The 72089-nt window shown below is 34.7% G+C and overlaps 2 protein-coding genes across 2 annotated transcripts; both read left to right on the top strand.

The window, feature by feature from the left end:
• The first annotated feature begins 41070 nt into the window (after positions 1 to 41070).
• LOC120124098 lies at positions 41071 to 45701 on the top strand. The gene is made up of 2 exons (XM_039142850.1): positions 41071 to 41397; positions 45176 to 45701. The coding sequence occupies exons 1-2, from the start codon at positions 41116 to 41118 to the stop codon at positions 45440 to 45442; spliced, it is 549 nt and encodes a 182-aa protein (XP_038998781.1). The 5' UTR covers positions 41071 to 41115; the 3' UTR covers positions 45443 to 45701.
• A 16008-nt stretch (positions 45702 to 61709) lies between these two features.
• LOC120124113 (auxin-responsive protein SAUR50-like) lies at positions 61710 to 62048 on the top strand. The gene has a single exon (XM_039142857.1). The coding sequence runs from the start codon at positions 61710 to 61712 to the stop codon at positions 62046 to 62048; it is 339 nt and encodes a 112-aa protein (XP_038998788.1).
• The last annotated feature ends 10041 nt before the right edge of the window (positions 62049 to 72089 follow it).

The following is a 72089-nucleotide window of genomic DNA, read 5'->3' as shown; positions in this document are numbered from 1 at the left end:
AGGATCGACTTGTATGAAAACTATATGAAGATACTGACTGTGCTCATCCTCTGACCTCGAGTATACCAGGATGTCTTCAATGAAGACCACCATGAACTGATCTAAGTACGGGCGAAAGACTTTGTTCATGAGATCCATGAATGTCGTCGGGGTATTTGTGAGTCCAAACGACATCACAATGAACTCATAATGACCATATCTTGTCCTGAACGCTGCCTTTGGAATATCAACTTCTTTTATCTTTAGTTGATAATACCTAGATCTTAAATCTATCTTACAGGAAACGTAAGCTCCTTTTAGTTGGTCAAAAATGTCATCGATTTTGAAAATATGATATTGGTTGTTAATGCTCAGTTTATTCAGCTAACGATAGTCAATGCATAACGTCATCGACCTATTCTTCTTTTTAATAAAGGAATTAATGCTCCCCAAGAAATACTTGGCCGGATAAACCCAATCTCAAGCAACTCATGAAGTTGCTACTTCAATTCCTTTAACTCTGTCCGTTCCATGCGGTAAGGAGCAATAGACACTGGAGCAGAACCGGACATTACTTCGATTTCAAATTCTAACTCATTGTCTGGCGGCAAACCTAGTAACTCATTCAGATAAACATCTGGAAAGTCTATGACAGTTTGAATATCCTCAATTCTTAGAATCCCAGCTCGAGTATCAACTATATAAGCCAAGAAGGCCTCACAACTCTAATCTAACATCCTTTGCACTTTAAAAGCCAACACAACCCTTGTACTTCTCACTGAATATTATGATTCAGATTCTATATTCTTTTCTGAGTTTAAGCCGTCAAAGTTTACACCTCAAGCTTGCTACACGCTCCGACAACTAATCCATGCCTAGAATTAAATCAAATTCTTTGAATGGTAGTCTAAAATTTCAGCAAAAAAGATCTCGCCCTGAATCTCAACCGATCATCTATGATAAACCTTGTCTACTAGAACATCTAATCCTAAAGGGCTAGATATTCGGACTCTTATACTGAGGTTATCAATTAGGATATATCTTTCTTGAACTAAATAATAGCAGATATAGGAGTGTGTGGATCCCAGATAAATTAAAGCAGTGACTGAAATGGAAAATATGATAAAAATACCTAAAATAACATCAGTTGAATCACAATCCTCTTTAACTCTGATTGCATACTAGCGAGCGGTAACTCTGGACTCAACATTGGCTCATGATCTTCCTACTCCCCTACTCTTTCTCGATGCAAAACTCATGCCTCTCTGAACCAATGGAGCTGATTTATGAGTAATGGTTGGGGTCACCTCCTGATTCTCTAGGTAATATCTCACTAAATGGTCCAGGGATCCACAACAATAACAACCCCTAGACCCCTATCGGTATTCTCCCTAATACCTCTTTCTGCAGGTAGGACAAGTGGGATGAGACTGTGGCCTCAAAGAACCTCTGGGGCTCGATATTGATACAATAGCTAGCGACCTCTTCCATTAGCTAGATTGGCCTCCATCTCTACTTGCACTATGAGCATATCTGGTAGACTGGCCTGATGAGGCTCTCAATGTCCCCTGAGAATTTTAACCCTCTTGGGATACTAAAAATATTCGGACGGTCTTGCCCCTCCTCTATTATGGCTTGAGGTAGTTTTTACCTCTGTTGTTCTCCTTTCCAACACCTTCTCGATAAATTTTGCTTGTTGGACTAACTCAACAAATACCCTCATTGGATTGACAGCTAATTAGGTTAGAATATCTAACCGAAGGCCCTCTTTAAATTTTCGGCAACGGTGATACTCTATTGACACCAACTTAGGTGCATATCGGCTCAGATGGAGGAACTCTACTCATACTCAAATATCGAACGGTCTCACTGGGTCAACTAAATAACTGGTCCCTCAAAGCATCCATATGAGCCTTACCGATATAGTTTTGACAGAATTCTTCTATGAAGCTATCCCATGTGGATTGCTTAGGCTGCAGGGACATCTCGACCGTCTCCCACCATTCAATGGAATCACCTTTCAATAGGAAGATGACATATTCCAACATACCCTTAGGAGTGAGATGTAGTTGGTGAATTGTATGGAGAGTCTATCTAAGCCATTGATCTGAAGCTACTGGATCATTGTCCCCTGAACCAAAGAAATCTATGGTTGGTACCTCCGAAGCCTCTCAATTGAGGTTTTATGTGATGCTACGACAGGTGGGGCTGATTGGGTTGGCTGAGTAGGTGGGGTAGCACACACTCTAGGTAGAGCTCTGACTATACGCCTAAGGGTCTCTATTATGTCCTTAAAGAATGTCGCCTTCTCAACCCCCACATCCCTATGCTCTTTCATCTCAATATCATGGACAATCTCACCACCTAATTCACCCGTAAGGGATGCCCCATAATCATGTCTACCCTCTTGACTGTGGCTTGGGCTCTCATCCATATATACTCTCTGAAATTGAAACAATAATAAGGGTTATTTTAAACATTTTCAGAATCAGAATTACCCTTGACATCCCTATAAGCATGTATATTCATAAACTGTTACTGACTCTAACCTGAGGGCCCTAGAAACGTCAAACCTAACGCTCTGATACCAATAAATATAATACCCTACACTAGTACAACACAAAGTCGACCAATAAGAGTGCCACACGGAACTACCAGAGTGGCTAACCAACAAATTTCCTTATCATACTCACTTGAAATTAAAGCCTCACGTGTAAATACTTGCAATAAAATAGAAAATAAAATCCATATAAAATTGTTTACAATCGGGAGCTCCCATAATTACAAAATAAATCAAAATATACAAGACAATGTATTGAAAACAATTTACTTACAAAATAGAACTTTGAATATACATGCCCTATAGTAATTTGAGACGTACTCTACTCTGTTGTTTAGTCTGGACTTCTTCTAGTCAAAAGGCTATTATACTGTTCTTCACCTAATATGTGTAATGAAATAAACTCCAAACGCTGAGCAAACTAGACCAATGCCACACTAACAACTAAAATATACTAACAGGGATACATTTAAAATATGTTTTAATAACTGGAAACAATACAATGCATAATCACTCACTCTCTACACTATGATAGACATCATAGTGCGGCTGAGGGATTTCCGTATCTCGGAGCTCACGAATTGATAACTCTGTAAAAGACAATGTTCTGGGTCTTTTTACTTAGGTTATTGTTTGTCTAAAATCCATTTTTCATAACATTTTAGGCGCATATAGTTCTATGTAGTATACATTTGCATGTTGTAGATAAGTTTCGTCAAGGAAAACTTTATTTGGTTTAACTGATGCTACTTGAGAGGAAGGTTATTTGTTGGATGTGTTGATGCAAGAAATGATGAACGAGGAATTTATTTACCGAGACAAATCAATTTGCTAGGGCCAGCAGAGCAGAAATAGTCGACATTGATGAACATATTTTCTTGCCTAGGCGAGAGATATCATGCAAGTCTGACGCAACCTGACTACACTGCTAACGCCACTTACTCAACTTCAACCTCACGTACACTCATGCCCTTAGTAAGTTAATAGGGACCACTTCCAGCTACTTTATAATTTATAAAATGGGTATGTCAATGAGGGTATTTAGAGAATTTCCAAGGGCACTAAACCCTATAAATTCCCACTATAAATAACCTATTATAGTTTTTCAAAAAGGTTGCACAATCAAGGAGAGAATATACCCTAGACTTGGAGTCAGCAGCTGCAACACCCTACCTTTCCATCGTTCCACACTCGATCGTCCTTGGTGCCATCTATAGTCGGGCTTTATCGGAGAAGCGGTCAGGCCCTCGAGAAAGGCTGGCCGCTGGAGTAGGCATGGTGGTGGTCAGAATGTCACGGGAAAACTCTTATTTTGGGAGTTTTTCTTCCTTTGTTCTTCATTTTTATATCATGTTAAGGGTTGTACTTAAAGAATGATTTTTGGATGATATTTTCTGAACCATGAACTATTTTATTTGGTGTTGGTTATTGCTTTGTTGAAACATTTTTTACTTGTTAATGAATGATGCAATTTGTTTATGCTTAGTGTTGTTTTATTCATTATTTAAATATTTTGGCTTGACACTTTAAGAGATTTTGAGAGATTGCCTGGTGCCTCGGTAAAACATTCATAGACTTTGTAAGAGCTTTCAAGAGATTACCATTTTTCTAGGAATATATGCCTAATATCGAGAGAGTTAGGGTAGATCTATGTGAAAAATGGAACTAATCCGAGATGGTGAGGTTCTAATCTGTATTAGAGATAATGAGAGGGATTTATTTGACTAAAAGGGGTAACTAATTGAGTAAGATAGGCAAAGACTATAGTTTACGATGAGAGGTATTGCCACAACAACAATTTGACAAACCAAGGGTTGTAGGTCACGTCAAGTAGAATTATCGTAGCAACCTTCCTTGAATACTCTAGTACTCCTGTCGGACAGCCTAAGCATAGCATACCAAATCATTCTTAGCATAAAAAAACTTCTCGCCATAGCAAAACCAACCTAAGTTCTCCGTAAGAAGTCTGATTGTGTGAGGTTTTTTTGAATATATTGAACTCAACTTTTTTTTATTTGCTTTGACATCTTTTATTTGTTTACTTTTGCATATTTTTCTTGCATCGACCAAACTTTTCTGCACACCACACTATACAATATTTCTTGCCTCAACAATACTTTTCCATCTGTTTATACCATTTGATCCTGTTTGCTTTCGTTTTTTGACAAGAACCGTAGGACTAGCTTGTGAGACCTAGTTCAAGCTGTAAAAAAGCATAAAAAATTCCCACCAATCCCTATGGAGATGATACTCAACTTACTAATATTACTTGCATCGATTGTTTACACTTGCACATATTTGCTTGCCTTAGCATATACATTTACAAATGATCAAGTTTTTGGCTTTGTTGCTGGGGATTGGCAACTGAAAGAATTTTGATAATTTTTGCCATATCAATTTTTATTTTCTTGTCACATTTGCTTTATTTTTTTTACTTGTTTGTTTTATTATTTTCTTTTGTAGGTTTTTATCGTTGCATAACTAGGAGATCTGTTGATGGACATTTGACCCTGAGATCGAACAGTCGTTCAGACAAATGCGATGTGCTCAGTGTGCTACAGACTATATGAATCGACTGCAGTATCAAGCTGATAACATTATGGAAGACCAGACAAATCTTGATGTCTTAGCAAATAATATTCCCCAAAATGCTACAAGACCACGAGCTATACGAGATCACTTAAATCCTATTCTCGATGATCTTAACCTTGGAATCGTGGCACTGAAAGCACTGGAAATAAAGGCAACTTACTTCGAACTCAAGCCAATGATGTTCAATATGCTCAATTCTATCGATCAGTTTGGTGGCTCGCCTAATGAAGATGCTAGATATCATGTTCATGCTTTCCTTGAGGTGTGCGACTCGTTTAGACAATAAGGTGTGCACGAGGATGTGCTAAAACTAAAATTATTCCCATACTCTTTGCGCGACCGAGCAAGAGCGTGGTTGAGTGGAGTCTTATCCGACTCAATGGAATCTTGGGCTGACTTATCCAAATATTTCATGCTTAGATACAACCCGTCCAATATGCACACCCAGCTCCGCAACGACATTGCAAGTTTTCGCCAAAGCGATGATGAATCTATGTGTGAGTGCTAGGACAAATACAATAGTTTGCGTTGCAAGTGCACTAACCATGGATTCCATGACTGGACCCAAGTCATATTTTATAATGGTGTCAATTCCCCTACTCACATGATGTTGGATGCATCGCCGAATGGTACCTTGCTTGAAAAATCACCTGAGGAAGCCTTTGATATCCTCGATCGGATAACCAATAATGACTATCAATTCCCATCTGCAAGGCTTAGAATCAGCAGGAAATTATATGAGGCGTATGAACTTGATGGTAAGGATTCAGTTTCTGCCCAACTCTCTACTATAACTAACATGCTGAAAAATTTGCAGCGTTCTAGTGATGTGAAAGAAATCAAGGCAACTAACTCATCATGCATTTTCTACCGCAACAACCATCATGAGAGTGAATGGCCATAAAACCAGGAGTCCATCAATTTTGTGGGCAATTTAAATAAAAGAAACAACAACCCCTACTCTAATACATACAATCCTAGATGGCGACAACATCCAAATTTTTTGTGGGGTAATCAAGGGAACAACAATGACAATTATGCAGGCAATTTTAATAGGCCACAACAAAACATTTCTGAACACTCAAGTTCACAACATCAACAGATGCCTTGGCAAGGTAACAATAAAAGTAATGCATCTTTGTTAAATTCTAGCTCCCTTGAAGCTTCACTGTAGGAATTTATGACATCGACAAAAGATTTCATGGCTTCAACAAAGACTTTGATACACGAGAACTCATCAACAATAAAGAATTAAGCATCTCTATGACAAAGCCAATTAGCTATATTACAAAGCCATAGTTTATCATTGAGGGCGTTGGAAAATCAAGTGGGCCAAATAGCCACAATAATACATTCTCGGCCACAATGAACCCTCCCTAGTGATACTCAAGTCACTGAGCCTCATGAAAAGGAGTAATGTAGTGTGCTTACACTTAGCAGTGGTACCCAATTAATCTTGATGATAAGTTTGGGGGAAAGAAGCAAGAAATTTCTTGCCAATGCACTATATAGAAAGAATCTGAAAGTCAAGCTAAAATTATTGAACAAGAAGAACTGCCTTAGGAGAAGGAAAAGGACACAACTTCACAAGTCATTACACTGATGGTGAAAATTATTTGCCAAGGCAAAAGTTTCATCACCACCTACAACGGATGAAGTCAGAACTCCACCACCCTTCCCTCAGTGGTTAAAGAAGCATAATGACGAGATCCAATTCAAAAAGTTTGTTGATGTCATTGACCAGTTGCATATCAATATTCCATTACTGGAAGCCATTGAGCAAATGACGTCCAATACCAAATTCTTGAAGGACATTGTCACAAAAAAAGAGAAAGGTAAAAAGAATTGAAACTGTTGCCACATCGACAAAATATTGTTCGCAATGAGTAAACTTCCACTGAACCAAAAAGATCCTGACAGCTTTGTTATACCATGTTCAATCGTGACAAATATGTTGGAAAAGTTCTCTGTGACTTGGGGTCAAGTGTAAATATGATGCCTAAGTCCATATTTTGAAGTTGGAATGGGTAATGCTTGACCAACCACTATGATTCTACAACTAGCTGATCGATCACATGTTCGTCCCAATGACAGAATTGAAGATGTGATTTTTAAAGTGGACAAGTTTATCTTTCCAACATATATCCTCATTTTAGTCTGTGAGGCCGATTAAAATGCACCTAGTATTCTTGGGCTCCTCTTTATAGCTACTGGGTGTATTCTAATAGATTGTGAGAAAGGAGAGTTCATGATGAGGGTGGATGATCAAAGCGTCATGATCAATGTCTTCAACACTCTTAAATACGTTGATGATTCTGAAGAATGCCATTACATTGAAGACGTTGATTCAATGGAGAAAACTGGAATAAAAAATTATGGCCAAAGCAAATTTTTACATCTCGATGTGTATGACAATCTGTGCCAAGATAAAATTTTTCAGAAGAAAGAGTGTAAAAAAATTTCCACGACGATATTTTACAATCAGAGGGACAAAATAATTTTTACCCAGACGAAAATTTTCTAACAAGCCATACAAAGATATTTGCCTCAGCAAAAGTTTTTTGATTGAAGCAAATGAAAGACATACTGAAGATAGAACAAATACGGACTCCGAGGAAATTCATTGGAGTAAGAACAATATAGTTTACTTCAAGCTAGACCAGATATGAGATTTGAACCCCTTGATTTGAATGAATTTGTTCCTCCAAAACCTTCGCTGCAGCATGCACCTACCTTAGAACTTAAACCGGTTCCATCACATTTGAAATATACATATCTAGGTAGTGATAATACTTTACCAATTATAATTTATGCTAGTCTAACCCCCAAGCAAGAGGGTAGCTTGTTGAATATTTTATCACAGTAATAGAAAAACTCTAGGTTGGACTATGGAAGACTTAAAAGGAACCAACCCTACAATATGCAAGCACAAAATCCAGCTAGATGATTGTCATAGCAACTCAGTGGAACCACAAAGAAGATTTAATCTGATACAAAAGAGATTTAATCTGATACGAAGAAGATGGCGATGAAGGAAATCATCAAATGAATCGATGTTGGGGTGATATATCTCATATCCGATAGCTCTTGGGTTAGTCCAGTTTAATGCGTGCCGAAGAAAGGTAGAGTGACTATGGTAAAGAATGAAAATGATGAGATTTTAGCTAAAAGAACCGTCACATGCTGGAGGATATATATGGATTATAGAAAGCTCAACAAGGAGACAAAGAAAGACCACTTCCCCTTCCGTTTATTGATCATATGCTTGATCGGTTAATAGACAAGGCATTTTACTATTTCATTGACGGATATTCTGGGTATAATCAAATCTCTATAGCACCTGAAGATCAGGAGAATACCTTCACATGCCCATATGGCTCATATGCCTTTCAGAGAATGTCATTCGGACTATGTAATGCTCCGTCAACTTTTCAGATGTGTATGATGGTCATTTTCTCAAACATGGTGGAAGACTTCATGGAAATATTTATGGATGACTTTTTCATCTCGGGCGATGAATTTGACTGATGCCTCAATAATTTATCTAAAGTGCTGAAGTGATGTAAGAAGTTCAACATTGTGCTAAACTAGGATAAATGTCACTTTATGGTGATAGAAGGAATTATGTTGGGACATAAAATTTCTCGCCAAGGTATCGAGGTGATAAAGCCAAGGTGGAAGTGATTGAGAATCTGCCTCCACCCACCACTGTGAAAGGCATAAGAAGTTTCATATGGCATGCAAGATTTTACAGACGATTTATCAAGGATTTTTTTGAAGATTTCAAAGCCTTTTTGTGTCTTTTGCTTCAACAAAATTAACCGTTCGTGTTCAATGACGTCTGCCTTAGTGCGTTCATTGATCTGGAGAAAAATCTTGTCTCAACACAAATTGTTGTTCCACTTGACTGGGACACCTTTTTCGAGCTAATGTGTGATGCCACTGACTATGCTACAGGGGCAGTGCTAGGGCAAAGAAAAGGTAAAATCTTCTTTGACATGTTTTATGCTAGTCGTACTTTTAATGATGCCTAACTTAATTATACCACTACTGAAAAAGAGTTGCTTGCCGTGGTATTCGCTTTTAATAAGTTTAGACATATCTTATAGGAACTAAGGTCATAATACATACTGATCACTATGCCATTAAGTACTTAGTTGATAAAAAAGTTGCAAAGCCTAGGCTTATTAGATGGATATTATTGCTGTAAGAATTCAATTTAGAGGTGAAGGATAGGAAGGGTACTGAAAACCAAGTAACGAATCACTTGTCTAGTCTAGATAAAAAAAATATTTGTCATGATATTAAGGATATTCAAGAGGATTTCCCTGACGAGAAAATTTTATTTGCCGCGACAGTGCCGTGGTATACTGACATTGTTAACTTTCTTGTTAGTGGTATTATGCCTCCAGATTTATCTAGCCAGGGCGAGAAAAAATTCAGACATGATGTACGTCACTATTACTGGAATGAACAATTTTTATTCAAGCAGTGTGGAGACCAAATCATCTGAATGTGTGCCCCCGAAGAAGAACAAAAAGAGATTTTATTTCATTCCCATACATCCCCGTGTGGAGGGCACTTTGGTGGATTGAGGACTGATGCAAAGGTCCTCAAATCCAGTTTCTACTATCCCACATTATTCAAAGATTCACACAACTTGTACAAGTCATGTAATCATTGCCAACGTATTGGGAATATATCAAAGAGAAATAAGATACCATGGCAAAATATTTTGGAAGTTGAACTCTTCGATGTATGGGGGATCGACTTTATGTGACCCTTCCCATCATCATTTGGTGATATGTACATACTCTTGGCAGTAAAATATGTTTCCAAATGGGTTGAAGCCATGGCCACACCTCGCAATAACTCCAAGACCATGCTGAAATTCTTGCACAAAAATATATTCATGCGTTTTTAGCACCACGAGAAATTATCAACGATGAAGGCACTCACTTCGACAACAAATTAATTGGCAACGCACTGAAGAGATACAGGGTGAGCCATAGAATTGCCACGACATACCATTCTCAGACTAATAAGAAATATGAGGTCTCCAATCATGAGATCAAGTAGATTCTTGAGACGGTGGTCAATCCAAATCGTAAAGATTGATCGGCAAAGCTCGATGAGGCATTGTGGGCCTACCGCACAACATTCAAAACGCCACTCGAAATGCCCTCATTCAAGTTAGTCTATGGCAAGGCATACCATTTGCCCGTGGAATTGGAACATAAAGTATTTTGGGCCATGAAGAAACTAAATATGGATGCACAGCTTATTGGAGAGTGAGATTGTTGGAGCTAAATGAGATAGACGAATTTAGAGCTTAGGCGTATGAAAATGGCCGCCTTTACAAAGAAAAGATAAAAAGATGGCATGACAGAAAAATTTTTCCTAGGCAATTTTTTCCTGGACAACAAGTACTACTCAATAATTCAAGACTCAAGATGTTCCCAGACAAGCTGAAGTCTAGATGGTTAGGATTGTTCATAGTACATCAAGTGCATAGCCACGATGCAGTAGAAATCAATGACATGGATGATGAGTCTACTTACAAGGTGAATATTTAACAAATTAAGACATACAATGGAGCACAAATTCTGTTTGATAAATCGACATCGTTACTCCACGATGCCCAAGAGTTTGCATCTTTCTTGAACAAATTTTGTTGCCTAAGCAACAATAAATTGCACTATGTACATAAATAATCTGTTTTTATTTTATTTTGCATGAGTTTTTTATTTTTATTTTTATTTTTGTAGCAAGGGTAAACGTGGCAGCATATGGCTCACGCTCACACATAGAAGGGAGTTAAACCCTACAATATTGGTTTTGGCGGCACTTTTGAGAGGGAAAGTTTTTTTCCTTCATTATTTTATTTCCTTTTATCCTCTAAAAAATTTTACATTAATACCAAATCCCTTTTTCTTTTTCATTTACCTTTTTACCCCCAATAAACCACTCATCTTCTTAGAAAAATAGTCTACTTTACTCTCTCTCTCTCTCTCTCATCCTTTTTCACTCCCTCTTCAACTTTATATTTTGTTTTCTTCCCTTTTTCACCAAAACCCTTCAAAGTTGTCTACCTTTGCAATCTCCATAAAACATGAAAGATGGCTCGCTTTAAGTCAAATCCAGGTGCGTCCTCTTCGTCCGTCGCGGCTGCACGTTTCCCGCGCTTCCATAGTGCTGAGGCGGATACCAGATTTAAGGTGCTACAAAAATTCCAAGTCTACTTGGAGGATGTTTTTTTTCCCTGACATTGTCCAAAAACATAAATGGGAAAAGTTCGCCCGTCATCCAAAGGCGGTTGCACCAGCGCTTGTCCAAGAGTTTTATGCACATCTGGGAGACCAATCCCAACACTTTGTTTATGTGTGAGGGAAGTTCATCCGTTTCACTCCCTCAACCATCAACATATACTTTAGGATCGAAAAAGTTAAAAATTAACATAAGAAAGTTTCTACTGAGGGAAATTCAGAAACATACAATGGTGTACTGGAGGATTTGTGTTTAGGCTAGCCAAAGTTTGAAGGAAATACTCCCAATGTGGATTGTTGAGCCCTTAAACCGGTAACCAAACTATGGAACCACTTTTTGAAAGGCAAGTTGATGTCTACGCCATGCAACACTATAGTATTGGTGAGGCGTTTAATGCTACCCCACTTAATATAATTTTTGAGCAGATTCATGAGTGTGTAAAGAGAACCCGAGGTAATTTACCTTTTCCCAATTTAATCACCACTTTATGCATGAAGAAAAATGTTCATGATGACCTTTAGAGTAGTTTATCAAGTCGAAGGAAGACATCACCAAAATAAAGTTTCCTGAGCTTATGAGTTTTGATGATAACGCTCAGCAAGAGGGCCTAGAGCGAGGAGAAAAATTAGTTACCGCGATAAGAATGGCGATTGTGGTCACAACCACTCGAGAGACACGGGAACGACTGGAACGTTTGGAGGGTCACATGCAGACCTTCTTCAAGTATTTCAAGGCGTGAGATGCCCAGATGAATGTTTTCTTCAAGGAAGTGCTTCTAGTTACCAATGAAGACCTGCCACCTTTTCCAGATGAAATCCTGCACCAATCGGTCCCTATAGGTGGCAGTATATTTTTTTTCCTTAGTACAAAATGTTCCACCCGAGTCCCCAATGGATGTCACTCCTCTAGTTATGCAAGTCTCTCAAGTCCATACAGAAGGCCAAGGCCAGACGGATGAGTACATCAACTCGTCCTCTTCATCTTTGATACATACGCAGGAAGTCCCGCCCGAATTTTTTGATGCCGCAGATTTAGCCCCAGCCACTAATGATGTTATAACAGTTACAGAGTAACCCATCTCTATTCCAACCCCCTGAATAGCCACAAGATCTTAACACTGAACCAGTTATCCACCCTGAAGCAAGCCAGCCCGTCAGTAAACCTACTAAGCCCTCCCAAACCGAGAAGATGCCCCTATCCGACAGTCCTCCTAGGACCTGATATCGCCTCAAGCATACAGTAGGCCGTATCGCTATTCTATCTCCATCCAAGCTTCCTTCAGAGGACACAGGATATGTCAGCCCCCTCCTCTTAAGTGACGCAACACCCGCGCATCCAGCCGACCTTTTCCACCACAATGAGGTATTGTTGTTTCTTTGCATTTACATTTGAATTTTAGCATAATTTCCTTTGTATTAGATTTAATGCATTGAGAACAATGCACCCCTCAAGTTTGGGGGAGGTGTTGTACTTAATACTTAGAATAATTGCATTTGATAATAATTGGTTGAAATATTTTTTTATCATGACATGAGTTTCATTAGGATAGTTGTTAGAATAAATTCAAGATGTCATATGATGAAAGCAAATTTTATTGCCTAGGCCATAATTATTTCACATGACTGTTGAAGGCTAGAACCGACCTTAAAACTCAATTCTTTGTGATCTTGTAAACACGATTGAATGTTTTCTATGCTTAAGGTGGTTAGAAAATTTTTATGAAAAAACTTTTTACGCATCGTGGCATTAAAAGTTTGAAAGGCTAAGTTAAACTCCTTAATGTTTTGAATTGAGTTGAGTTACAAATAAATGCCTCGATATAACTGTATAGGGACACTCCTCTGTGTGTTGGCATAACATAAAAAACTCCTTAAATAAATGGTTTCCTTAGCATATGAGTGAATAAAAGTACTCACGGGATGACTCTACCTGACTAGCTTGGGGGAGGAAAGTATGCTTCCTTTCACCTAGAGTGTGGAATGGTAGGTGTGATGAGCTGACTCCCCTTGGGCAGTGTGTTAAAAAATGACAACACAAAGTATGAAGTTACATGCTGAATAAATAGAAGTGAAACTGTTCTTAGTAAATTATTTGATGCCTTGGCAAAACAGAACTTACTTAGGACTTTTCTAAATACATTAAAGCATAAATGGATATAATCACGCCCATACACTGACAAAGAGTCTTGACCTAGGGAAAGGTGCTTAACTTCTCGTACAGTCTTGCATGTTGAGGCCAAACTTTTTGCTGAGGGCTAAAATGTTAAACCACATGATTATCCTAATTTTTACTTTGTCGTGACACTATCTTTCTACCGCTTGTTATCCAATGCTTGAGGAAAAACAATAGCTTAAGTTTAGGGGTGAGATAACTCCATAAAAATAGTGTTCTGGGTCTTTTTACTTAGGTTATTATTTGTCTAAAAGCCATTTGTCATAGCATTTTAGTTGCATATAGTTGCATGTAGTATAAATTTTCATGTGGTGGATAAGTTTCACCGAGGCAAACTTTATTTGGTTTAACTGATGCTTCTTGAGATGAAGGTTGTTTGTTGGTTGTGTTGATGCAGGAAATGACGAAGGATGAATTTATTTACCGAGACAAATCAATTTGCTAGGGCTAGTGGAGCAGAAAAAGACGATAATGAGGAACATATTTTCTTGCGTAGGCGAGAGATATCATGCAAGTCTGATGCAACCTGACGACATTACTGATGTCACTTGCCCAGCTTCAACCTCATGTGCACTCATGCCCTTAGTAAGTTAATGAGGACCATTTTCAGCTACTTTATAATCTATAAAATGGGTATATTAACAAGGGTATTTAGGGAATTTCCAAAGGCACTAAACTCTTGAATTTCCCACTATAAATACCCCTATTATAGCTTTTCAAAAAGGCTACACAATCAAGTAGATAATATACTCTAGGCTTGGAGTAAGCGGCTACAATACCCTACCTTTCCACCGTTCCCCACTCGACTGTCCTTGGTACCCTCCATAGCCGGGCTTCATCGGAGCAATAATCAAGCCCTCGAGAGAGGCTGGTCTCTGGAGCAGGCATGGTGGTGGCCAGAATGTCATAGTAGAACTCTTATTTTTGGAGTTTTTCTTCCTTTTTTCTTCATTTTCATATCATGTTATTGGTTGTACTAAAAAATGATTTTTGGAAGATATTCACCATACCATGAATTGTTTTACATGGTGTTAGTTATTGCTTTATTGTAACATTATTTGCTTGTTAATGAATGATGCGATTTGTTTATGCTAAGTATTGTTTTGTTCAATGTTTAAATATTTTGCCTTGACACTATAAGAGCTTTTGAGAGATTGTCTGGTGCATCGAAAAAATATTCCTAGACTTTGTAAGAGAGCTTTCAAGAGATTACCATTTTTCTAGGAATAGATTCCTAATATCGAGAGAGTTAGGGTAGATCTACGTGAACAACATAACTAATTCGGGATGGTGAGGTTCAAATCTTCCTTAGAGATAAGGAGATGGTTTCATTCGACTAAAAAGGGTAAATACTTGAGTAAGATAGACAACCTCGGGTCTAATTCCCTTAAAAATGATCATTTTTGCCCAACACAGACTGAGAGTATCAATACTAACTAGGGGTGTATTCGGTTCGGTTTTTTACCAAAAATTGAACCGAACCGAAATAAACGGATTTTCAATATTTAAACCGAAACCGAAACCGAATAGTTAAAAAACCGAAAAAACTGAAACCAATTTTTTTGCTTCGGTTCGGCTTTTTTAACGGTTCGGGTTTTTCGGTTCGGTTCGGTTCGGTTTATCGGTTTTTCAATAAAAAAATCACTTGAAACTATAATTTTTTTTACAAAAATTGCCTATTCGGTTCAATATGGAACAAATGGGTTCCATATGGAAAACCCAAACCGAACCGAATCAAAAAAATGAAGCCTTTAAATCGAACCGAAAACAGAACCGTTTAAAGTCAAACCGAACCGAACCGAACCGTTTTACTCGGTTCGTGTCGGTTTTTCGGTTTTCTCGGTTTCGTTGCTCAGCCTTAATACTAACCATAAATTATTGATACTCCTGCGAAATTTTCGACACTTTATATAAGTATTGATACTTTGTGACATTTTGTTTACCTAGTTTCAATACTTCCTGGGAGTTTCGAAACTATGACTCAAAGTTTCGATACTCTTGAAAGAATATCGTTACTTCTTCCCGGAAAACATGTTTCTACCTAGAAACGAAGAACATAGATACTAGCCCAATAGTAACAATATTTGACATGTAGAAGACTTAAAAACAAGAACAAACCCCCAAACATGCTTAAAGTCTTATGTGTCATAAAAAAGGTATAAATAAGGTGTCATAACCATTTTTTTGGAAAACAATCAAATATTATTTTAAAAACAGTTATGACTTTTATTTGGAAAAATTGGCGGTTTTGAATTGATTTGGATGAAATTGGATGGGATTCACCATCGACCTTTGGGTTAGGTAGGTCTAATACCTAAAATCATATTTTTAAAATAATCATAAGAAAAATCATTTTTAGACAAAAATCGGTTTGCGTTTACCAAAGATTCGATTTAAAAGGATTCGGGAGTCGGTTACGTGTGGGGAAGGGTAAGCATTCCCACAACGCTCAAAATTGGTACTGTGTCGCTTACACGTTGTCGTAATGGTGGAAATTATGAATCGGATATAAAGTTAAATTATGATCCATTTATTAAAATTTGATTAACTTACTTCAAATTAATTATTTAAAAGAAAATCCTTTTTGCTCGATAAGAAATCTTGAAATTCGCAATCCTCTGTCGGGAAATATATTTCAACTATTTCTCATTCGTAAAAGAATATTCTATCTTCGAATAACGCGTATCGAAATAAAAATGAATATTGACATTTGCACAAAAATAAAATAAATTAATAAAAACACATTGAATCATTCACATAAAAATATTTAATTAATAAAATAAAATAGATTTATTTCAAGTCCCATTTCGTTCGAACGTCGTATCGGATTGTACCACTTCGATGAAGTGATACTTTCCACGCATATTCTACAAGTACGTGTTCTTGAAATTATTCAGATAATATTTAAAGAAATGCAATGGAAATAAATACGAATGGGAATATGCGGAAAAACATATTTATAATAAACAGAGCTAATAATATTTATTACACATTGCAAATAACAATATGACATGTAAAATAAATATTTAATATAAAGGACTAAAATACACATTAGAAAACATTACAATTAAAATACAAACAAGCTCACTCAGTGATTTAAGGGACCAAAATAGATAAAACATTAACTTAAAGAACTAAAATAGCAAAAATAGAAATTTAAAGGACCAAAATAGCAAAACAAAAACGTAAAGGATTGAAATAGTAAAAATAGAAAGTTAAAGGACTAAAATAGCAAAGATAAAAACTTAAAGGACTAAAATAGCAAAAATAAAAACTTAAAGGGCTGAACTATAAATATAAATAAACCAGATTCCCAAGATCAAAATATTATATAGTACAAGTACTAAAAATAAAATAAACCCATAAATAAATCTAAGGACTAAAATGCATTAAAACATAAACATGAAGGTCGAATAATAATTAAACCAAAAGTAAAACAGTGAATAAAATAATAAAATTACAAATATCATTCCTAAAGTCAAACATTAACAAAAATAATATGACATATAATAACAGGATTAAAACATAAAAAATGAAACATGAATGCTCAAAATCAAATAAAGTGAAACTTCATTAAACGACTTTAATATGATATTACAAAGCATGAGGGGCCTAAAATGTAGTTATCCCATGACTCGAAAACACGAAAAAAGGGGTTCAAAACGACCGCGTTTTGGTTTGATTATTTAAGCACAAACCAAGACTATTTCTCCCTTTACTTTCCCATTTGCATCTCTTTAGAAAAACCACACAGAGAGAGAGAGAACACTCACAAATCTCTCATCGAAAAAAAAGGGTTGGCCACCGACGCTCGCGGCAGCCCACGGTGGTCGGAGAGAGATAAAACAACAAAAAAAATTCTCCCTTCTACCCTAACCGATTCCTATCACATCATACCTTAAAAACATCCCTAGGAACCAAGATCTAAGCCCTTTAGCTCTCGAACGTTTCGAAGAACAGCGACCTTTTTGACTTCCGACGAGCCCCGAACTAAGGTATGGCTTCTCTCTTTTATTTTTCTCTTGTGTTTCTTTGGTTCGAATGATTCACTTTGGTTTTCCTTTTTTGTTTTGAATCTCTTTATTTTTTTTTCACTCTAAATATTTTCCTTTTTCTCTCTCTGTCTCCTCCCAAACTCTCTGAATGGTTTCCTTTTTCTGTCTTCTCCTCTCTCTTTTGTTGATGCATGTGATGATTTCTCTGTCTATGCCCGAGTAGATAAGCCTCTGATAGATTTTGATTGCCTCGGGATATCTCATTTACTTTTTTTGATTTTTCGTTATTTTCCACTGTTGATGGACTGATGGATGTACTTTTGGTCATGTAGGTGATAACATTGGGAGAGAAACATTCGACGGTGGCTCGGTGGCTAGGCAGCCGGCTCACGCACGCGGGGAGAGAGGTGGTGAAGCCCACGCGCCAGTGGGAGCTGAAGGGTCAATCCGCGACAGTGGCTGCATGATATATTAGGGTTAAAAACCCTAATATGTTTAGGGTTTGCCAAATAAGCCAGATCAGGTAGGTTAAGGTCTGGACTTGAGTCTGGATCCGAGTTTGCTGGGTTGGATCAATGTTGGTGACTGTTGAGTTTGTATCTTCTTTGGTCTTGGTGTTATAATAGTTTGGGCTCCATTTAGGTAAAATTTGTAATATGTCAAATAAGATAAAATTAGTAAATATAATAATAATAATAATAATAATAATAATATAAAATTAGTATTTTTGTAGACTCGGACAAAAGTAGGTGTCTACAGTTGCCCCTCTTTGCTCATTCTTGTGTTAACAAGAATAGGGCAAAGACGAAAAAGACAACCAGTTTTTGTCTTTTTTTTTTGCTTTGAAATTTGATAGTATTTTTTGTTAGGGATGACTCTACTTATTTGTGACGAAGAGTTCTAGTCGTCTAAGGGTGACACGACTCCTACGTGATGAGGATATGGTCGGTGCATGACACGGTTCCTACGCGATGAGGACGACATACCATCTTTAGGGAGGGTGATAACACAGTTCCTATGCGATGAGGACAGCTGGTTATCTATGGGTGACACTGCTCCTACGTGATGAGGAGGTCTGGTTGGTGGATGACACAGTCCTACGTGATGAGGATGACAGGCTATCTTTAGGGTTGATAACACAATTCTTACGTGATGAGGATGGTAGGCCATCTTTAGGGATGATAACACGGTTCCTACGAGATGAGGACTGCTGGTTATCTAGGTTGACACGACTCCTTCATGATAAGGAGGTCTGGTCAAGGGATGACAAGGTTCCTACGCGATGAGGACGGCATGCCATCTTTAGGGATAATGGTTTCAAGAGAAACCGACTGACAGATGATACTTCAAGAGAAGCTGTCTCAAGAGAGACAAAATTCGTTTCAAGGGAAACGATCTCAAAGATGGGTGTTTCAAGAGAGACAAAATTTGTTTCAAGGGAAATAGACTCAAAGATTGGTGTTTCAAGGGAAACTATGTCAAGAGATACAAAAATTTGTTTCCAGATAAGCAAATTCAAAGATTTTTTTTCAAAAGAAACCCAAGAGAGACAAAATTTTGTTTCCAGAGAAACAAACTTAAAGATTTTTCTTCAAAAGAAACTGTCTCAAGAGAGACAAAACTTTGTTTCAAGAGAAAAAATTTCAAATTTTGTCTTAATAAAGATTGTCTCAAGTGAGACAAAGTTTGTTTTTAGCGAAAGCTGTCTCAAGTGAGACGCCTTTTGTTTCGAGAGGAACAATCTCAAAGGCAATCGATAATATTCTTGTTCCTACATGCAGAGGAAAGGCCTTCAGAAGATCTGATCATTCACTTCAAGATGTTGAATCTCCAAAGATGCCCCCAAAATTCGATGTTAAATCTCCCATGATTCCCCATCATTCATCATTTCTTGCTTCAGCACTAATTCTAAGCATGAGCTTTGTCTCTGAGAGCCATATGTCAACTACCAAGATCCACTTTACAAAATTTGTCTTGTTTGAAGAATGTTTTTCTTCTTCTTTTATTTTTAAAAGTCTAAAAATATCAATTAAAATATTGTTGAAGAATGTTTAATCAAAAGTTTGAAAATACTTCCCCTTTCTAGGTTTCACAATTGAGGTAAATCATAAACAAGAGTTCATTGGATATCAAAGAATTAATTATACTTTTAATACTTCAATAAATTATAGTTATTCAAGTGTCAAGATCAATGTTGTCTTTGAGGTATGGTTAAGTAAGGAAAGGATAAAATGTCTCAAGTTGTTATTTTTGGTCAAAGGTTTGGCTTTCTCATTTCTTTGATTATTCATTGATATGATGGGGTAACTTGTATGCTCATCTACTGGAAGTGTTCTCCGAGTCCCAGCTCTCATGATCACATTCAGGTTGTGCGATGCCTTATCAAGGAATTTATTCGATTGCCTTCTATACAACAGTTGCACAGTCTTTTATTCGAGCCACTGTTTCAGGTTTTTAACTCAAATCCTCCTCTGGTTTCAAGACATTATTCAGAATTTACGTCTTGAACCCTCTTTGTTATTTTTCTCTATCATGCATTAAAGATTTTAGAAAACCTTTTTGTAAATAAATTATTAATCTTTATGGGCGGGATGAAATCTGAAGATAGTCTCCTCTATTTAGAAATCCATGTATGATTAGAAGGGACTTTTAAGGCACATAATGTAGGCCATGGTTCACGGTTATGAAAGAAAGGGATAAATAGGCTCAAATAAGTATTTAAGGGTTATTGAACCAATGATCAATTCATTATGTCATCTTCAATATTGTCTTGCTCGATTTGAATCTACTCGAATGTGTCTTTTATTTTCCTAATGCTCCATGATCTTCTGGTGAACTGATTTTGGAATGATTGTGCTTGATCAATCTCATAGTTTGAAGCTTGATGTATCATTTGACTTGAGGGAATCTTTGCATTTGCTTCTTATCTTTTTTTTTTCTTTTATTTTTTTCTTTGCTTCTTTTTCTTTATTTTTTTTCTTTTTGCTTTTTTCCCTTTGTTCTTTTTTCTTTTCTTTGATGTGATCTTTGCACCTTGCATTTAGTTCACCTTTCGGTATCCCATCTGTATTAATGTCTTCATTTATGAAAGTAGATTTCCTCCACCTTTCCCCCTAGTGTGGAGGGTGATCCTTGGTTAGGGTTAAATTAGAATAAAATAAAATTCAGGCTCAAATGAGGATACAAGGGATATATTTTCTTCTTTTGTGAAGGGATACTGAAAGAAAACCGTTCATCATTTCATATATGGAAGTCTTTGTAGAAGAGGTATCCCTAGGGGGATGGATATTCAGACTAATTTTACTCACTTGAAAACAATGTAATTAATACACGAAGAATTAATTTGAATTAATTCTCTTTTTTGCTACTTGCTCTCAGTATGTCTCTATGTTCATGATGCATTTCAGAAAATTGATGCGAGATGCCCCAAGTCATGTCTTATTGTAGAAGGGTTAATGTTCAAGTGAACAATCTTGTACTCAATGCTTTTAAGTTTTATTGGTAGAAAAATGTTGATTTTGCATCTAAGAAGACGATGGTGACTTTATTGGCTCAATGAAAGGTAAGGGTATGACTTTTGTGTCTTGAAAAGATAAAAGCGATATTTCAAGGTCTCAAAGAGAGTTAATACAAAATTTGGTCTTTTGGTAGTGACCATGAATTATTTCGAGTAAAGAATCGATGGATTTTATTTCTAGTTTTGGATGGTATAAGAAAGGTTTAATCTTGCCATATGTCAAAAATCCATAATTCTTGAAGAATTAAGAGAATCCATAATTCATTTGATATTTGAAGAAATAATTATTAAAACTCGTTCAATTATTCAACCTTAGAAGGTAGAATAAGTTCAGTCTTCAAAAGATTAAACATATTTAAGAAAATATTAAAGACAGAACAAAAACGAGTTCAAACAAAATAATGCTCTCAATGCAAATGGTAGATGCAATGCCCCACATCCTTCTTCGATTGTCCATGCCCCTAAATCCATCAGGTTCTGGATCTTGCGCTTCAATGCCTTACAATTTTCAGCGGAATGTCTGGAGCTTCATATGTGGTAACTGCACACAGCTTCAACATCATAAACCTCAGGACATGGGGACTCTTTTCTCAAATCATCTTGGAAGGCTCAGTCCTATAACCAGTTGAATAGGCTTCCACTGTATTGATTTATTCGAATCTTGCTTCTATTATCAACATGATTAGGATCACTTCATCAAATCCTCCATGGATTAATTCCATGTATTCGTGAATGATGTATGCAAAAATGCTTGAATGAAAGAAATACAGATGCAAAATGCAAATATGCAAATGCAAATGTAAAATATTGATCCCAACGAAGAATATCGTAGAACAATTTTCACCAGGGATAAAAGCCTTCACATTACAAGACAATCCACTTTACAAACATGCTTTTTCTTAGATGTTGAGTCTAAAGTGGATCACTGCTTCGTCTCGGATCTTTGTCCTTGAAGATGATTCCCTTCAAGCATTCTGTAACCTAACTCCGTTCATGCCCCGGCAGTGCTGAAGTCAGTGCATCACTACTTGATGGTTGGTGATGAAAAGATAGTAGATAAAAATCTTCTGTCTGATTAATCCTCGGATCAGTGGATCATCATTTCGGTCTCAAACGTTGCACGATCTTCGAGCAAGTCTCCTTTCTGTGCTCTATGAATTTCTTTTAGCCTTCGGTGCATGATTGTTTACGCGACTGCTTGATTGAAAACTTTCACCTCTTGTGAAAATTTTCTCTCGAATATTCCCTTACGGATCAACACTTTTGCAATATGTCATGACGATGCAATGCAATGCAAATAAGGATGAAAAATAACACAAGCAAAAGAGAAAAACTAGTTTGTAACACAAACAAAAGAGAAAAATGAGTTAGTACAAGAAAGATAATCAGTAGAGTTAAAAGATGCTATCCACATATAACACCTACCCAATCTTGATATCTACCTAAACATGCTTTTATTAGATAGTAATCCTACCCGGACATGCTTTCTACCCACCATGATTATTTTTCAAGAAAATAAACCTAACCACATGGTATCTCGTTCGCATGTTGTTATTCAACAGAACTTAAAGAAAAAAATGAAAGGTTCAGAAACACTCATTCTTTGTGTACACTTATTTTGGGTACGCACTGACGGACAGAGGCTTAGTATGACTATACCTAGGGTGACCGTTACGTTTACTATATGCATGATTTTGACTCTAACAGGAAAAGAGTACTCGAATTGTCCTTGATGTCAGTACCCCCTTGGGCTACCAAACCCTCGATCCTCACCCATTACAGGTTTCGAACAGAACGAGTTCAATTCGAGGCGATTCACTTCCTTATACCCATACGAGGAATAAATTCCTACGAAGGTATAAGGTATGTATCCTATGGGCTATTTGCTAAAACTCATAAGAATAATAAATTCTTACGAGAATAAAGCATTCACCCCGACTTACATGGATCGAAGCTCGTGTCTAGAGCTCCTGTTATGTAAATGCACGTGATATGTGTGAGGAGGAACGTACAAACCTTTGATAAAAAAGGAGAACGAAAAAACTTGACAAAAAAACCTAACAAAGTTGGAAAAAATAAATTAAAATGCTAGTACGATAATTTAAAGAAATAAAGAAATTAGCAAAACTTCAATAAATGAATCATAAATTATCTAAAGACTCGAACTTATGATTTTCACCACAATGACAATGGGTAAGCAATTTACAACCTGACTCTCTAAAAAAAGTCCCCATAGTCAAGCTGTCATAACCATTTTTTTAAAAACAATCAAATATTATTTTAAAAAAGTTATGACTTTTATTTGGAAAAATTGGTGGTTTTGAATTGATTTGGATGAAAATGGATTGGAGTTGCCATCGACCTTTAGGTTAGGTAGGTTGAAACCTAAACTCGTCTATTTAAAACAATCTTAAGAAAAATCATTTTTAGACAAAAATCGATTTGTGTTTACCAAAGATTCAATTTAAAAGGATTCGGGAGTCAGTAATGTGTGGGGAAGGGTAAGCACCCCCACAACGCCCAACATTGGTATTGTGTCACTTACACGTTGTCGTAATGGTGGAAATTATGAATCGAATATAAAGTTAAATTATGATCCATTTATTAAAATTTGATTAACTTACTTCGAATTAATTATTTAAAAGAAAATCATTTTTGCTCGATAAGAAATCTTGAAATTCGCAATCCTCCGTCGGAAAAAACTATTTCAACCATTTCTCATTCGTAAAAGAATATTCTATCTTCAAATAATGCATATCGAAATAAAAATGAATATTGACATTTGCACAGTAATAAAATAAATTAATAAAAACACATTGAATCATTCACATAAAATATTTAATAAATAAAATAAAATAGATTTATTTCAAGTCCCTTTTCGTTCGAATGTCGTATCGGATTGTACCACTTCGATCTAGTGATACTTTCCATGCCCATTCTACAAGATACATGTTCTTGAAATTATTCAGATAATATTTAAAGAAATGTAATGGAAATAAATACGAATGAGAATATGCGAAATAACATATTTACAATAAACGGAGCTAATAATATTTGTTACAATGTGCAAATAACAATTTGACATGTAAAATAAATATTTAATATAAAGGACTAAAATACATATTAGAAAACATTACAGATTAAAATACAAACAAGACAAACAAGCCTACTCAGTGATTTAAGGGACAAAATAGGAAAAAACTTAAAGGACTAAAATAGCAAAAAAAAAAAAAGAAATTTAAAGGACCAAAATAGCAAAACAAAAACTTAAAGGACTAAAATAGTAAAAACAAAAAGTTAAAGGACTAAAATAGTAAAGACATAAACTTAAAAGACTAAAATAGCAAAAATAGAAAGTTAAAGCGATGAACTATAAATATAAATAAACCAGATTCCCAAGATCGAAAATATTATATAGTACATGTACTAAAAGTGAAATTAACCCATAAATAAAGCTTAGGACTAAAATGCATTAAAACAGAAACATGAAGGCCGAATAATAATTAAACAAAAAGTAAAACAGTGACTAAAATAATAAATTTACAAATATCATTCCCAAAGTCAAACATTAACAAAAATAATATGACATATAATAACATGATTAAAATATAAAAAATGAAACATGAGTGCTCAAAATCAAATAAAGTGAAACTTCATTAAATGGCTTCAATGATATTACAAAGCATGAGGGACCTAAAGTGTAGTTATCCTATAACTCGAAACAACTGAAAATGGGGTTCAAAACGGCCGCGTTTTGGTCGATTATTTAAGCATAAACCAAGGCTATTTTTTCCTTTACTTTCTTATTTGCATCTCTTCAAAAAAATCACAGACAGAAAGAACTATATCAAATCTCTCCTTAGAGAAGGGAGGGTTGGACACCATCGACAGTGCTCGCGGCGGCGCACAGTGGCTGGAGAGAGATAAAGCCACCAAATTCTTTTTCCCATCTACCCTAACCAAATTCCTAACACCCCATACCCTAAAAATAGTCATAGAAACCAATATCTAAGCCCTTTAACTCTAGACGTTTCGAAGAACAACGACCTTTTTGACTTCTAGCGAGCTCCTAACTAATGTATGGCTTCTCTATTTTCTTTTTCTCTTGTGTTTCTTTGGCTGAAATGATTCCCTTTAGTTTTCTTTTATTGTTTTGAATCTCTTGGTTTTTTTTCACTCCAAATCTTTTTCTTTTTCTCTCTGTCTCCTCCCAAACTCCTTGAATGGTTCCCTTTCTCTGTCTTCTCCACTCTCTTTTGTTGATGCATGTGATGATTTCTCTGTCCCTGCCTGAGGAGATAAGCCTCTGATAGATTTTGATTGCCTCGGAATATCTCATTTGCTTTTTTGATTTTTTCCTTATTTTTCTCTGTTTTTCCATTGTTCATGGATTGATGGATGTACTTTCGATCATTGTAGGTGATAACATTGGGTGGGAAACATTTGGCAGCGACTCGATGGCTCAACAGCCAGCTCACGCGCGCGGGGAGAGAGGCGGTGAAGCCCACGCGCCAGTGGGAGCTAAAGGATCAATCAGCGACGGCGGCTGCTTGATACACTAGGGTTAAAAACCCTAATGTGTTTAGGGTTTACCAAACGGATCGAATCGGGTAGGTTCGGGTTTGGGCTTGAGTCTGGATCCGAGTTTGCTGGGTTGGATCACTGTTGGTGGTTGCTGAGTTTGTATCTCCTTTGGGCTTGGTGTTATAATGGTTTGGGCTCTATTTGGGCCAAATTTGTAATCTGTCAAAGAAGATAAAATTAGTAATATAATAATAATAATAATAGCATTTTTGTAGACCCGGACAAAAACGGGTGTCTACATAAGGCTTATATCATGCTTAAAATTCCAAAACATAAAATCTACCATTGATATGATCAATAAACTTATTTCTTACCTTCATACTATTCATTACATTAACATGACCCACAAAGAGTATAGAGAAGTTGTAAGTGTGAATATATTGATTTCTAGACTAAAGCAAAACTCCAATTCACTCAATGGAAGCTTTTTCTTTCCCCTTTGTCTTGGAGGCTTCACCTACTTATTTCGTTAATCAAGATAAGAAAAAGAAGTTCCTAAATTAACTATGTAATGAAAATAAGGATTTAGAATACTTCTGATAACCTAAATCTAACAAAAATGACCTAGAATCTTTGGATTTACTAAACCTCCCAAAACCCATTTTCGAAACCTTAAAGGAAAACTTGCAAAATGGGGTTTAAATTAAAGCTTGAAGAATGGTGATTCATAGTCTTACCTTGGCTCAAGCTAACTAAGATTGGATTGCTTAAATATTGGCTCTTGAAAAGAAGGGAAATGGAAAATGCTAGAAGGAAGAAGCAGAAGAGTATTTGGTAAGATAATATTGGGTTTGGTTCACGTGAATCTGATATAAAATGGGGGAAAGTTTTCATCTTCACTTAAAAATGCGTAAACTACTCTTTAGGTCCCTACACTTTCAAGCCCACAAGAAAATCATTATCTATCCTAATTCTTTTGGGCCCAACTCAGACCAATTCCCATTAAACTTGGTCCAAACCATTTTAATAAATCTTTTGAGCTCTAAAATGAATCTCGAGTTGACCCAAACTACTAACCCGAATTTCGGGGCGTTACACAAACAATTTAAACATGAGTATTCAAAAGATTTGTGCACACGTGAATCAAGCAATCTCAATGGGTAATGGATTTATTGTTATCTTTTAAATTCTTGGTTCGAACAGTGCGTATATTATGGATATGAGCATTTATTGTCAAATGATTGAAAGTCATTGAACATATAATACCTTATATTTACCCTTAATTTAAAAAAACTATAGGTAGTTATTATTCATGCAATATATGTTAAAATAAAACACTCCACAAGTAGGATTCTAATGTTGTCACGTGTCATAGGAAATAATGTCATGCAAAATTAATCAACTTCATAATAAATAGATCTAGAAAATAATGTCATACATGAACAGTGTAAATACATTTCAAAATATATGATGCATCCCTCTAATTCCAATAAAGAAGGGATAAATCCAATAAATTAAATATAATCTCATTAATTCCAATTAAGGAATGATGCATCTAACAATAATGAACGTTTATACACTCCTACCGACGTCATATCAAATTTGGGAGAAATCTAAAATTTTACATTGTATTCCTCACCAAAAGTTTACCTAACCAAAGCTTTTTCCGCATGTGCCCAAAGTGACTATAGGGATCCTAAGCTTAGCCCTTTGTAATTTATATCGTCTTTGATTATGAAACGTGTCTGAAAGTTCAAAAGACAGTGAATTCATGCCAACACAATGTCCTTTTCAAGAATCTGATAATAGCAATAACTTATGTGTTTCGAGATGGCTATTGCAAAAGTGTTGAAGTTTGTAGGAAACTTCAAGTTCACGAAAAGCATAGTGCTGAAGAAATTATTGAAACAGAGACTACTTTTACAATGTGGACTAAACATGATTGAAACATGAAAGTGGGGCACATACATTTTACAATATTCACCAATTTTCCTTTTTGATTTTTTACTAGAAATCAAGACAAGGCACAGAGACAGACTGAAGCTTCTCTCCTTTTCTTTTTCACGTGAATATCGGCATGTTAAATTGTGAGTTATTGGAGTTTGATTTAGTTAAAATTCAGTTATTATTCGAATTGAATGGACTTGATTCCAATTTTTAATGAACCGAAACAAGCTGTTTGATGTCCAACTCAAAAGGCTAGCGAGCTTGAATTTGACAATTTTAATCTCTCGAACTTTTGAGTCGAAACCAGTTTAACTTTAAATTTTTAGAGTTGAGTCAAGCTCTACCAAACTCAAACTCGTAGCTTACAACCCTAGTTGGGTCACTCTTTTGTTGTTAACGGTGTACGTTGATAATTCATGGCATATACACATGTATTGTTTCATGTTTTGAATATTACCCAATCCTGAGAATGAACTGTTTGCTCAACAATGTTTTATTTTAGACCATTAAATTAGATTTGTGTTGCCTTAGTATTAAAGCTATAGATCTCGTCACTCTTCCATTAGAAATTTCATCGTCTAAATAAAAGCCAATATTACCGTTATGAGTTACAAGAATAACGACTGCCATGAATATCTTCATACAAAGAAGTTGAATGTCAGATAATAGATTTAACCGGTAATTTAAATCCAACTGCCAGATAATAGATTTAACTGGTAATAAGAACCGATAGTAATCATGTTGAGTGACTGTAACAAAGTGAAGAGAATAACGAAGTTACCTCCGAGTGAAAGCAGAGATATTTTAGGGAAAACTTCCAAGGCCTTGTGCCCCTCGTAAAGGGAGTGGTGGGGTTACCAGAATATCAAGAAGTTGAATGCCATAAATGGATGGAGAAAGGTGTGAATTATCAATTGTAAATCTGGGTATATAGCTACAAGAGGGCAACATGTAGAGTTGAGTTCAATTGGGCGATCTTTTATTCAGATACACTTCAGAAGGTTGTTCCGTTTCCTGCTAAAGATGAACTTCCAAAACACCGCAATCTGTTGCCTTCATAGTAGGATTCATATAAGAGGAAACTTCTGTATCAAATTGAAGACATCTGGAACTGGAGGCACGATTGGGGAAAAAACAATGATATATAGAGACGCATTTAAAAACAATAAGATAGTCTAGAAATTAATTTACATATATTGCGTTAGTAAACATTAATGTATCAGATTGAAGGCATTCTATCTAAACAACTCCAAATTCCATGCTTCTTGAAGTTTAGAGTCAAGAGCATTTAACAGATTTTAATAACATGAACCAAGTGATTTCGATAATTTAATGGATGATTATTATCCCTAAAGGTCTCGGGTTCGAAAAATAATGTTTGCAGAGGTTTTTGAGTATTCTTATTAAATGATTGAAAGCATTTTGAACATATACTAATATAATATAATGTTTTTGGTTCATTTGCTTTACCGTTCACCAGTTTGTTCACTTCTGCAAGTTTCTGCGATTTTAAATGTATTACATGCAGATAAACGAAAAACATGTTTATTGATTTTTCTTCTTCTTTTCTTATATCAATTACGAGCAGTGGCACAGTCAAGCTTGTTGAGAATGGACACGTACTTATTTTGAAATTCAATTTTTTTTCGTTTAATTATTTATTTTATTAATGGTACCTTTATTTGTGCTCAATTTATTTTAAAAAAAAATTATATTATTAATATATATATGTATCCACCCTCATCTGCCACTGATTACATATATCAAAATATATGATGATAACACTTGTTAATTCAAATTAAGGGTGAATAAAAGAGTAAGAGTCGATCAAGAGAGAGATGCATAATCCAATTAATTTTCTGAAGTGGCATTATATAACTCAATTGTTCAAAGAGGTTTTCCTTACAAATTTATGTTTTCTGTTAACGTAATTCACTCTATTTTATCATTTCTGAACTGCTTTTTTAATCTCCATGAAAATCTACAGATGATGATGGAATAATGACAGTGACAAGTAAAAGAAAAAAAAAACTTACAATAATCTTTTTTAACAAAGTTTCAATAAACTCATTTTTAGGGCCTTATTAGAGTTTGTGTGATTGATTAAATAGTTATATGTACAACAATGTACTGATGCTACAAGGCATGTATTGATATGGTAGCCACTAGAAATGCTTTTTCCTTTTTCAGATTATAGTTGAGAAAATGGGGAGAAGGGGAAGGAGACAAAGGAGTAGAAGGATGGAGAGAAGGGGATTGAGACGGAGGCCATATCTATCGGAGAAGGTGATTGGAGTAGCATCGAGATAGTAAGTGACGGTCATGTGAGCTAAAAAAGAAGTTTAAAGAGTTCGGGGTTAAATTAAAATTTTAACATCTTTAACGTGCTATATCATCAAACTAACGGGTATTAACAATTTCGTGATCAAAACATAATGAATCAACAATATATATGACTGAAACATAACTTTTTTTGAAATTGGTGACCGAAAGTAAAAGTGACCATAAGTGTTCACCCTATCAAAATGACTTAATTTAAAAATAAATATTTAAAGTATATCATCCTTTTTCTCTAGATACATAAAATATGTTTTGATCAAAGTATATACTTAAAGTATACTATATATTTTTATCTAAGTACTTAATTTTTTTATTAATATTATGTGTCAACTTTAAATACCTATATGAAAAGGATAATATATTCTAAGTACCTATTTTGATAAAAAAATATTTTAAATACTTAGATGAAAAATATAATGTACATTAAATAATTACTTTGACCATAAAATATTTCAGAAACGTAAACAAAAAAGTTGACATACATAGCTACTATATTTAAAGTTTTTAGTCCATGGTCATTCTTTTGAATTCTTACTTGAATTTATATTCCATATTTGTGATCATTTGATTTCATGTTAGTATATTTTGTTATATTATAATAAAAAAATATTTGTATTTATACAAAAATAATATTTTAATAATTTTTATTAAATCAAATTATATTAAAACTCTAGCCGCTTTCTTCCTCCTCTTTTCTCTTCTTTTTTTTTTCTCTTTACAACTTTTGTCAATTTTATTAATCAATCCAACATTTTTTTTAATTTTGTTTAACCGGCGGCTGCATCGGTTTTGATGCTGGTTGCTGCCCGCCAATTATCCTTTTTTTAGTTTTTTAAATAAGAATAATTATGTCTTTGTGACATGTTTCTCTGCCTTTATGACACATTTATCTCTGTCTTTGTGGCACGTTTTTCTTGTCTTTTGGTAGCTTACAATTTTTGTTGTTGTTGTTTGTGTTTATCTTTTTTTCTCAGGGTTGGATTTGACATCGCCACGATTGATCAAGATGGCACTTATTTGTTATCATGGTGATTTTCCCTACTTTGAACTCTTGGATTGATTTGGATACACGTTTTGTGTTCATGGATAGTTTTTTCACGTCGCTTGACTCTGATTTGCGATTTCGGTGGCCTTTAGTAGCTTCATCCCTTTTTTGTGTTCGTTTGCCGATGCTGTTAGATTTGTTCGTATCTTTATTTTTTTCAAACTTTTTGATTAGGTTTTTTAATATTTTCCTTATTTGGTCTTTCTGTGATCTAAGTGACTAATTTTTATGTCAAATGGTTATAGGAAAATATCCTAATTATAATTTTGTTTAAGTTTACGTTATACTTGTAAATCTTCATTGTAATTATGAATATTTTCTACTTTTAATAAAACTAGTAACTTTTATAAAAAAAAAGAATTTCTATTAAATAAATATTAAAATGCTTTTGTATACACATTATGATCAATTTTGAAACATTAAAATTTATGGTAAACTACACCCGTGACTACTTATTTGTGAGAGAATTTTAACCTGACCATTGATCTTATAATTTTGTCAAAAAGATCACTTGATCATTTAAATGATGTCAATCAAGCTACCTTAACATTTGAGTAAGGAGTTGACGTGATAATTAATATAATTATAAATTTAGCCCTCATTACTTACAAATTTTATTAATTTGGTTCTAATTTTATTTTAATTTAATAAATTAATCTTGAGTCTTTGAAGGAGGATTGACATGCCTTTACCACTAGATCAAATCCTATATTTTGTATATGAGTTACAATATGTTCTATGTATTCCATATTCTAGTTAATGCCTGAAAAATAAAAATAAAAATGCCAATGAAAGAACTCAACCCGAAGTTGATTGAAGAGTATAGAAGCATGTAAGCCACTAAAGCAAATCTAATTATTGATTTTTAATTGAATACATTTCATGTATATTTTAAAATGAAACTAAATGCAAAATTTCTTCAATTAAATATTAACGGTATGTGACTTGGTTGACATTATTTAAATAGTTAATGATCTTATTAATAAAATTAAAAGATCGATGACCAAACTGAAATCCTCTTATAATTAAGTGGCACAATTATAATTTATCTAAAAATTAAATATTAAATTTATTGAATACACCCTCTCTTAAAGATAAGAACAATAATTATATACATATAAAAAAAGAGCTTAGAGTTTGATATATGTAAACATAGATTTGTTGACCAAAATAAAAAAAGTTCAATTAGTAGTTGTACCCACGTGCAGTCCAGTTCAAGCTTGAAATTCTCTTTAGTCTAAACTTAGGGGCCAAATGTTGAAGTCTTGATTATTTATTTTAGTTTTGACTTTCTCTGCCTTTGAACTTTTAGCCCCAAAATAAGGAAACCAAAAACAACTTGTTGACCCTATAATATAAAAAGGGTTGGAAACTATGGGGCAGAGCAGAGGCTTTCATCAGCAGGCTGCAGCCACAGTCCAAATGAGGCTCATAACATAGAGGATCAAAGAGTAGGGATATCCGGATTAATTTGTAATCGTTAATCGTAATTATATTTCGTTACTTTTTGAAGTTTTGGATTTGAGCACCAAAAATATCAAGAGTGTGAGTATTTAATGTAAAATGATAGAGAGTTATTTTTAAATAAATACCACCTTGTGCTTTTTCAGATTAATCAAAAAAATAATTAACAAAATTCTTAAAGTTACGTGATTTCAATTAATTGAATTATTAAAAATACGGTTACGGTTATAATTACAATTACGAATTTTGATAAAATGTTAATCGATCATTAATTAATATTAAATTGTAATAAGTTTCCAATTAACCTTAATCGGATCATTTAATAACAGTTAACCGTATTTTTAATAGTTAGATTAGGGTCAATAAAATTCAATAATTTTTATGATAGTAATGGTTTAATTATTAAATTAAGTCGGCCCAAGTCGTTTAAAATTCAGGTTTTCACACAAAAATCACTATCTTGGGCTCTTAAAATGATGGAGTGGACATAGAATGGGTTTGTATGTAATATAAGGACCCATAATTTGTAAAATGATCCAGAAGTTTTGAGAAGGTTGAGAAAAGACCCTACAAAACTCCACAACTTTCTAGTCTTTCTTCGGGGTCTTTTTAAGCACTGAAAATCCCCAAATTCAACAGGGAAAAAAACTACAAGAAGAAGAATGTTGATATCAGATTCACCAATCTTGTTCTTCCTCCAAACAGTCGTAGCCTTCATCTTATTCATCTCCTCTCTTCGCGTTACGCTTGTCTTCTTCATCCTTGTCCTTCTCTTTGCTGTTTGCTCCGACATTGTTTACCTCCTTTTAGACCTTCTTTCCTGTTATGATGGAAGAGGAATTAGGGCTGGAAAAAGGGGAAATTGGAAGGAAATTACCTCAGTTAGGGATTTTGAACGAGGAGGAGTTAGGGATTTTGAACGAGGAGGAGTTAGGGATTTTGAAATAGGAGGAATTAGAAAATGAGAAGATTGGGGGATAGTGGGGGATAGAGTAGAGAAGGAGTTGGGTCTGTTGAGGCAAAACACAGGCCTGGGGGATATTGGGCCTCGGGTTGTAAATTGCTGAGATGCCCAAATGTTTCTAGACCTGCATGAGTCAGCATTAGTTACTTAATTTGTTAGATTCCAGTACATGCCAGTTGGGTACTTGTAAATATATAAAACTGTACCTGATTCCCTTTGGAATCATCTCTAATGAATGAATGAAATCATTTTCTCCTAAATTCCTTTATATTATTTTCTGAAACCTAAATTCTTCATCCTAATTCATAACAATTGGTAATCATAGCTGAGTTGAGTGATCCAAAACTATTTTCACGCTGGGAAAGACAAGAAAAATGCAGAAGGCTGGAACAACAGAGGTACCAGAACAAACGGGGGAGGTTAAGGAAGAGACCTTACCATCTTGGTGCGCTGGGCAGCAAAAGGAGCTGGAAGAAAGAATACAAACCTTGGAAGAATGGATGACTGAAAACAGGGGGTATTTGCAGAGGATCCTACAGCTGGTTAATCAAGCAGCTGAGGAGAAAGATTCACCTCGGTCAGTGAAGAATCAACCAACAGCAGCTGAAAAACAGAACAAGAATGAAGGTAAACAACCATGTTTGATTACGATTCTTAGTGAGCATGAGAAGTATACTTTTCAACCTAATGAACCAGGGATATTAGATTCTAAACCTGTGGGGTTTAATGGTCATCAAACTGTTAATCCAAAATTGCAAGAAGAAAATCCTAGGGGTAGTTCTAGTGAGATTAAGGAGGGAGGAGATGAACATGTGGACACTAGAAACTATTTTAAAAATCCTTTTGGAAATGCTAGTTCTGTGCTACCTAGACCAAAATTGGAGCTATCAATGTTTGATGGGAATAATTCCAGAGGGTGGATTCGGAAATGCCAGAATTTTTTTAATATGTTTGGAATACCTGAAGAACAGAAACTGGAAATAGTTGTTATGTATTTAACTGGGAAGGCTGAGGTCTGGTTTGATGGTTACATTATGCAGAAGCATAGAGCTACTTGGCATGAATTTGAGGCTGATTTGTGCCATAGGTTCGGTGACAGAAATTATTCAGACATTATTGAAGAATTTAATAAGTTAATGCAAAAAGGAAGTGTGGAAGAGTATCAAGAGAATTTTGAAGAGTTAAAACCCTATTTGCTACAATAAAATATGTATATGGGGGAAGATTATTTTGTTTCCAGTTTTATTAGTGGTCTCAAAAAAGAACTGAAGCACAAGGTCAAGGTGTTGGAACCTAAAACTCTATCTGAGGCATATAGACAAGCCAAACTTTATGAGTTAGCAAATGAGATTGAGAATAAAAGGTATAAAGTTCATAACAGAAGTTTTGCTTATACATCTCAGAATATTCAGCCAAAGAACTTGAATACTGGTTTGGTGACTAAAACCAATCCACTAAATAGTAATGCTAAACAGAGTTTAGTGTGGAGTATAGGAGAACACACAATTTGTGCTTTAAATGTGGGGAAAAGTTTACCCCTGGACATCAATGCAAGGTCAGACAACTGAATTGTATGGAAGAAGAGGAAGATTCTGCTGAAAAAGGTATGATGAGGAAGAAGTTGGGGAAAATAAGGATGTAGAAAAGGAAGCTCTTGAAATATCCATTAATGTTATTACAGGAATGTGGGTCATACTACTTTGAGGATACAAGGATTTATCAAGGGAAAACACTTGAACATTTTGATAGATAGTGGAAGCACTCACAGCTTTGTAACTCCTAAGTGGGCTAAAGAAAAAATGGAGTTGGTAACTACTCAACCATTAGTAATAAACCATTAGTAATCACAGTAGCTAATGGAGAGAAGCTTTACAGCCATGCTAAGTGTAATAAAGTAAGCTGGAAGATGCAGGGATATGAATTCCAACATGATTTTAGAGTTCTATCTTTGGGAGGCAATGACATGGTACTTGGTGTGGATTAGATAGAGGAATTTAGTCCCATTTTAATGGATTTTAAGGACATAACTATCAGCTTTATGAAAGATGGCCAGAATGTTGTTATTAGAGGAACTCAAAAATTACCTCTAGTCAGATCCATCACTGGAGAGAAATTTCAGAAGTTGGCATTAAAGGATATTGAAATGAATGGAGAAATATTTTGGTTAAGTGCTGAAGTTGCTGACAGCATAACTCCTCAACCACTTCAGAAATTATTGGTAGAATTTAGTGAAGTTTTTGAAGATCCTAAAGGAATGCCTCCTAAAATGAAACATGACCATGCCATTGTCCTAAAACAAAGGTCACAGCCTGTGAATCTCAGACCCTACAGGTTTTCATATCCTTATAAGGCTGAAGTTGAAAAATAGATTACTGACATGCTAGCAGCTTCCATCATACAAGTTAGTCAAAGCCCTTTTGATTCTCCTTGTCTATTAATAAAGAAGAAGGATGGGACTTGGAGGTTTTGTGTTAACTACAGACAACTTAATTCTATCACCATCAAGAATAAGTTTCTTATTCCTATAGTAGAAGATTTGCTGGATGAATTGAATAGAGTTGCATTTTTCTCAAAAATTGATCTATGGTTGAGGTATTGGCAAATCAGGGATGAAAACATTCACAAGACTGCCTTTAGAACTCACCAAGGACACTATGAATTTAAGGTAATACCATTTGGGCTTACTAATGCTCCAGCTACTTTTCAAGCATTAATGAATGATTTATTTGGTGCTTATTTAAGGAAATTTGTCCTTGTGTTCTTTGATGATATTTTAGTTTACAGTTCTAATTTGGCAGTACATGAACATCATCTAAAGGTGGTTTTAAACATTCTGTTGGAAAATAAATTATACGCTAAGAGGAGCAAATGTTTCTTTGGGCAATCACAAGTGGAGTATTTGGGGCATTTGATTTCAGCACAGGTAGTGGCTACTGATCCTGCTAAGATCAAAGCTATGTAGCAATGGCCTTTGCCTAAGAATTTAAAAGCTTTGAGGGGTTTCTTAGGTTTGACAGGTTATTATAGAAAATTCATTAAAGGTTATGGAGAGTTGAGTAAGCCCTTGACTAAATGCTATGACAACATTTGAAGAATTGAAACAAGTAATGTGCATAGCTTCAGTTTTGGCTTTACCAAATTTTGAGAATTTTTTTTTTCTGGAGACAGATGCTAGTTCAAAGGGTATTGGAGCAGTTCTTTCTCAAGAAGGAAGACCTATAGCTTATTTAAGCAAGGCTCTGGGGCCAAAACATAGATTTGTCAATCTATGAAAAGGAATATTTGGCCATTTTAATGGCAGTATCTCATTGGAGACATTATTTAGAAAATGGACCTTTTGTTATCAAGATTGATCACGAACCATTAAAACATCTACTTGAGCAGAAGTTAACTATAGCTATTCAAAAGAAAGGACTCACTAAGCTGCTGGGACTTGATTATACAATATAGTATAGAAAGGGCAAACACAAAAAAGTAGCAGATGCTCTTTCTAGACAATAAGAGGATTCTGGTGAGTTTTTCCAAATAGGGATAATAGTTATAACTCCTACTTGGATGCAGGATATTGAACAGAGTTACCAGGATGATACAATGGCACAAGAAAATATTCATATCTTGGTTATACAACCAGGAAGTATAGAAGATTGGAAGCTGGTTAAGGGAGTTTTTTATTTCAAAAATAAAGCTTATGTGGGCAGTAAAGGAGACCTTAGAGAGAAAATTATTCTAGCTCTCCATGCTTCATCAATAGGAGGCCACTCAGGTATACAAGCTACCTATCAAAGAGTTAAGTCCTATTTTTTCTGGCCTAGACTGAAAACTATGGTTCAACAGTATGTGCAGCAATGTGATGTTTGTCAAAGGACTAAGATAGAACATACTGCTAAGCCAGGTTTATTACAACCCATTCCTATTCCTAATAATGCTTGGGAATTCATTACAATGGATTTCATAGAAGGCTTACCATCTTCTATGAAGCATTCATGTATCCTAGTAGTGATTGACAAATTCACCAAGTATGCTCATTTTTTACCACTGTCACATCCATATACAGTAGTGGAAGTTGCTAAGTTATATTTAGAGTAAGTCTACAAGCTACATGGACCTCCTAAGATTGCTATTTCAGACAGGGATAAGACTTTTACAAGTCTCTTTTGGCAGGAATTATTAAAGCAACTAGGGACAAACACGTTTTTCAGTACTGCCTATCATCCTGAAACGGATGGACAGACAGAAAGTCTTAATCAGTGCTTGGAACAATACCTTAGATGCACCATCTTCATGGTTAAAATGGCTACCTCAAGCAGAATGGTGGTATAATACTAATTACCATACTGCCTTGGGTATGACCTCATTCGAGGCACTTTATGGTTATAAACCTCCTAACTTAGCTTGGACAGAAAAATCTAAAGTGGGACCAGTTCAAGACATGATACAACAACGTGATCAATTAAACATATTGTTAAAGGAGCAGCTAAGTAAAGCCAGTAATCGCATGAAACAGTTGGCAGATAGACATCACACAGACATAGAGTTTAATGTGGGGGATGAGGTTTACCTGAAACTTCAACCCTATCGGCAAACCTCTTTGGCTTTAAGGAAAAATTTGAAGCTTACTGCAAGATATTTTGGTCCCTACAAAATACAACAACGAATCGGGTCAGTGGCGTACAAGTTACAATTACCATCGCATTCCAAAATACATCATGTTTTTCATGTCAGTCTGCTAAAAAGAACAATTGGGAAATGGCAAGTACCTTCATTAGATCCTCCAGAGATCACGAATGATGGCCAGTTGAAAGTTTACCCAGCGATTGTGTTGAATAAACGGATGGTTAAGCGCCAAAATCAGGCAGTAACCCAGTTGTTGATTCAATGGACTAATATGGGACCAACAGAAGCGACTTGGGAAGATTATTTTGTATTGAAGACTCAATTTCCAGATTTCAATCCTTGGGGACAAGGATCATCTGGTGGAGGGAGTATTGTTATGATGGAAGAGGAATTAGGGTTGGAAAAAGGGGAAATTAGAAGGAAATTACCTCAGTTAGGGATTTTGAACGAGGAGGAGTTAGGGATTTTGAAAGAGGAGGAATTAGAAAATGAGAAGATTGGGGAGCAAATTACCGTGGAGGCTGGAGTAGAGAAGGAGTTGGGTCTGCTGAGGCAAAACACGGGCCTGGGGGATATTGGGCCTCGGGTGGTAAATTGTTGAGATGCCCAAATGTTTCTAGACCTGTATGAGTCAGCATTAGTTAGTTAATTTGTTAGATTCCAGTACATGCCAGTTGGGTACTTGTAAATATATAAAATTGTACCTGATTCCCTTTGGAATCATCTCTAATGAATGAATGAAATCATTTTCTCCTAAATTCCTTTCTATTATTTTCTGAAACCTAAATTCTTCATCCTAATTCATAACATTTCCCAAAATTTTTAATGCTGCTTCTAGGGATATTTACCTAATCGAGTTGCTCAAGTTTGATTTAGTCAACACTCGATTTGAGTTTATTTAATTTAAATTCAAGAGATTTTAATGAGTAAGTGGAGTAAGACCCCATTTGACTAGCTATTTTTTTATAATTATTTAGGATGATTGTCTTATTTTTAAGATTATGTATTATTAAACATTTTTTAAGAATAGTTATAATAGGTTAGTTTGATGTAATTGTAAATTGTCATTATTATTTTAGTTGCTCTCTCGGTTTTAAAGATTCGTTTTTATTAATCCGGATCGACTCGTGTTGTATACCTGATTTTGGTGGATGAGTATTTCAACATAGATTTTTGCATATAAATACTCGAACTCGAAACCTTACTTAAGTAATATCAAACTATTTACTATTTAAGCTAACTTAATTGATTTTGTAAATTATTATTTTGATTGTAATACATTATTTTAATATATTTATTAATTATTACTTTAAAATTTAGATTTTAATTTTTTTTACTAAAAACAATAATAAAGTTAACGAACAATAAATCAATTGGTCAATTTATATTTTAATGAACAAGAGTGTAAAATTTTATTTAACTTATTATCGACTTAAAAATACGAATTAAATAATTTTTAAATTAAATTTAAAACTACTCAACTAGTGATTAACTCAATAGATAAACACCTTAACATGCTTTTAACACTTTCTAATTTTTTAGGTATGTTTCATTTTTTATATATAAAATTTTCTCTACGGTAATGGGGATTTTCCCTGCACTGTTGGTAATTATTCATATGGTATTTATTTATGTTTTAACTAGGGTAAATAATATGTTTAATATATAAATTATCAATTTTCTACGGTAATGGGGATTTTCATTGCACTGTTGATAATTATTCATATGGTATTTATTTATGTTTTAACTAGGGTAAATTTTATGTTTAGTACATCAATTATCAATTTTGATTCATTTTAGTATTTACATTTTTAATTTAATTTCAAAATCATACTTAATATTTTTGTTTTATTTTAGTACCGTTAAAAATTAATGTAAGTTTTTGAAAAAAAATTAAAAGTTTATGTATTAAAATAAATTAAAATTGATAGCTTAAGTATTAAAATTTTAATGATGTGGGATTGAGCCTTAAATAGTGATATTATTTTTGAATGTTTTGCTTAAAATTGCAATAATCGCGATTGATTGTAGATTGACTTTTAATTATGACATATTTAATCGTATAATACTAATGCAATTGGTTGCTGATTCAGTTGTTTTAAGGTGCATGATTGTTAATTGTTTCCTGAATAATCACATTGTATTGGAAACAAGTGTTGGTAATGCTCAATCCTACATAGTATTGGAAACACTATTGGGAATGGTATTTAAGGCTTGGCTTTCCCACTTCCTTGTTGAGTGATAGAGAACAAGGGGGACTCTCGTGCGCCGCCGCTGCCGCCGTCCGTCTCGTCTCGTCTCGTCTCGGTCGTCTCGGGTCGTGGTCGTGGTAATACGTGTCTTCGACACGTCCGCATGAACTTGGACTATCGCAATGCGAATATGTAAATCCCAATGCGATAGTCGAAGTTCGCGTTGCGAATCTGGAAACTGATTTGCGATACCGGAGATCGCGTTGCGAATTATCAATCGCATTGCGATTTAGTTGGTCATTTTGGCAAATACAAAAAAAATTGGTTAAAATCGTATATTATAAGGCATTTTTGGTCACTGAGATTATTTTCTCTTAATTATTTGTCTTCTAGAGTCCATTTCGGGAATCTCTTCGATACGACAGTCTTAATATACGGTTAAGGAAAGACACTACTAGAAATGTTAATATTTTTTTAACATTTTCGATAAAGCGCTACTTAAAATATTATTTTTTTACCGAAAATGTTAATATTAGGCGTTACTTAAAATGTTTATCATTTGCGGTAAAACGCTATCTAAAATATTATTTTTTCTACTAGAAATGTTAATTTTGAGTTCTATCAAAAATTAGTTAGCGAAAATAACATTTCCGATAAAAACTAATATTAAAAATATTAATATTTTTAGTAACATTTTCTTAACCATATATTAAAACTGTCGTATATCATAACTATCCATCCACCTCTCTCCTTTATATATATGAGGAGGATTATATTTAAGATTTATTAAAAAAAATTGGTAAAATTAAAAATCGTTATAACTAATTAGGGAAGGGTTTCATTATTTTACGGCTTCTTTTTCCCTGCCTGAAGCAGAATTGAAGAATTCTTCAAATTCTCTCCACCTATAAAATCCAAACATTTCAAAAATTGAACACCGAAAATGGGTTCACCATTAACCTTAATCAATCATCCAACGAGCATCAAATTCCTCATTTCTCGGGAATCCAACAATCTTTATTTTCATATTCCAAAGAAATGGTCCCAATTTGCAACTGGATTCCCCTTTCTCTCTTATTCTAACTCTCCTCCTCCTACGCTTTGCTCTCGCTTTTCTCTTCCTTCTTTCCTCCCTCTCAGTTTTCATTCTCTTCGACCCTTTTTCACTTCGATGGCCACTTCTCAAGCTGCCACTGACTCCTCTCAGCCTTCCCAATCCAAAACGGTGAGCTTTTCTATCTCCCTTACCACGAAGTGCTCTAATTGATTTCATTGTTGGGTTTTTGAAAAAGAAGTGTTCCCTTTACAACCATCAGTTTCCAAGGTTGAATTTTTAATTTATATGATATTCCGATTGTCTATTATTGATAGATGTAAATATTGGGTTTTGATCGTTTTGCACGGAAATTTAATTTATTGAGAGGAATTATGTTATTAATAGAAAAAATGACTCCTTTTTATCCTTCCATGGTTGTTTGTGAAGATTATGGCTATCTTGATGAAACTAATTGGACTGTTTAAGTTTTACTAATGGACTTATTGTCCCCTTTAAAATTTCTGTTAATTGTGAGTTGCTATTATAGTTCTATCTTGAATCAGCGATTACATATCACGAGTTTATTTTGTGCCAACTTTTTTTAGCCTCTTCTTAGGTAGTGATAATAACCTCTTTCGGCTGTTTCTGCAATTTAGGCATTAGAAACTTTTGAAGTCTATTATATACCGATAAGTCCCACTTTTTTATTTCTGGTTAAGTGACAATGTTTACAACTGTACAAAAAGAATAAGCAAAATTGCAAGATTAATCTTCCAGTTCTACAAAGAATTGTGTTTGCAGTGGTCTCTTTAAAGTTGTTGTCCAAGGAAATCACTTCTCTAATTTTCTCCAGTGGCATATTCTCGTCTAGTTCAATTTGATGAAAAAGCCGGTTCTTGCGTTTGCTCCATGCACAGTAAAGGAAAACTTTCCATGCTATGTCCATGCAGAGTAAACATTTTCCCTAGCCATTTCTTACATCCCACTGTAATTCCTGTCCCGATCTCTCTATCTCTCACTGAATTCCACATAATGTCAAAACCAGCTTCTATATCTTCTCGGAGCATCTGCAGTGGAAGAACATTTGATTCCTAGACTCCTCGCACAACAAACAGTCCTCATCGGTTTTCATCCCCCTTGAACCAGTCTGTTCTTTATTGGTAGTCCGGTAAGAACTATATTTAAGGCTATTATTGAGTGTTTGGGGGTGAACTTATGCCAGATTACCTTCTCTTGCCTTGGTCTAATCTTACTCCACAGAACTGCTTCAGTTGGGATCTAGTCAAAGGATTCCAACCTATTCCCAGCATCATCCAGAAGTACCTTTGATTGAATTCCTACTTTTCTGAACTTGTACCATCCTATGAAAGTAACCTGTATTATGTTCGGTGGTCACCTTTTTGCAGCCATCTTATTCTTGACTTTTGTTGGTGTAAACTCTCTTTACCCTTTAGCAACAACTTGAAGTTCTTGTGTGAGTTGCATCTCAGCTTTCATCAACCCTGTGTTGGCTGGACTTCGAAGTAAAGAAAGCTGAACTTCTTCCTGTCCCTTCCTTTTAGTTTTAACTCTATAAAAAATAGCTTCGAAGAGGGACTGATTAAACTGCCATAACCCTTGCTTGAACCTGTTCAAATTGACATGCAAAATAGTCATTGGATTCATTGAAGTTGTCTGCTTCGAAGAGCTCTCCACAATTTGAATAAATTTCATGCCGAGGCCATTATAGTTTTTATTAATGCTGCACAAGATCTGGAACAGCTAGTTCTATAAACTCGCCATAAGAATGTAGGATACTGACCATCAACTATTAAAAAGCACCTGGTCAAGTTTCTTTCTAAATGGTCAGCTTAATGATCTACAAAAGTGTGGTTTTCCAGTGAGGTCTGATCTAGGTCACATTGGAGTCCCTCATATCAGAAGTACTACTTTTGATGCCAGCAAAGCTTGAGCACTCCAGTAGACTAGTAATGAAACTGAAATCCCCAACCAGGATTCTACGCTTCCTCACTAATCCCCAGCCATAATCTTCTTCTATCTATCCTATTATTCGACCCATATATTGTTTTAAAGAAAAAAAACCACGGTTCCTTGAGTCACCTTCATGTGACAAGTTATCGATAGTTAAGGAGTATTTAGAGAAGAACCGTATTCTTCCTTTAATAGCTTCCGAGTATTATGTGACAACCATTGAAATGCTTTGCAATAATAAGGTGCAATTTGGGAACTTTAAATCTAATCTCTATTATGCATGCTATATCAACATGTAATTCTCTGATCTAACTACCCGTGTTCTGATATTCCAAACAAGAATATTCATAAGTTTGAGACCAATACCTCCTAAGGTTGAAGATTGTAACTTTACTTTCTTGGTGTCAGACACCTTTTTCTTATTCGTCATTTTCTTCATCAATTCGCCAACACTTGTAGCTGCATCTCTGGTTTTACTTGGTGAATCATATGCAGGAATGTCAGGCAAAGCTTCCTGTTCCTTAACAGGCATTCCCTCATTATGTTCCACAATTAGCTCCAGCATAGAAAATTTTTGGTCGAGCTTTCCAAGCAAGTGCTCCTCTCATTCCCTACTGATAAGGTCAATCCAATAGGAGTTCCTATTGGAAAGCCAATTACTGCATTATTCTGAATTTCCATTTATTTTTGCTAAGCCACAATCCTCTCCGTCTGATTAGGAGCCCAAACATTAGTGTTAACTTTGGCTGTCTTGCATGGATAATTTTTCCATGATTTCCCAAAAGTGTTGCATGTTAAGCTTTTTGGTGCAACCCATGGAATCTCCACCTAAATTGAGACAAGTGTGCCATATCTAAGCTCAAAAACTATTGATCTAGGAATGTCTAAGCCAACATCAGTATCAACACATATTTTGGCGTAAGCCAGTCTCTCCTTGTTTGCAGTTTTCTATCAATGTAATGCCCGGCGCACTAGCTATGTAACTCAAACCCTTCCTACAGTAAATCTGGAAAGGAAAATTCCCCAAATGCATCTACCTTGGCGGCTTCTGCATACTGAATTTTAGATTTTGCATTCCGGGTTCCCATTTCATCAAGATATAGAATTCCCCCCACCCCCCCACCCCAAAAAAAAAAAACCCCAACACAACACACACACAACACCAAGATCACACAACCACCAAACCATCTCATCTTTGTTGGTGCATCTTAGGTTTTTGAATGTCTCTATGTGGTGTACTAATATGTTTAGGTTTATGCCAGTTGTTTTGGTTGTTCGTTCAAAAATTCAGATTTGGATTAATTAAGGTTTTACATGAATTGAGCTTGAATGAGTGGATTTTTGTTCATGTTTGTTTGTTTTTAAGCGTGTTTTTGTTTAGTTTGTGTTTGTTTAAAATTTCAAAATTGGGCTTATGGTCATTTATTGTTCATGTTATTTCGTTGAAATTAAATGAGATTGTTCGTGAACATTAAATAAATATGCTTGTGCACATTAAGCAAATATGTATACAGACATAATGATTTAATTTAACATGTTCACAAACAGTTAAAAATAAAATGTTCATGAATAGCTAACAAAACCATAAATAAACATATTTCTTAATTTTTAGATATAAAATAATCAAACATAAATATTAATGATTATATTGTAAACAAATAAAAAAGCACATAAACAATAATAACGAGAAATGAGCTTTAAACAAACCTAATCAAGCTTGTTCATGAACATAGATAAAGTGTACCTGACTTGTTTTAAACAAACCTCAAAATCTTATTCATGCTCATTTATTCAGCTAGATAAACAAGAAAAACCGAGATGTTCATCGAATGAGTTATGCATTTACATCCTTGGGATTTACGATACAGTACCTTTGGAATTTTGTGTAGGTTAATTAAATTAGTTTGTTCCATGTAGGGTTTTATGTCGCATATCATTTGGGGTTTCAATCTCTTTATGTTTTACTTTCGATGAATTGAGGATTTTTGTGATGCAGGTAAGGGTAGTGATAAAGGGTAGGGTTCAAGGTGTGTTTTATAGGAACTGGACAATAGAGAATGCTACTCAATTAGGGCTGAAAGGTTGGGTTAGGAACAGGAGGGATGGTTCGGTGGAAGCTCTTTTCTCCGGGTATCCCGAGTCCGTCCAAGAAATGGAGAAGAGGTGCCGACGTGGTCCACAAGCTGCCATGGTCACAGGGCTTGAAGTTTTCCCTTCTAGTGATGATCCTGGCAATGGATTTGTGAGGAAGCAGACAGTTTGAAGGCACTATTTATCAAAGAGGTTATCTCATTCTATATTATGTATAACGTTGTTCCATGAGGAGTAAAATAGCCAAGTGGTTGTGAACTTGCTGATGGTTAATAAGGAAAGTATTATATAGTGCTGGTCCTTTTCCGTTTATTCTTTGTATTAATCCCTAGAACCAGAATGTGGGAATAGGGAGGTTACACGATCGTTAACCCGATTTTGATCGTTATTACCCTTTTACCGGACCCGGTCCGAGTATTGGGAGGTTTCACCCGTCTTGTACGACTCGACTTTTGGGATAAAAATACATCTTCGATCTATTCTGAAGTGAACAAAACATATCTTTCTGCCGTTAACAGGGGACGTGTTTAGTTCCGTGTTATGTCGTTTTCTTACACTTCATGCAAATGAATAACTATCACATGGATAAAAGCTAAATTCTAATAACTAAAATTTTAGTGTAAATCACTTAATTATTTAATGATTAAAATTATTTGATTTTTTATACGTATAAATTATATTTTAACCTTTAGAATTATTAGATAAATACATTTTCAGTGAGTCTCTTTTTGAGATATAATTTTATAGGGATGTTAAAATAATTTTGGAAATATATCACGTTCGTGAAATTTAAGAAATGTTTTGTATATAATTTGTTATATTTATATTTAGAGTGAACTTTTTCTTTTCTCATTTTTGAATGTCGATAAAATTAAGTTAAATACTTTTTTTTATTAATATCGTTTACAAAAATCTAATAGAAAAGTATTTCATGGCTACAAATCAAAGCGTACCTCTAATAATGTCCCCATGCATTTGATAAACTGATATAAACACCTCTGTTTGTCTAACATCTGACAACGGTACAGAAGTACAACACGGTGTTCACTTGTTTTTCATTAATGGCCCCTTTGTTTGACTCAATGATTGGTTACAAAAACCTAATGTTTATCAATAGTAAAAATTGCATTCTTTCTTCTTTCTTTAGCAAAAAGTCATCAGAGTTCTCGTACATTTAAAAAAAATAAAAATAATTTGAGTGACCAAAAATACCTTATAATATACGATTTTAACCAAATTTTTTTTTGATTTGCGAAAATGATCAATAAATTCGCAACGCAAACTCCAATTTCACAACACAGTTTCTAAATTCGCAACTCAAATTTCTTTTCCGCAATGCGATTTTCCAAATTCGCAACGTGAAAATTCGCAACGTGAAAATTCGCAAAGCGTGTTTATTTTCGCAACGTAAATTTTATTTTCGAATTCAAAACACAATATTAATTTCGCAATAGAAATGTAAACAATATAATCGCAACTCATAACTTAAAACCCTAAATCACAACTCAGTCCCATCTCTATCTCTCACTCTCTACGGCGACATCCGTCCCCATCTTCGGCGACATCCGTCCCCATATCTGGCGACCCCCTCTATCTCCATCTCTCAGAGCCACCCTCTCACAACCATTCACGGCCACAAATAGAAAATCAACCACCGAGGGTTAGTTTTTTTAATTATTTTTATTTTAAATTTTTGTATTATTATTAGATTTTTCATATTTAAATTGATGATAAATTTACTAATAATTTCAATATATAGATTAATCATTTCACTTAGATTGCTTAGTAAATTCATTTGGTTTCTGCCAATACTGCTAAACTATTTAGTCTTTAACCCTGCGAAGTTAGTATTTTGGTTGAAGTAATGCAATTCATTCAAGTTTTAATTTGCAGAAGAAGAGTTTTTGAAACTTAAATTCGCAACGCCAAAATGAAATTCGCAACGCGAAAATGAAATTCGCAACGCGAAAATGAAATTCGCAACGCGAAAATGAAAATCGCAACGCGATTTCAAAAACTACTCTTCTTCTGCAAATTGAAACTTGAATGAATTGCATTACTTCAACCAAAAAACAAAGACAAATACTAACTTCACAGTGTTGCGAATTTAAGTTTCAAGAATAAACTACTACTCTTTATGTTGTCCTTGAACCTGCACTAAACCTATATGTTATCCTTTTAAATGTTTATATAAGTGCTTACTTCTGGAATGTTATCTGATGCATTTTGTGAACTATGATAGAATAATGACTTGGGTGAATACCGTGCTAGTTTGAAACATATTTGGCTATATTTTCCCTGTTTAATATCATGTATGTTTATAGTGTATAATTTGTAGTTTTTGGTATATCTAACTTGGTATGTTTATTGTTTTTGTTAGGATTTTTTTGGCTTCATTGACTTTAAGGAATAAATTAAACATAGCCACTACAATTGCGTCGGCACTTACACCTGTACAAAGAAATTTGTTTGAGAAAACTTGTTTCGGGCCATGGCTGAAAGTACAACATCCAAGTGGAGATGCTATGTTGACCCATTTGTTTATTCAACGATCTACCCGAGAGGATACAACGTAGTGATGAAGAGATATTGTTTCATTTTCCACCGGCGTATACTTGTTTTGGGCGGGAGGAGTTTTTCTTAATCATTGGTCTACGTTTCGGACGATACGATGAAGTAGGTCGGTACAGTAGTCATATTACCCGCCCATCATGGTTATTTTGGGTTTTTCCTAAGCTGGCAATGGCGAAGCCCCGTTTACACGTCGACGATTTGAAAAGATTACTTCTTAAAGATTGTTTTACTCGGATGGATAACCTTGATGTTTTCAGAGTATGCCTTTTATTACTTTTGAATACCGGCTTTTTTAGGCAAAGAGGACATACAACCTATTTATGAGGATTTAATATTATTGGTAGAGGACCTAGATGCATGGAACGTGTTTCCGTGGGATTCATATCTATGAAAAGCTACCTGGAAAAAGTTGTCGTCTGCCTTTGAGGACCGTCGTAGTTTGCGTGGTCATGGTTCCAAATACACTTTGGTAGGCTTTATTTGGTCCTTTAAAGTAAGAATTTCTATATAATATTTCCAAAATTATAATTAATTATTTAACAATTACTAAAATTAATGTTTGTGTATTATATTGTTTGTAGATTTAGATATTTGAGGCTTTTCCCAGCATGCAGACATATGCCATCAAAAAGTCAAATGATATTCCTAGGGCTATTACTTAGAGGAGGATCTGGCTGTTGGATTAGGAAGATTTACTACCTTATACGACGATGAATGATGTAAGTTAACACAAATACTACCATATATAAACAAGTTATTACTAGTAGACGTTTGACTTTGTTTGAGCTTTTATATTGTTAGGAGGCAAACTATCCATTACAGAGGCTGACACCCACAGAGGCTGAGCTTGCCACTGATTGGTGGCAAGCTAGTAGGCATTTTTTTGATGGGACGAATGATGAGCACCCCCCACTTCGAGAGCCATCACCTGATCGAGTCGATTCTACAGCTCGACACCGAGAGCCATTACCTGATCGAGCCGATTATACGCCTCCACACCGAGAGCCATTACCTATTCCATCACATCATCGAGCCTCTTCTCCACCATCACCTCATGATAGGCGACCAGCAAAGATGCCACAACATTTATCTCCCCGTTCTCCACCTCCACGGGATGAGTCAGGGTAGTTACGTGATGAGGTCAGTGCTTTACGTGATGAGGTCGGTACTTTACGTGACGAAAATGGTGCATGGCGTGATGAGGTACGGTCTTTACGTGGTGAGGTAGCTGTTTTATGCGATGACAGTGGTGTTTTACGTGGTGAGGTATCTACTTTACGTGATGAGGTAGCCGCTCTACGTGAGATTATTTCATCGTTGCAGAATGAGGTTCATACTCTACGCAATGAGGTAAGTTTGTTTAATACTATACTAAAAATGAAAATAACATTTTTTCAACATTATTTATTTATTTATTTACTGATTTATGTATTAATTTATTTTTAGCGACCCGATAAGGTAGATGCTTTACGTCGGGTTTTTCTTGCACGACGGGGTTCACGCATCAGACGTTGTGGACGTTCCATTACATCTCCTTTCACCCCAATAGTTCCAAGACTGCGTAAGAAGAAGCCCGATTCACATGTCATCGTTCAAGAGGCCCCTCCTATCGTTCAAGAGGTCCCTCTCATCAAGAGGCCCCTCTCATCGTTCAAGAGGCCCCTTCCTCCGTTCAAGAGCCCGATTCACATGGCATACTATGTCAACATATTGATAAACCCCTTCTCGTGCCCGGTATGATGGATCAGAGTTGGTTTTCGTATCAGTTATCGGCCAGTATCATTCCTCAACACGAGAGGAGAATACTACCGGACATAATTATGGATAATACTCTTTGGACTAAGACCGCGGTTGATTTTTATTTACATGAGCGGAGCCAGGGGTGCTACGCTGACATATGCAAAATCGACGATAATATACATTTGTTTCTTGAGCGGTCTTGGTGGGGTGTTTTATTAGGGGTTAAAGAGAATGGCTATTTTGAATGGGGGGTAAATCTTATATTCTTCTTATATTGCATTTTGATTATTTTTTTAAAATTTATTAAATTCACTAATATATGTATTTTTTTATAAAACAACATATTGATGCATGGGTGTCACGTCTTCTGATTATAAGGAAATTGAAGAAAATAAAAAAGACGCGATGGACTATTATGCCTTCGTCTTTTCACGCAGCTCACTTAAAGGATCAGAGATATGCTTAATATGCGTTGGGTAACGGAAAAGCTATCCTTTATCCTGCGTGGTGGGAGGTCGATAAGGTTAGTATTTTTTTTGCATATTTAAAGGTGTTCATAAATTTTATTTGATGTGCGCAATTGAATTATTATTTATGATTCCAGGTGTTTATCCCTGTTATGGAACGTCGTCATTGGCTTCTCGTCAAGCTTTAGCTCCCATCCCTGAAGACGAAAAATATGACAATATGTTGAATTACATACCATTGTCTGATTTGAAAGATATTATTTGTAGGGGATGGAGCGATCATTTGGCTAAATACTTGGATGCGATTGATTATTGGACTAATTCAGGAAACAAGAAGCCAAATAAGTTAAAAGTTACAATGATGAGAGACGAGACAGTGCCAAAATAAACGCAGTGGGACCCAGAGGGGATTGTGGTCCTCTTGTATGCATGTGCTTGGAACGTATGACAACAGGAGGTAAACAGTTTCTACCTCCCACAGATAGAGATAGACGTGCAGTAGGGTTTTGGTTTCGACATTTTATGGCTAGAGAGATATATGCGAGATGTTGCCTACCTGCATCCACGTGCTGAAAGTGTGCATAAACAACCATTTGTTATTGGTAAGTTTGAGCAAGTGTTGTTAACATATATACTCTTTGTTGGTTTGAAAATGTTTGGTTAAGTACCTAGAATTCAATAATTTCAGCTCATATTTGTTGGTTTTAGATGTGTAGAAAATCTCATGGCCATAACATTTTTGCAGGTTAATCCTTCAAGTGAGCTGCGTGAAATTGATGTATTTGGATGCAAACTCCCTATTGTTAGGAGCATTTGGATGTACTGTCTGGGGCTAATTGATGTATCAATGTGCAATCAAGTGTAAATAAGAATTGTTTTTTTTGTTTAATTGATTTGTTATCTAATTTCAATCTGCATTATGTTGAAGGCAAAAAAAACTTGTTGAAGGTACACTTTCGCAATGCGAAAATCAAATTCGCAACACAAAAGTCAAATTCGCGTTGCGAATTTTATTTTCGCGTTTTGAATTTAACTTTCGCAACAATCGCAACACGAATTTGACTTTCACGTTGTGAATTTGACTTTCGCAACAATCGCAACGCGAAAATCGCAACGTGAATTTGACTTTCGCGTTGCGAATTCAAGGAAATCACTTTAAAAAAGATATCAGACAACAATCTGATAAGTGATAACAACTGAACAGATCATAGCAATGTTCAAACTCAAGTTACTAATGCATGTCTAACTGAAAATGTATGCATTCACACATAAAATACACATAATACAATGTTTGCATTTAAAAATCACCTAAGTTAATAAGTCACAAAAGGTGAAGCTGGTTGTGATTGGAATTTTGATTTTGATTGCGATTTTGATTTCCTTTTGCTTGACACCATACGAGCTTTGGATTTTGATGATGATCCATATTTTGGTAGAGAAAAAGATGATTGTGATGACACTGGTGATCCACAGGTCAACCTTGTATGACCAATTTCCTTGCACCGACTACATGTCAATATCTTCTTCTCTTCACCCTTAGACGGTATACGATCATGATTTTTTGGTCGGCTAGGTAGCATGCTGTCCATGACTGGTGGCAAAACTGTTTGTAAGTCATCTGGTATGTCCCACTCAGAAGGATGTGGAATAGGGTAGACAATCTCGGCATAAGTCTGTCGATATACTTCTGTAGTGTAACAATCCATAGCATATGCGCTTGAATCATCTTGCTTTAGATGAAGAGCAACTTTTATAACATGGCCACACGGATAACCAGATGTTTTCCATTTCATACAACTACACGTCTTTGCAATTAGATCGACAAGCCCATTTAAGTTATTATCCAATACTTCAAACAAAGTGTTTGAACATGGTTCAACTCTCCATGACGTTGACTTCACAACACGTTTCATTATCTTTTTTTCAGTCCATGGTGTAACACGACGTTCCAATGTTTCTGTAAATTTAAATAAATAATACTTAGTAAAATATATTAAATATGATAAGTTACGAATTGAAAGAAATAATACATGCATGGTTTCTTTTCTTGTAGTACCACTGTTGAATAGAGGCTCGAAAAGCTCCATTAACATAATAATGGGTAATTTTCGAGAATGACGACTTAGAGCGTTGATTGATTCTGCACTATTAGACGTCATAAAATCATATCTTACTCCAAGTTGATGTACTCTTGACCATCTTTCAAACCTAACATCTTCTAGTGTTTGAGTACATTGAGGCAAAACATGTCTTAAACAATTTATATTCTTATTAAAATCCACTTCCTGATAAGCTTTTACAGCCTTCCAGTATGTCCATTTGTGATTTTTATACCAGCAGACATTGATTTTAGATTTCTATACAAATGAACACCACAAAGTCCATGAAAAGCATATGGGAAACACCTTCTAACAGCGTTGTCAATTGAGTTTTCCCTATCGGATATGATTGTCAGATTTCTAATAGGACCTATTGATGAGTGTTCAGAATCGTTAATCTTTGCTCATTATTTCTTCGGTTTTGAGGAATTATCACTGCTAAATTGGTCGTGTTATGTTTGTTTTCATACAGGTCCTTACTTTCAAGAATTAGTGACAAAACGGGCGCACTCTGCATTTTTTTATTATTTGGTCACGGCTGGAGACATGGGCATGAACGTGGTAGTTTCTAGAAGGTCCAGTCAAAGACGGTTTCTAGAAGACTTCCTCCGCACGCCTTCTGGAAGATTGACGAACAGAGTTGCATTAGGAGACTAGTTTAAGTTTGGATTTAAATTAAAAAAACAATTACCTTTAGGATTATTTTCTTTGTTTTCTTTGTTTATCCTTTAGGCTTTGAGAGGCTATAAATACCCACTTGGGATAAGCCTAAAATCATCATTCGGATTACAATATTCTTTTCTCTCTAGTTTTTATAAAAGTTTTCTCTTTTTACTTTTCAAGTTCTTTTAATTTTTCTTTGATTTTTCAAGCTTTGTTTTCAAATGCTAAGTATGACTTTTTTCATGCTTAGCTAAACTTTTCATAAGCCGAGAGCTGTCGTGATGACTCAATTCCATCGGGAGAATTGAAACAGGCCCTTAATATCTTCGGAATATCTCTCTCAATTTCTGCACTTATTTTTCAAAATAGTTTTCAAAATCAAATATCGACTTTGGTCAAGAGGTTGTTGCAATTAAATGTGTGGGAGGAAGATTTGGCTTATAGAAAGCAATTCGACTTCCTGGGAACACACTTGGTGAGATAGCTTCGCCAAGAGGGAATTAAGATCGGAATTAACTGTTATCGAAACAACAATCCGAGTCGGATGCCATGAACTTAAACGGTAATTGATCTAAGACAATTGATGTTGTTAGAATCAATTACCGAAGCCGGAATCAAAGATTTCCTTGGGTGTTCGGTATACAAGATAGAGTTACGAGGATAGCCCTTGTAGACAAAGTAACCGACGTGAATCCCGGAGAGAAAATCATATTCGATGATCTAAAGGAAATTGAGTCAAAGAGAAGCTTGAGGCTATTTTTACAGTATTTATTCACAATCTCTACTCTCTTATTTTTATTTAAATTGCTTTTATTTATTTAATCATTTTTCTTTACTACTTAAATATATTTTTACCAAAAATACCCCCCATTTTCTATATTCACGCCTGGCATAAATAATTCAGACATAAATTCGAAATTTTCTAAGTCCTTTTGGAATCAACCCTTATTTCTCTATACTGCGAATTTCCTTCATTTATTGATTGAGAAAAAGGAATTTATTTTGACATTAGAAACGACAGTTGTCACTTATGCAATCTCTAAGATGCCCCATAAACCATGTCCATGAATCAGAGGTTTCAGATTTGCCAACTCTGTAAGCTATTGGCAGTATCCCATTGTTAGCATCCATGGCTACTGCTAATAAGTTTACTCCAATGTATCGACCTTTCAAATGTGCTCCGTCTACTATAATAATTAGGCGCATGCAAGTAATAAACGAACGAATCTACAAAATAATATACACAAGAAATATAATCATTTAAATGTGAAATGCATGTAACTAACAAAAATGAGTCAACAAAATTATATTGATTTACTAACCACAACACCAATGGCGATAAACAACAACTCAAAGCGTCCATCTGTATATGTTTTGATATGAGTTACCGACCCAAGATTTTTCAGCCTTAAATTGTGACAATAAGCCAACAGTTGGGCAAACGATGCTTCTGGAGACCCCTTCAACAATTCCAAGGAATAACATTTGGCTCTCTAAGCTTGAGAATATGAGATACTAATCTTGAACCGAGCATTCATGTCAGTTATAATTTCATGTCCCCGATATACCCTGCTATTCAAAAACATTAACTCAGCCAGAAAACCACCTAACACCTTTTTGTTTGCCTGTCTATGGTGAGGAAAAAGTTGGGTTCTTGAACATGTATGTTTATCAATAAAAGTCCTAACTTGAAACATTTCGCAATCTTTTATCCTCTTTGCAATCATACGCCACGTACAGTTTTTGTCAATCATACACTTTGTTTCGAAATGTTCTTTGCTTGATTTGTTAACTTTTAGTTGATAGCCATCTTCCACACATTTCGTATATAAAGCTATCTTCAAGTCTTCCTTTGTATCAAAACAATCATCTTTCTTGATACGAATAACTTTTGTGTAACAATCAACTGCTATCTTTACCAACTCTTCTTCCGGTATCTGAAGTAATTCTGGCATATTCTAGTTATACTCCCGTGGCATTTTCTTATTTTTCTTTTCTTCGGGGACTTCTTCTTCTTCTTTTTCTTCTTCAGGGTTATATGAATTACAGAATGGATGTTCAACATGTTCATTCACAGTCATAACTTCCTCATCATTATCATCAACAACATCTTCCTCGACAGCTGCTGTTTCATCATCAAAATTCGGGTATTGACCAATATCAAAATCATTACATGCATGGTCTGCTTCTTCTTCTGAAACATCATCAAAATCCGAGTATTGACCAAGAACAAAGTACGGGTATTGACCAAGATCAAATTTAGAATACTGACTAGTACTCACAATTTTTTCTGTTGGCTCATCATCATCTAACTGGTCAATACGAAAACCGAAATTTGGTGCTGAAAGTTATTGGGATTGGGATTAGGGAAAGGTTATGGGTTTTTAGATTGTGTTTGATATTGTGTTTGGTATTGGAATTGTGGTTAAACAAAATTTTCTTGGTGATGAAATTGTGGTGGAACCATTAAATTTTGAGGTTGATAACAACGTTGTACATTGTGAGCACCATAAACTGGGGTTGAAGAACTTAGTTGATTACTACCCGTTACTGACCCAACTTCACTACTTCTAGGTTCAACAGCATAAAATGTAACATCATCTTGCGAAACACTAATGTAAGCAATGAATTGTTCAACATCTTCATTTTCGGTTAACAAATAAACTTTACATTTTCTCTGATAAGATAACCTAAATCCACTTAGAGGCTCTAAATTCAATTTCTTTGCAACACGTAACATTAGAGTTTCATAAGTTAACTTTTTAATGACAGTTTTAGTTGAGATTCATGGGTAAAGGCATATATTGTAAAACACCATGAACATTCTCCCATGACCCTCCAAAACACAAATCTATCCAAACATGATCAACATTAGATGATTTCATTCTACAAATTGTAAATTAATTTACTAAACAAACGAGCTATAAACTAGATATCATCACTAACTTAGAGAAAAACATACCTTTATTAAGTTGATAGTTGATAATTTGGGAGAGAAATCATTGAAAAATTATATAGAAATAAAATTATGTAAAAAAAAATAGAGATGGGGAAGGATGCCGTTGGATATAGGAACGGATGTCGTCGGAGAGAGTGATAGATGGAGATGGAATGAGTTGCGATTTAGGGATTTAGGTTATTAGTTGCTGCTGTTGCGTAGTTTATATACCCAAAACATTTGTGTTGCGAAAATAAAAGCTATTGCGAAATTAAAATTCGTGTTGCGAATTCAAAAATTGAGTTGCGAAAACAAAATTCGTGTTGCGATTTAGAAAATCTTGTTGCGAAAAGGAAACTTGTGTTTCGTTCGCATTGCGAATTCAGAAATCGAGTTGCGAATTTGGAAATCGCATTGCGAATTTGGAAATCGCATTGCGAATTTGGAAATCGCGTTGTGAATTTGAAAATCGCGTTGCAAATTTGGAAAATCGCGTTGCGAGAAAGAAATTCACGTTGCGATTGCAGAAACTGAGTTACGAATTTGGAAACTGTGTTGCGAAATTGGAGTTCGTATTGAGAATTCGAGATCGCATTGAGAATTTGTTGGTCATTTTCACAAATCCAAAAAAAATTGGTTAAAATCGTATATTATAAGGCATTTTCGGTCACTGAAGTTATTTTCTCTTAAAAAAATCAATATGACCCTTTTATTATTTTTTCTTAATGTAGTCATTCAACTAAAAAAAATAACTCAATGTAATTCTTTGACCAATATTTTTCATTGTTATTGTTTTAATACTGTCGAGTCAGTTCACGGTGCTGATATGACAATATATCGCTATGTTCGAGTTATCAATTTAGTCAATCTGTCATGTCGTCTACCATGTTAATCTGCCACCCTAGACTACCACGTTAGTATCGTGATGGTCAACGACGAAAAATCATTGGTCAAAGGGTCACATTGGATTTATTTTCTGAGTTAGAAGGCAACATTGAGAGAGAAAAAAATAATATAAGGTCACATTAATTTTCCCCCCAAAAGTACGAGAATCTCTTTTGTATTTTTACCTTGTTCTTTTTCTATATATAAAAGAACAAGACAAGAATTAGCTACAGCTTAATTATGTGCTGTTGATCTTATAAAGTAAATACATGGTGCAGAAATCAACCATAAAGTTATTGCATGCAAAGGTTTAATGACAAATCCATACAAGAAAAGATAATATAAGATCTGGTTGCTGGGCGAGTTCATATGATGAACCTATATGACTCACTAAATGTTACTCACTGCCAACACCCATTTACCCTACGTTAACTTAGTCCTCCTGCCTCAGAAATAATTTCAGTGTCACTGATCTGGTTTTTGGAAATTAAGGGATAATCTACTCTAAACTACATGACCTATTAGAGTTTGTAAATATTTATCAATTTTCATTCACAGTTTTCTGGTAGCTGTGAAGAATTTATGAGATTTAATGTGGTTCAATTTCACTTACCTCAATCAATGAGAAGAATAATAATCTAATAAAAACATAAAATTCACAAAGAATACAAATACATAATATCTTATGTACCTTAAAATACGATGTTTAAACCAAAATTCAAAGTATATCAAATTACTCTTCCAATAACCTTACAAAACCTTATATCTGCAATGTAACTCCTAAAGTTGCATACACTACAAAAAGATTATATATTTTCAAAATAATTCTCTCATAATTTAAAAACTTAAGACATACTCTCTATTTATAGAGTCAAATACTTGATCATTAAGAATTCTTACTGATTCAACTTCATCACCAAGTAATCTTCAACTAGTAAAATTATAATAAAATCCAACTTAATTTTTAATTAGAATTTGATTCAATGTCTAATAAAAAACACTTGAATCCCATCAGATCACATAGTATGTACAATGTACTCCATGGTTACTACAACTGTCTGAAATTTGAGTAAATCAGTAAATAAAGTTTTCAGCTAAGAAATCAACAACCACTACTTTGATTCCGTGTTCGATAGGAACGTCATTGATTTTCTAATATGAGGCTAAGATTTTGCAGACAAGGACAGTCTAGTGAGATAGTAGACAAAATGAATTTGGGAATATGGTGATGTAGATTAATCAAGAATTTCTGATCTCATTTGCTGTCATTTTTAAAATCTTAATCCGAACCTATTTTCTATGGTCCAAACTCCAATGGTGCTCCACATAACTCCATTATTTCTTTGTTTCCCAACTGTCAAACATGCGTAGGGTCATTGTAAATACCACTAAGTGCTTCTGCATAGTGCTGAGTAATAATGGAAGTATTGTGCCACACAACTTTCAAGACTAGGTTTACGGAAGAAAAACCAGAAGCAGAAATGAAGCAATACCACCTGATTCAAATTTGTAGAATCATAAGAATGAAGAAGCACTTTTAGCATCTTTGTCAACAAGTTTTTCCCTGTAAAACTGTTGCAGTTTGAAACTTACCAGGAATTTGATTTCTTTTTCTCTTAAATTCTTTAGCATATGTAATTATGCATACCTGTAAGATGTGAAGTTCCTAAAAATAACTATGGTTTTAGATTGCAGTTACGATGTAATGGTGACCTTAAAAAAACGTTGTGATATGACCATAACACTATGTTGCGGTCATACTTTTGGTCTGCTATTTTAAGAAAACAATCAAAATACAATGCTAATGGCCTGATACTACGTCAATGAATTTAAGGTTCCGTTGAGTACTAATTTTCCAAATCATTTAAAAGGTTTTATCATGAAGAAACACTAAATCTTGTCCCACTTTATCTGCAATATCCTGAAGAAAGATAACTAGATAAGGCGAAATCAAGAAAAAAAGCTTTGAAAAATGAATTTTTCACGTTGAGAACAGTATAAACCTTTGTGGCTCCACAGCATTACTTAAAATATATTTTCCAACTTGGGTTCCCAAACCAGTATAAATACCTTCAAGTCTGGCAAAAATAGTGTGTAGATTTCAAAGAAACTCATAAATTTACATAGAACTTGTCTATCAAGAACATGGCAGAAAAAAAAAGAGGCTTAATAATGTTCCTCCCTTTTTTCGAGAAACTACGAAAGCGATTCTCGAGTTCAGCATGCGGCTCATCTCCAACGCTCAACCAGTCCACATTTGACGAAGACATAAGCGTCGGTAAAGCAGTGCCGGGTGATGTTAAAGAAGGGTGTTTTGCAGTCTCTACAAGGGAAGGAGGAGAAGCACAAATGTTCATCATTGAATTAAGCCACTTAACAAACCCTGAATTCCAAAGCCTACTCGATCAGTCTCGGGACAAATATGGATCCCATCAGAAAGGAGTTATTTCTCTCCCATGTCAGCCTCATCAACTAGAGGAGATTCTAGAACACAGCAGAAAAAACAATGTTGAAAGTTGGAATATATGTAATGCTACCATAATAGAAAGCTACCATGAGGACAAATAAAAGATGTCTTGTAAGATTTCGAGTTCTTGTTACGGTGAACATGTCTTTCTTGGTTCTCAGGTTTGTTAAATTTCAGTAGTGCTAGGCCGTTGCGTTAGTCGGTGATCGTTTTCCCTGTCGAGTCCTTTCGCAATGTATCGACTTGGTCATTTGATCAATGTCAAGTTATAGTATCTTGTATGATTAATATCAAGTTATGTTAGCTAGTGAAATTCAGAACGTGAGCATTGTTTCCTTAACTTTGCCTTCAAGTTATCATGTAACTTGCCATTTTCTAGATTGAAGCCTTGCAACTGCTGTGTTAAACCCCAAAAGCTAAAGCCTGGCTGGGGCATGTTCGATAAAACAAAGGAATATCATGTAAGAAAAGGCCATAGATACTCATCTAGCGTCATTTCAAACCTACAAACCAGACGCAACTGTTCTTCGAATGATTCGAGATGCTACTGTTTGCGGTCCCATGTACTAACAACATTCATTTTCCTTGTCTACCAACTCTTAGACAAGACAACCGTCGCAAATTGTACACAGTAGTACTAGACGGTGAAAATTCAAACTTTTATAGAGTATTTGTGTAATTCAATTATTGGATTCCATGACTTCACAGAAATCTTGTAAGCACTCGGTTCCAACAAAATATTGATCAAGTATATCAGTAACTTGAAAAGTACGAATAACAAGAAAGGGTTTATTGATTCAATGATTACTTCGTTTATAAATGTGAATAACTTTGTCTTCTAGACTCAGAAATTATTGGATTGATCAGCAAGGACACTTGAAAATAGACTACTAACTCTAAATTAGGTGGCCTTTCCGGGTTTTCTTTTCTTGGATTTATTTACATCTTATAAGAAAAAGTAGATTATTAAGAGCTCATAGGTAACTATTACTTCAATTCATATTCTAAGAGTCCAGGACCAATTTTTGGGTATTAAAAACAGTTCTGTTATATGCTGTAATTAAATTATGTCAATATTGTTGTAAGTTATTCTTGATTTACAAGTTATATTTTTTACTTTCCTTAATTAAGCCAAGTGTTGTTGTAATTTTCCCATTATTTTTGGTTGTTAACAAGTTCAAATCACCATTTAGAATATCTATATGTCTGCAATGTTGCTCTCTTTGGCTTCATCCATAAAACCAATGTAAATGTCTTTTTGTGAAAAGATGAGATCCGCTTCCCATGATAATATGTTGCATATACTCAATGGTTATCACCATGGTACCAATTAGCGTTCCGAAAACGCTATAGCGGCCGCGATATTGCGGTCGCGCTACCGTCTGAAACTGGAATTCATGGTTTTTGCGGTGGGTCACGGATTCACAGAGATTGCGGTCGATTGTGCCCGCAATTTAACGGGAAACGGACGATTGCACTGATAACGGGACGCAATCACCGTTATTCAACCGTGGCTAATTCACTGCAATCAATCATTCAACCGTATAGAAAAACAAAAAAGAGTGAAATGAGGTTTCGAATCGTATAGAAGATGCAATCTTCACAAGAGAGATTTGGGGTTTCGAACATGGAAGAGTGAAATGGGTGGAGTGAAAACTGAAAAAATTGAACCGGAAAATGGGGATGGAAGAAACGAAGAAGATGGGTTTGAGAGAAGTGGGAACAAGGAAGAGCTGAGAAACTTCTCGGCCAATTGAGGTATATTAAAACAAATAAAGAAAATAAGAAAAATTATTTCATACACCACTGATGAAAATTTATTTTACAAGCTAGGTTCTAAACATTCTAAACTTCTAATATTGTCATATATTTTATTTAAGATTTATGAGTTAGCATTTTAGAATTTAAGGTTTATATTTTAGAGTTTAAATGTATAGATTGGAGTTTATAGTTCTTAAATAGGACACACAATAATATTAAAGTTCAAAATTTTCCCTATTAAATTTTATATATTCAGACCAAACTGAAAAAAAAAAACATAAAAATATTAAAAATCATATGTCATCGTTAATTAATTATTTTATCCTATAATCGGATTTTTAAAGTCTTCTATTTGGTTAAACTATATTATATATATGCCAATTTCGTTTAGAAAACATTTTTAAAACTTTAAAAATGATTCCTTATAATTATAATTATTTTTATTGTGTTTTAAGTTAAGTTGTACAAAAATTTTAAAAATTCACGACCGCGACACCCGCAGTGAACGCGATAACATCCGTTATATCTGTAACTACGATAAACGCGACGCGGTCGAAAACGTGACCGCGAACGCTATTTAAAACCCTGGTTATCACAACTCATCAAATACCTCCATTATTTTCCGTGTTCGAAAGGTATTTTCCGTGTTCGAAAAGGGTGTCAATGATTGCATTGAATGATGATTGGTAGCAAGTTGCAAACCATAATGTCCCTCGGAAAGTTCACCTATAGTTTCCACCTTTAATCTGCTATAAATTTCTTTCAGAGGTCTGCAACTTTTATCATAAAACCAAAATCTAATAATTTTCTAAGTTCCAAATTAGTACTCCAAACTATATAGTGAAATGCGCCATGCAGGCCTTATGATGTTTAAACTTCTAACCAAAAAGCTGTTAAGTTTCGTCTCGGTCTTACCATCACCAAGGATGGATCACAATGTTTCCGAGTTCGATGAAGATTTAAAAGAACCAACTATGATCCCAAAAGATGTGAAGGAAGGGTATTTTGCAGTTATTTCTGTCAAAGGTGGAGAAAAAAGGAGGTTTATCTTGGACTTGAGGTATCTGAGAAAGCCAGAATTCGTGGAGCTGTTAGAGAAGGCTAAAAAAGAATATGGAGTCCTTATCCTCCCTTGTCAACCTGAAGAGTTGCAGAAGATTTTAAAAGACAGCAAAACATCTTGATGTATAGATAATTGCTGGTTTTTTGGTGCAATTATGCATAATGTTAAACTATTCCTGCATTCTGGAATAGCCATTAGGTTAACTTAATGATTCTTCTTCTTAGTATTAGCTGATTGCTTTGCTATATTATCATTTTGAATCATCACTATTCAAATGCTAAACAAATTCGATGTAATGTTCTTAATCTATTTAGATTCTTGTAAAGGAACTTGTTGCATGCATATATGGGAATGCAGGACATAATGTTTGTTATGTCATGACACTTGGTTAGAACTCTAGCTCTTCTAGAGTAGTATCTCATTAGTGGCTCTGGCATCTTGGAAGGAGTTCAAATTCTTATATAATTATATATTTTTTTTATTTTCTAATAATTTGTTTTGCCCCTTAAAATTTTATATGTTTACCCATAACATAAAATTCTATCCCCTCTGCTAAAGGAGATGATGCAACTGTCTAGGCCTCCAAGTCTGACATTGTTATCCAATTACATCCACTTATCTGTAGCAGTGCTGAAAATTTGACTGCAGATTCTTGGTAGATGCATGGGAGGGCCTAGTATTTAATATGAGAAAAGGAATCACCCACAAAATGACCCCATCTGAATCGAATAATGCATGCGTTCCTACGTAACAAACATTGAGATTAGTGCATAAACAAGAACTACATACATTTAATCAAGCCCCGTTCTATAACTTATAGTTTTCTACGTATCTTAAAACAAGTTTTGTGTAAGACTTTTGTAATACTCAATTTTCGTCAAGACTACCATTTACAAGACTCAAATTATTCATATTTTATTTTTTAACATACTTAATTTATTTTTTTTATAGTATCAAATACTCACAGGTAAGTAATTTGGATATTTTCGACTTAAATTGTGATTTTCTCTATTGAGAGAACTAGTAACCGTGTTGGTACCGAAATGGCGATGTCGTGGTGCTCATCTTTCCTCACACGTAATCGACTTCCGAACCCTTCCAAGTGCTAGACTTAACATGGAGAATAAACTCTCACAAAGGCGTTGTTTTCACCCCACTTAAATAGAGACAAAGCTTGGATATAGAGCTTAAAAGATGCATTGTTCTCTTTTTCTAAATAAAAAACTAAAAATTATTGAAATCACACATCAAAACAACTATTTATTTGGAAAAAAAATCAAATATAAGTAAAGAGGATCGAAAAATTAAATTAAGACATAAACTTATAATTTTCGCTTAAAAGACAACTAGTAACTGATTTCGACTTGACTCTCTATAATCCCCAGCAGAGCCGTTAAGCTATCGCAACAACCCTTCAGGTGGCCCATGATTGAATCTCGAATTAAAGTGAATGATTTTATCTTTTTGGAGTCACAACCAACCTTTTTGGATTATGTAAGCTTGGATACCTAAATTTTACCTTTTACCAATCTTCGGGCTTCATATGCCTTATGTCTTCATGGAAATTTATTCTCTGTGTCAGACATAGGGGAATGTATTCTCTCGAGTTTAACTTGATCCATATGAGCATGTGATGAGTTTAGGATCAAGGGTCGGATAACCCAAAGGAGTGCCGACAAGGAGAACTCAAGTACCTTTTAGAACAAAACTGTGTTGGCATAAATTTAGAGCCCACCACAAAGTGAAATCATAAGAATGATTGAATTTATTCCCTGATATTTTATTGTTCGAAGCATGTGAACTAGAGATATATGTGGTTAGGATTTATTATTATGCCAAAAAGCTTGCGGGTAAAAATCATGTTCAAATAGGAATAAAAGTATGTGGGTTAGAAATTATTGCAATTTTAATTTTAATTTTATTCATTTATCGTACTGACATATTTCTTTGTTTGTTTTGTTTCTTTTTCTTATTCCATCATTTTGCATCATAACATAGAAGTTGATCCGCGAGGTGGTTGTCCAATTGGAACAGTTTTCATCGATGGATGAAGGGTTTATAATTCCTGAAATTAAGAATGCAGACGAAACTAGTTAAAAAGAAGGATAGATGAGATAACCTTAAGGAAGATCACTTGTCAAAATTGACAAAAATATGTTCTAATATAGTGCCAAACAGAATAACATTCAAGAATTGAGAAAATAGAGATGCAATTATTTAGACTTTCTTGAAATGATTCAACAAGATGGCTCATCATGGAGAGATGTTCATCGGGGTATCCGGCCAGCACCACAGGAAGAAGAAGAGTTTTGGGCCTTTTGGAAGAAGTTCAGAATTTAGAGAACATAACTTAAACATATTTTTTATTTTTTTAGTTTCTTTGTAATAAAACTTTTGTTCAGTTAAAGTTGTTATATGATAATTACTTTTGGCATCAATGCCTCACATTTTTCATGCATTTTGCGTCCTAAATTTTTACTAACATTATGCATCCATCATTGAAATCAAGATAGAGTAATAAAGATTTTTTTGATTGGGAAAAAGATAATGGATGATTCAAACACGCACAACACTCGAGCAAAAACAAAGAAGATAGAACAAAGTTTGGATTAGTTAGAGGATAATCTATTGAAGCTGCAACAAGATATGAACCAAAATCAAAAGATTACTTCATATTCCATCACACAAAGCTAAGCTACTATGGTCGACTAGATAATGGCAAAGTTGTTTGGACTGAGTGTGGCAAGCATCTCATAATTTGAAAATTCTAAATGTACCGTGGTACAAACTACTCCAAAACTACCTAAATATCTAGGAGGTTCCTCGATCACTAAGATACAAGTCGTAGGGACAAATCCTCAAAACAATCTTGAAGAATATAACAAAGGCAGGAAAGAAGTACCTAAATATTTGAAGGACTGCTGCAAGGACTTCTTCAAAGGAATGAAAGGACAAAGCTCTCAATATGAAATATACGCAATAAATTTAGTATTGGTTCCTAACTTGGTGTTCCCACCCAAATTAAAAAAATGTCTGATTTTGAAAAATTTTAGTGGAACCATTTGTCCCATTGCTCATCTCACGGTGTTTTGTCAAATGATGATTGGGTATACCGACAATGATCAAATGTTGATCCACTGTTTTCAAGATAGTTTGACTGGACCGACATCAAAATATTACAATCAACTAAGCCATACTCAAATTTGCTCTTAGAAGGATTAAACTCATGCTTTCTTGGGTCAATACAAACACATGACGGATATGGCCACAGATTCAAAAAACATTAAAAAAACATATAACTGGAGCATAATGAGAGCTTTAGGTCATATGCACAACGATAAAGGGATATTGCAGCTCAAGTGCGTTCATCATTGATTGAAAGATAGTCCATTACCATGTTCATGTACAAAGAAATGATGAAAAGGTTGTTAGGAATGATAAGATAAGGAGTCGAGATCAATACGATGAGATCCCATTCAGCTAATAAAGGAACCAAATCTTATAAAGTTTTTGGAGAAAAGATTCCAATCGATCATATCCCAATAACATATGAGGAGTTACTCCCAACATTTGTTGGAAAAAATCTTATAACTCTAGCTCAATCTAAGCCAAAAGAGCATATGCACCCTGAAGGTTATGATGTTAATGTTGTATGCAGCTACCACATAGGAAGTTCAGGGCATACTACTGAGAATTGTAGGGTACTAAAAAGAAAAGTCCATAATTTAGTTAGGTGCATGGACATTTGATGAGTAACGGGGTATTCTGATGCGAAACAAAAAAAAAACTATTAAGCTTCGTGAAACTTGCATTATATATTGTTTGAATTTATTTTTCTTTTTTTCCTTCTTTCTTTTACTTAAAAGTTTGTAAATTGCTTATGTTCAAATATATGCTACATTATAAGGTTATAAGCAATAAGAAAATTTTAATCTTGAAGTTCTTTAAATATCAACTAAAAGTTCTTTTAAGAATTAGGGTTATAGATTTTTTATAAGTAACAAGATTACACCCCTCATAAAAACAAACTACTTTGATCGTTCTTCTAAGATAATATCCCTTGATTTTATCAAGATTACCCTTCTTCAAAAGATGACTCTAGTGTCACACCCTAGCCTTCTTAGGTACGAAATTGGTCTTCTTCTGATACAAGTCATAAATGAAGTATGGGTCTTCCAGTAAATAGGTAAGATGGGACAACCGATGTAAACAGTGTTGCTAGACCATTTATATTGTAATTCTATTTAGGATATTCGATGATCATCCATAATCTTCACAAACAGAATGGTGGAGTAAACGAATTGAACTTTAGTTAGTTGCTTGGAAAATTGACCTTTAAAGATGAAATTTTCTTACCTTCAATAACACTTAGACTATAAAAAGCTCTTATTGATGAGCTTAAGAAATCTTGAAGCTGAATACTCAAAAGGTTAATGAGACACTTTCATGAATTAAACGCAGTTAATTACTAGAGGCACTTCACTGAATGTATTGAGCTGATAATCTTAGGAGGTAAGTCTAAAGCAACTATAGAGGAAAGTCCAAACTTTATGAAGTGAGTTTCGTTCAAGTTGTCAAGTTGAAGACTTTCTGACACTTGAATACTCTAGTTAGAGGTCCACTAAAGTAACAGACAAAAGAGATAATTTCGAGTATCGTAGCTTTATGAATAGGAATAACATTGAAATCGTGATAAAAAAAGGTTCACCAAACAATTATCGAGTTAAAGACCCTGAGACGAGATGAATCTCCCTATAAAAACTAAAGTGAAGGTGGGAACACCAAAGTAAATGTGTAATTTAAAAAAGGTGGTAAACCTTAAGGTTTAAATTGATAATGAGCTTTAGCGGAAAACATACTAAGGAGGTTGAGAAACATTTGTTATAGTCAATCGTACATGAACACTTCAAAATTTTTCTTTTAGGGTAATATTTATGCACTACCTTTTCTAAAGAGTCTATGAAGCCTGAACAAATAAAAAATTAAAAAATTAAAATTTGAACACTCTCTAAGAGGTCTAGCACTAAAGTACTGAATACGCTAGTAGGGGTGTCAATATTTTATATCAGCTTGTTGAAGATCAAGGCATCTCAAAGAAACTAATATGGTCAAAAGAAACCAATCAAACACTTCTAGAATTAATACTTACCATTAGTCTTGACAATTGTGAAAAGATATAACTTCAAAAATATTGAAATGACATTTGATTCTTTTAATATTCAATGAACTCATGTTTTACAATTTTCTTCTTCAATAAACTTTTTATATTTTAAAAAATAAAAAAAGAAAGAAAAACATTTCCAAACAAGATAGTCCCTCTATGGAATATAACTTGAAAATTGACAAAGGTCTCTTAAACATAGAAGCTCTGAATTGATATCAGGGCAAAGAAAGAAGAAACTTTTAGGGCAAAATTAGTTGGGGAACCAAAAAGAAATGACAGAAAGAAACTCTGGTGAAAAAGAATGAATATGATCAAATCAAAAGGAGAATGAAGATTGCATATGCATTTTTTCATCTTTATTGATTAAAAAATATGTATTGATAACATTGACATACATGTTGTATGAATTTTCATCTTTGCATCAAATATTCATCATCACATGATACAAAAACAAATTTGATTCCCCTCTCATTAGGGTACCCTTAGAACTTCTCTCAAAATATTGTTTTTTAGTGGTAGAACTTCGAAGATAGAAGAGACTAATCTACACATGAAGCATAGCCTGAATAAAGGACATGATTTTAAGAAAATAGAAATTTGACATCCACAAACGAATGAGCAAATAATTCAAAGAAGCAATGTCGTCCTCAGATTTGACATATTAGTGTAATCACCTCTTTTCAATAATTTGTATTATTATTATTATTATATTAAAAAGCTCAATACATAGCCCAAGCCCAAAATCCAATTATTTTAAAACCCCAGGGTTTCCAACTTTGCCTAATCCACCGCTCACCCTAGATCGTTAGATTTGGACTTCATCAATGGTCCATATCGATGTAAAACTAGGGTTTTCAAACCCCTAATAATGCACCCAAGCTGATAACTCACGCCATCGCAGCTAAGAGGGACATCATTTTTCAGCAGCACGATCATCAAGTCATCACTGGTGTCGAATCAAACCGTGACAAATCACTGGGAATCTGGGGCATTTATTACAACCCATGCACGATTGGTTCTCACCTGACCATCTGCATTCAAGACCAAAAATAGAAGAAGCAAATGAGAGAAAAATTCGAGAAATAAGCTTTGTTTTTTGCTACTTTTGCATGTAGGGGTTCTATAAAATCCCCTCTGAAAATTTATGTAAAATGGTAGAAAAAATAAATAAAAAAAATTAAGTTTTCAAAGGTATTTTTCTCTATTTTTTATGCATGTTTATTTCTGAAACTCAAGCAACAACAAAAAAATAAAAATCATTTTTTATCTAAGACATACGAGCATTCTTTGGCGGTTCACGACACTCAACCGAGTCTCCGTCACCAAGGACTGATGGGTCGTATTTGGTTTGGCTCCTGTTTTGAATGAGTTTTCTAAAACATTGAAAGAGGATTTATTGGAAAGAAAAATAAAGAGTTTTTTTGAAGATTTGGGTTTGTTTGGAGTTTTCTAGTCAATTTCAGGTTTGATTTTGAGTATAAGAGGTCAAGTCAAAGGATTTAGGCTCATTCGGGTGGTCTTTAGGCGACATATGACTTTCTTGGCCACCACGAACGGTGGCCAATGTAAGGAGGAGGGAGATACAAAGAAGAGCACGAGATAGAGTTAAGAGAACTCTATCATTTTTGGACGGTTGATAAGTTTAAGAAGTGATTAGGGTTAGATTAGAGGGATAATTATGTTTTTCTATAAGCTGTTTTGGGCTATTTATTTTTTGGTCATCGAGTCTTAAAGTGAAACTGTGTTTACGTCCTCCCAGTTTACCTGTGTTTTTGCATGTTAGTCACATGTAGGGATTGTTTTCAAATTTGAGTTTTTTTTATTTGTCCGGATTTTGTTATTTTCCTTTTTCATTTTCCAATTTATTTTTTGGGTTAATCATGCCTAAGCCACTCCTATTTACGCGCATTTTTGCATTTTAATCCATGTTTTGTTCTTTGATTTGCATGATTGATTTAGACTTTATTTAAATTTAATCCCTAGTTTAAATTGCAATTTAATTTTGATCTAATCCCTAATTTACTTATTAAATATTTAATTTAGTCCTTGATTGTTCAATTTGTTAAAGACTAATTAGAATTAATATAATTTCTATTGCCTTGTAAATAATTAGATTAGTTTATTTTATGCACATTAGATTGTTTGAATAAATTGGGTGTATCTATGCATGTTTTAATTTGTTTATTCATTTATTTGATTTGTTATGTTAGAATTTACCTCTAGGTTAGGTTTCTTCTCTTTTAAATAATTTGATTTAGATGTTAAGTTGTTTTCACCCTAGTTTTAATTAGGGAGCAATTGACTTTAGTTTTTAGCATAAACATTCCCGATTACTCAAAGTTGGTTGTTCAAGTCAATAATTGTATAATTTATCACATCAATTTATAAAACCTTGGTTTTCTTTTAACTACTTAGGTAGGGTTAACTAGAGCCTTAAATTATAAGGTTTAATCCTTTAATATTAAATTATCACCACCTTAGTCCCTAAACTTAGTCCCTAAACTTCAAATAAAATCAACCAATTGTCATAATAAATTAGGATTAATTAGAGCCTTCACTCTAGTTATTTTCATCTTAGTACTTTAGTTAAGGAATCATCCGAATTGAGTTTTTGCATTAAGATGCTCGATTGCTCAAATTGATTGTTCAATTCAATAATTGGTTAAAATTAGGTAGGATTAATATTAGAGACCTCACTTTAGATTTAGTCCTCTAATATCTTTAATTTTCATAAATTAACACTTTAAGTTAGGAAATCCTTTAATAAACTCACTTAGCATAATTAGGTTCTTAAACCTGTTGATTGATTGAATTTATTTCTCAAACATAAGGCAATGTTAACTTACTAAGGAATTAATGATATAGTTCCTGCAATCATGCTCTGGGGGCGACTACTGGTAATTATCAAAGTAGGTCAACATCTTTTTTTAAAAAACCCTCCATTTTTGAAATCTTGAGACAATGTATGGTTATTGGGCACAATAATTGATCTCTCACATTCATTTTAGGGTTTGAATATTATTAGCTTTAATAAATGAACACCCTCTTCAACTTTGCATCCATAAGAATTTTTAAATTAAATAAAACTTTGAACTCCAAATTTCTAAATTTAAAATAGGGTAGTCAACCAGGTACCAATTTTGGACGCTGTGGGGGTGCAATCCATTCCCCACGCATAACCGTCTCTCGAACCTATTTTCTTATTTTTGCAAACACCAAACTTAGTATTTTTTATAAAAAAAAATATAAATGTTTTATTAAAAATTACATGGTTTTTATGGTGTTCCAATCGCACCTTAAAATGGTTAGTGGTGACTCCCAACATTTCACAAAACTATTTCAAAAACCCAATCATTGCAACTCATCAGCCTTTCTCCCTAGGGGCCGGTTGTAACAGCTTGGCGACTCTGCTGGGGACATTTTGTTTTCTAAAACAAATTGAGTTTCGAGCCACGAGTTGATTACCCTATATTTGGAATTTGAAAATTTTGAGTTCGAATTTATTTAATTTACATTTCATTACGTTCTTTTAAAACTTGGAAAATATTTTCTCTCTAGTTAGTGCTTTCACTTAATTGAATATATCTAGGAATGTTGCATATCATAGCTCTATACCTGAGCTTTGTCCCATTTCACTTATGTAGGGAAAATGTCACACCTCACAAGAGCATTGGGATTCCTCGTGTGGGTCTAAAAAATACCTCTGGAAAGCATCCTAAGTTGCTGGTCCGAATATCAGTTCCAAGATACGCATTTAGTGGTGTGATCCCCTAAGATGAATCCGGTTCACAAGTCTATAATGGGCCAAAATCGGAGTCTTTATTAACCTTAGCAAATTGTAAGGGTAGTTTGGGAACCTTTTCTAGAACCAAAACACCATATAGAAAATTTAGTAAACCCACCCCCTAGAGCCATGCGGATGACCTAGAAGAATTAGAATGCATGCGGTTAGGGTTTTGAATTTCTTGATGTGCTTTGTTTGCGATTTGTTTAATGATTTATTTGTTTCATTCGAATTAATTTTAATATTACCTATTTGTTTTTTTTTCGTGTTGTGCTTTGCATGTCTCATGTCCATTTCATAAACATGTCATCAAATAGAATTTATTGATCCCTGAATTATCCCGTAGTCATTAAAAAGTGCTCGTGACAGCAATGTCTTCCAAGGGGATTGAGGATGTATCCGTGATTCAGACATAGTCAGTGTACAAGCAAGCTCAGTTCGGGGATAGTCTTATTGTGGGTGAGGAGTCCAAGATGCCTGAGAAAGTTATTGTGGAAGTTAGGTGAGAGCATTGGTCAGAATTAACATGAATTTGGGGAAGTTGGGATGATATTGAAAATGACATATTCAAAGCAACCTATGGAGACATAGTGGAATTACTAATGATCCTAATCGACACAGTTATTGTTCGAGCCGTATCAGAATGTTGGAATCTTACCTATCGGTGTTTTACTTTTGGCAAGGTAGATATGACACTAACTGTCGAAGAGTATATTGCTCTATTAAATGTGCTAGAAGTCAAGAAGTGTTCAATCTACACCAAAACCAAAGGGCTTTGCAACAAAGATGACGTCATTAACTGAGAAGACAAAAGAGTGGGTCGCTAAGTACCTTCAAAATGATGGAATTTCCTGGGCCCAATTAAAATGTGTAATTTATGAGCAAGCACCATCCAAATGTAGGAGAGACTTGTTTGCGCTAGCAGTGTATGGATTGGTAATCTTTCCTAGGGACGTGGATCACTTTTACATTGCCATAGTCTATTTCATTGAGGTTCTTGGAAGAAATATAAATCATGCCCCGACCATTATGGCTGAAACATTCAAATCTTTAAACGAATGTAGACGTGCTGGTGGAGGACCATTCCCAAAATGTGTGTCCCTATTATTAGTGTGACTGTGGAGTCACTCTTGGATAATTGGAAAAGGGTGGGCTCTAAAGCATCAATTAGGTTTCTTTTCCCTATGAGATTTCCTCGAGAATTGTAAGATTCC

The sequence above is a fragment of the Hibiscus syriacus genome, unplaced genomic scaffold (genome assembly GCF_006381635.1).
Source record: "Hibiscus syriacus cultivar Baekdansim isolate YM2019G1 unplaced genomic scaffold, ASM638163v2 tig00110413_pilon, whole genome shotgun sequence".
Classification (NCBI taxonomy): Eukaryota; Viridiplantae; Streptophyta; class Magnoliopsida; order Malvales; family Malvaceae; genus Hibiscus; species Hibiscus syriacus.
Note: the sequence above shows the minus strand (reverse complement) of the source record. Positions and strands in the feature narration are given on the sequence as shown.

Coding starts and splice junctions, on each gene's coding strand:
- LOC120124098 (XM_039142850.1), top strand. CDS start 41,116: ATGGGTTCACCATTAACCTTAATCAATCATCCAACGAGCATCAAATTC. Junction 41,398..45,175: donor AGCCTTCCCAATCCAAAACG/GTGAGCTTTTCT, acceptor TTTGTGATGCAG/GTAAGGGTAGTGATAAAGGG.
- LOC120124113 (XM_039142857.1), top strand. CDS start 61,710: ATGCGCCATGCAGGCCTTATGATGTTTAAACTTCTAACCAAAAAGCTG.